Raw genomic sequence first — 72,089 nt, forward strand, 5'->3', positions numbered from 1 at the left:
TGTGTGTGTGTGTGTGTGTGTATATATATATACATATATATATATATATATCATATATATATATGTATATATATAAATATAATAAAGTATTCTTATAAATAATTAATACCTTAAAGTATGTCCAAAATTTAAGGGAATTCATATATTGCTTTCCTCAGATATATTTTGTTGATGCATAAAAGAAGACTGTACTAATAAACGTCTCTAGAGTTACAGATGGTGAAAGAAAATGAAAGCCTTTGAGTTATGAATCTTGGACTTAAAGAGGCAATCATCAAATATTTAACATGAAAATGCAGCAACACATGCTAGCTGTCATGTGTAAGTTTGGTGAATGTTATGACAAGGATTTTTAAGCATTCATAATTGGAGTATTTATATGAAATTATTCATTAGTTCAAACAGTCATTCATTTCTGGCATACTAGAGTATGGTAAAACCATGAAAAATGAATGAAATATATAGCAATAATGTTTAAATTATATATTATATAACAAACATATCTGTATATTACCATATTTTGCATTGACTTTAATGAGTAAATCAGATTTTTATATTTCAGAGGTTGCCAAGAGTCAAAGTATGACAAATAGGAAGAGGCTTCTCCAAATTATCTTATTCAATAAATGTGAGCATTTGTTTTATGTAAATTACTACTCTGCTAATAAAAATTATACTCCTTTATTATATTTTCTTTACATGATAAATTAAAAGTACTCTATATTTTTCTAAAAATATTACAAAATGTAAATAATGCAGCTTTTAATATCTATATAAAGAAAATTTTAACATCAGATTAGTTTTGAAAATGAAAGCATTATTGATTTCTATAATAATTTTTATAATTGTAACACACTGTGGTTCTGCAACTACTAATCTCACTTTCTATAGAAATGTCTATGCATTTAAGCAGCATTTAAGCTTTGCAAAGGTTAAAGAATAAGTTTTTGTAAACTGGGTGTAATTTGTAGCAAATATACCTTTGAATTAACAGGAATAAACTGTAATATTTAGAAGAAAAATTGTTAAATTATTTCTCTTAGTGAGTTCAATTAAGAATTAAAACAACTTCACAAGTTAATTCAATCAAACTCGATATCTTAATTTTTAAATTAAGATCATTTAAAGTCCCTTGAAAGTGATTGGGTTATATACATGCCAAATAGCTAAGTCACCATAAGCAGTGTCATGAATAATCACTTCAGCTGACAAGAAATTATAATATCAAAAATGCTCTTTTCAAATTCCTTCATTAAAAATGTTTCATCCTTCTGCAAGAGACTGCTGGTGGTTAGTGTTGGAGAGCTATCATTTCCTTCAGTGGTGTAGCTACTGTAAATTATCCTTGTTTTGATAAATAACGGCTTTGTCCCCACTCTCAGGCAAGAGATTCTAACTAAATGCAGTGGATCACATTTCTTTCTGGGAAAGAAAACATGAAATAGGAGGAGGGCATTTGAGAAGGGTTCCAGTGTAAGATGGAGGGAGATGAAAAAGAAATGAGGTCTGATGATCAGTAAAGCTCATTATCTACATGTATAACACATCACATATTAGTCAGGTCTAAAGCCATGCCACATTCTCTATGGGAGATGTGTCTCTTAGTTTTGCCTCACTGTTGCATTCTGTTGCATGATTCAGGTCACAATTTTTGTGCATGAAGCTCTCTCATGTGAAAAATGCCTTAATTTCTGATTGAATTATAAAGAAAACCCTTAAAGAAGTGAGCATGTCTTTTAGATGCTGAAAGATTGTCAGAGGTATTTTTTTATAGGTAGAGACATGTATAGACCCTTAGGCCTGTTTTATCAAAAGGCCCATGAATATGATGTTTAGCAAAACAAAGTAAATGCCATTGTAAACATTGGGCAGCAGGTTTAGGAATCATATTGGGAAGTTGTGGAGTCCTGTCTCAATGAATGGTACCAAACATGTATTTAATCCTGTGATGCAGGCCTTACATCACAACACTTTTGTATGAATGGTGTATATTTTTCATGACAGTAGTTGCTCTTGCTCGCAGGACTTACCTCTCATGGCATCATTGGTTAATTTTCTCCCTTGGTACTATACATAGAACATTATAGCGCCATGGAAGGTAGCCAGTACGGAGAAGTTTCCAGGTTAGTACCAAGTAGATTTCTTATGGCCCAGGACTCCCTTATGCGGTATCTTTACCACATAAGGTTTTACTGTTAAGTTCTGGAGGCAAATAGGAACAATGGCAATAGTTTGTAATTTTTGTGGGATGTGGCTCCAGGCTCTGCTTCTTTCCTTGCGAGTTCTAGGCACCGCTATACAATGGGCTGGGAAGGATGAAGTGAAGCCCAAGCCGGGGTTGGGGGGTGTCAGCAGGATAGTACAGCTGTAATGAGTGTGTGGTGTGGTGTGCTGTGGGGTAAAGGGGACATGATTCTCCAAAGGTTACAGTGTTACAGTTCTTTCTTTTGGGAGGGAGTGAAACAGTTCTTAAGGCAATATTCTGGGAAACAGCAGCTCTCTTTATTGGGGGAGGGGGTAAGAAGGGCTATACAAACCTTGGGGAGCGGGTAAGGTTTTTCAAAGAGAGTGTACATTATTGGCTGAGGTTGAGGTGCTGGGAATGCTTTATTTACCTTAAGAGCGATCTCAGCTACTTAAACCTGTACTTTAGCTAAGAGGCTACATGACTTCCTAAAGAAGGACTGGGAGAGGGGAGGAGTCATGAGCATAAAGTCCGAAAATAAGAGAATGGAGAATGGGGGGGGGGGGGGGTGCAATCCTTGCTACTGCCAGTATCAAGTGAGATTTTGGTATGAAGATGAGATTTTCAGGGTTCGGGTTCTTCTTGACTTAGCCTTTGTTCCAGGCCAGTTCTTTTTGCACTTGACCCACAGTGGGGATTTTTAAGACCTCAGTGACCAAAACTTGAGAAGAGGTAGCACATACCTAACACATGACTTTTTAAATGGACACACTATATCTGTGAGAGGCACTGTCCACCACAATTACTAGCTTATTTCATTAAATTCATTTGACATATGTATCTGTGTATGTGTATGTACTATAGGAATCTACAATGCTGTTTCCAAAGGGCTTTTTCCAAGATCTTTATTGTTGTCCCCCTCCATTCTTCCTCATTTCACCTCTCTTATTCTATTGTTCCTCTTCTACTTTCATACTATCTGTGCTCTTTTTATTGGATATTTTATTTGCTTACATTTTGAATGTTCTCCCCTTTCCAGGTTTGCCCTCTGGAAACCTCATACCCTTCCCCCCTTTCCCTGCTTCTATGAGCATGCTCACCCACCCACCTACTCACTCCTGCATCCCTTCCCTGACATTCCCCTACACTGGATCATTCCCAGGACCAAGGCCCTCTCTTCCCATTGATGTCCAACAAGATCATCCTCTGCTACATATGCAGATGGAGCCAGGGGTTCTCTCCAGTTTACTCTTTGGTTGGTGTTTTAGTCCCTGGGAACTCTGGGGCCTTTGTTTGGTTGATATTGTTGTTCTTACTATGTGTTACAACCCCCTTCAGCTCCTTCTGCTGACTCCTCCATTGGGAAATCCATGCTCAGTCCAATGGTTGGCTGGGAGCATCTGCCTTTGTGTTTGTCAGGCTCTGGCAGAACCTCTCAGGAGACAGCTATACCAGGCTCCTGTCAGGAAGCACTTCTTGGTATCTGCAACAGTGTCTGGGTTTGGTGTTTGCTTATGAGATGGATCCCCATGTGGGGCAGTCTCTGGATGGACTTCTCTTCAGTCTCTGTTCCACTTTGTCTCCATATTTCCTCTCGTGAATATTTTGTTCCCCCTTCTGAGAAGGACTGAAGCATCTACACTTTGGTCTTCCTTCTTGAGTTTCATGTGGTCTGTGAATTGTGTCTTGTGTATGCCAAGCTTTTAGGCTAATATCCACTTATCAGTGAGTGCATACCATGTGTGTTCTTTTGTGATTGGTTACCTCACTCAGGATGATATTTTCTAATTCCATCCATTTACCTAAGAATGTAATGCAGTCATTGTTTTTAATAGCTGAGTAGTATTCCATTGTGTACATTTTCTGTATCCATTCCTCTATCCATGTCCTCAGTTGAAGGACAACTGGGTTCTTTCCAGCTTCTGGCTATTATAAATAAGGCTTCTATGAACATAGTAGAGCATGTGTTGGAGCACTTTTGGGTATATGGCCAGGAATGCTATAGCTGGGTCCTCATATGTCCAATTTTCTGAGGAACCAACAGACTGATTTCCACAGTGGTTGTACCAGTTTGCAATCCCACCAATGATGAAGGAGTGTTCCTATTTCTATCTGTGTTCTGTTCCCCTTCCCTTGAAAGCTTTCCTTATGGTGCTGTGCTAGTTTCCTGATGTCTCGGGTCATTGCAATTTAAACATACTTATTTAAAGATTTCACTTTAGCAAATAAGAGGAAACATGCAATGTTTGTCTTTCCAGGTCTGGGTACTTCAGTGATTGATTATCTTTAGCTTCATCAATTTACCTGCTAATTTCAGTTTTCTTTATACCTTAATAATATTTCATTGTGTACACATACCACATTTTTATTATCAATTCATCAGTTGATGGTCATTTCCAGGCTATTGGGAATAGAGAAATAATGAAATTGAAGGAGCACATAAGATAAAACATCTCTGGGGAATATACCCAATAGTCATAGAGCTATACCATATGATAGTGCTATTTTAAGAAATTTGAGAAAACTCCACAGGGATTTCCACAGTGGCTGCACCAGTTCCCACTCCCAGTGATAGTGAATACACGTCCCCCCTACACCCACACCAGCATTTGTTATTAATTTTTGTCATTTTAGTTATTTTCTGGCTGGGTAAGATGAAATCTCAAAAGAAGTTTTAATATGCACTTTTCTGATAGAGAAGGATGGGGCACTTTTGAAGGGTGTTTATCACTCTTGTGTTTCATTGTTGGAGAGGTCTATGTTTAGTGCCAAGCCCTGATTTTAAATTGTGGTTTGGTTGATTTATTATTATTATTATTATTATTATTATTATTATTATTTATTAAATTGTCTTTTATAGTCTAGTCATTATGCCCCTCCTGGTCCATACTCTAACAGTTCCTCATCCTATTCTTTCTCCCCTGTATTCAAGATGATGTTTCCCGCTCCCCATCCCACCAGACCTCCCCATTCCCTGGGGCCACAAGTCTCTTGAGGGTTTAGTGCTTCTTCTCTCACTGAGGCCAGACTAGGAAATCCTCTGATGTATGGGAGACACCTTCTATTGACTCCCTCACCTCCACTTGCATACCTATGTGTGTATGTGTGTATAAGTGTATTTTCACATATAGACATGTACACCAACACTCATGCCACAAACATAAGATTTATAAAGTTCAACAAAATATAATATTAAACAAAACAAAACATTAAAGAAAACACAATGTGCACTGCTTCTACTTCTGTGCTCTATGGAAGAGATAGCGCATCTGCATGATCGTTAAGATTTCACATAATGTTGACAAGAGTTGATCAATTTTGGTTCACTAGGATGATGAATTTATACTGTTTGTCATTGTAAAAATTATATGCTTATGCCTTCATTATAGTTTGCATACTATACTACACTTTACATAGTATCCTTTTACATAGCAAAATGCTAATCAATGATTTGTTTCAGTACCCATCCTTAGGAAAGACTTCTCAGTGTATGAGAAAAGATGCTGAAATAATAGTTTGTCTCCTGGCCCCATGTCTACCATTTTTCACAGATTTCCTTTAAGATAGATCTGAATTTCCCATTTAGCCTCTTTTTTTTTGCATTAGAGATATTACATAAATAAATTGCTTTAGGCTGCAAATAGCTGTGTCCTCTCCATGTTGACTCAAATACAAGGAGCTGCTTTCTTCAGAGATGCAAATATGGAAAAGCTAGAAGTTGGTTTTATGTGTTCAAGAGTATTCTTATCCCAGAACCTTTTTGTCTTCCTTCTCTATGATTTTCTGAGCCATGAATATGGGATTTTCTGCTTTCTTTGCCAAAAATATTATGGCAGCATCATTTCCTCGCAATTCAATATTCAAAGTGTATATACTCACCTGTTTCCTAGGCACATATAGAACAACAACAAAGTAAAAATCTCCTTTCTAGCAAGACGCTGTGATAAGCACCTCAAGTCACCACTACTTTCAGAATTTTATCAGTTTGGTGATTAATAAACTAATTACACATAACAAAATTCCATCTTCATCCTCAGTTGAATAAAGTACCTTCTTTGAGAGCATTTAGACAGAATATGAACATTCTTACACAAAGAGGTTTGTTGAGGAAGAAGGTATATGATGATCTATACTCAATCTAATCTGTTCTCTACCAACTTGTGCAACAGACAAGCAATACAAATAGACTACAAAATTGGGAATAAACTTGATTTTAAATAGTTTTCTACATTGTTTCACTGTGTAGTGAAAGAACTTAGTAGGTCCATGAAGAGGTTAGAATACATAACTAATTATTCTGTATTTGCAATCATTTAAACACACCCCCTCCAGTCAAGTAAATAAGTATCTAAGTTAGAAGCAATGATATTTGAGATATAGGAAAACTAAAAGTTCATGTGGGAAGTATGTAGAAAATCAGAAATATTTTAAGAACATTTGACTAATTGACCCTATTTCCATAATATCAAAAATTACAGAAATTCATAGTTTGGAATTAAACTAAACTAAATCTCAGAAAGTGAGTTTTGAAATTCATTAACTTTGATGATGTCTACCTTACAGAAACATCTACAGAAATTGAACCTTAAAGTATAGTAAATCAAAGATACACTGAAGATAGTTGAAAACAGTTTAAGTATTCTTTCACTGTTTGCTTCCAAGGAGGCCAAATACGAGTTTCTTAGAAACTCTGGGGAAATGCTTTTTCTAAATTACATGTATTATTTGATCCTCAGTATTTCATGAGTGCAAAAACTAAACCAACCACAACAAAAATATTGAGAAACAAAATACCAAAGTACAAAAGCATAAGATTTAAACAATCACTTACTGTGAATTTACTTTGCATATTGTAATGCCTTTATGTTAATATCTTATTTTATAGGAAATTGAATGAAGGGAAGGGTCACATAAGAAGCCCCAGGTATGCTTTAACTAAAATTTTAATGTGATAAACAATCAACAAAGAGGCTTAAATTACAGGGAATATAATTGTCACTGTATGTGGACAAATTCCTCTTTAGACATGGTTAGAGAACTTCAGTAGCTATTGAAACAATTTTTAAGAAAAATATGGCTTCATTGTAATATAATATAGTGTATTCACAAAAATGTATTTTAAAATATAATACATTAAGATCATGTTACCTTACTTAGTATACTTCTTTATTAACAATGAACTTGATTCATTCATTTTAACTAAGATGGGGATATGAAATTCCTCAGTTGACACAGCCCTATATATTTTAGATAGATATTTTTGTACTGGTGAGTGAATATGTTTTGTATAATGGAATGAATCAAGTCTTGAGGGAAGAAAGGTTGAGGAAAACATTCTGGAATAACTGTTGACACTATGAACAGAACACCCTGACATGGGTACGAGTGTGTCTGCCTGGTTGGATAGAGATCCTCTGTTTCTACTCCTATGAATGTTATTCTTCTGTAGCAAACTTTTTATTTTTGGAGAAACCGCCACACTGATTTTCATGATTTACACTTCTACCAGCAGTAAATAAGCTCTCCCCTTTCCTCATGCTGACATCAACTGCTATGTAAATGTTATGTAAATGCCTTAATGAAATCAATTAATTTCTACACTGACTAAAATTGAACATAAAACCTGCTCCATATCCACAATTTTACAGAAGCACAAGCAAAAATAAAGCCACCAAAGACCAAAGAAATGAAACAAAAATAAAAGAAAACAAAGGCCCTTGAGACAGTATTATGTATTGGCTAAGTAGAGTCCAACAATGTCCTGACAGCAGAGTAATGCGTGTATGTTACCTGTGTCACACTTCCAGGAGTTTAGAAGGAAATGAAGACATTGTCACACCATTGAAATATCAAGGCTGCAAATGTCTAAGTTTAGAAAATTAAATTTACATGAAGTTATGAATCTGCTGTGTACAAAAGAGATTAGGGATGTTTTCTTTTTTTTCTTTTTAATAACAGTATTTTCATTGACTATTTAGAAAGTTCACATGATCTATCCAGGTCACATTCATATCCCAACCTTCCCTGGTCTACCCTCAACCTTATGACCTTCCCCAAAATGAAAGTTCTTCTTCTTGAAAAACAAAAACAAAAACATAAAAATCTTACCAAGTCCAACTTGTTTCCAGTTTTCTTATGTAATATGCTTGCTTATACTCAAACACTGGAATAGAATAGTCTCCCAGGTAATGGAAGCCAGGATAGGCATGCAACATCTGTGTATGTTTAAGGGTTACAGCAGAGTGGGCATGAGGAGAGGCTTCGGTAGTATGATTTTAATCATATATTGCCTCTCTCTATGCAGAGGAAATATAATAGGTCCCATGGCACCTTGGGATCAGGCTTTCCAAACTGTCTTCTTCTGTCACTACCTTCTGGAGTCAAGTAGACCCAGACAAGGCTTGTGACAGTGGTAATCTCTGGTGTCTATGTAAAGTAACATTTACCTTTTCTTGTTCAAATATTTATTTTTACTGTCTTTAATTATATCGACTAGTGTATATCTTTATGGGGGTATGTGCATGTATGTGCACACACCCGTGAAGAAGAGAGAAAAGGATTTAGTAGATATAGAGGTAAAGGGAGTTACCACTTACTTGCCCAGGAGCTGGGAATGGAATTCAGGTTCTCTATAATAGGAGTACACACCACCACTCAGGCCCCAGTGGATCTAACTTTAGAACACAGAGAATCCAGGCTTCATGAGATAATGGTTGTTACCACAAAAATATCAAAGTATACCCAGAAAGTCAGAGAGGAGTTTACAGCAGGAATACTTGTTTGAGAGCTTCCCATTAAAGATACATGGAGGAATTTAGCAGGGGGGATACCAGGAAAACAGTGTAGCCTGCAGCTATTCATTTCACTTGGAGAAGAGCAACTGTAAAGCATAGCTTCAGTGAACACCCAATTTTCATAAACAACAGCAAAATATATGCTCTAAAACCCAGGGTTTCAAGATTGCTTTCTCTTCTATAGTATATCATAGAAGCTCAACTTCTGGAATTTATTATCTTCCTATTTAGTTTTTATCTTGCTTTAGGTAGATCACATCTTGTTTCATGCCTTTGGAGTGGAGTGGTTGTCTCTGTACTTAGAGTAGATAATTTTTATTATTATTATTATTTCACGGGGTCATAGCTTCAATGATGTTTCCTCAAGTCCTGAAAATGACATTTGGATTTGGACTTAAAGTTGGATTGAAATTTTCATGTTAGAACTCATGGGATGTACTGCTTTACCACTTACATATGAAGAGAATAAGAATTATAGTCCCTGGGGACCATAGATATGATGCTTTCAGTGACTGTAATCTGGCCAAATTTAGAATCACCTAAGAGGCAAGCCAATGAACATTCCTGCAAGAATGTTTACAGAGAGCTTTACTAGAGGTGGGTAGCACCATCCTAGGTTGGGGTCCATAATCAAGAAAGTGATTGAAACAACAGCATTCATCTTTCTGTGATTACTAACTGTTGATGTGCAATGCCCAGATGACCACCTAGTGTCATACATGCTTGTCTTGATATACTGCAGCCTCACACTGTGAGCCATAATAAACCGTTCTTTGCATATTTACTTTTTCAACAATTTGGTAACAACAATAACAAAAGTAGCTGAAACAGATGACAGATGTTGGACAGAGTTTCTTTAACTCCACGCCAAAATGTTGAATTAGTAAGAGATAAAAGACATAATATCACTATTGTATTTAGATTAGGGTCTTACCCTATAATCAAAATTACATAATAGAATTATAGTGAAGTCTGCCTAATTGATCCTTGGTGACTTTATCAGCAAAAGGAGAAAGACCAGAGAAATGCACATATGTCATGGAGTGGTCATACACTATGATCAAATGATACATTCTAGGGGGGCACTGGCACCTACACCAGGCTGCTAAAACATGCAAACTCCATAACTGTGAATGACATTATCTTCTGTCTTTATACAGTATACTGTCTTGAGTATTTTATCAAAGGAACAAAATTACTACCAAGAAAATTTAATTGGGATCTGAAATGACAACTAAATCTGTTATCTCAATATCATCTTGAATTAACACTTCATAGCTAAATTAATATAAGGAGAATCACTGGCAAGTTTTTCCATTGAATATATCTTGAAAAATTCAGATGATAATATGATTTTTGAAGAACAACATATTTAGCATTCTGAAAAAAGCTCCCATTGATATATTAGTTAAAAACAGCACGAGGTTGTACACAAAGGGTCTCCACAGTGTCTCATTATTGGATAACTTGCTGTGTATATTTTGATGAATGCAAATATATTTAATCTTGAATAAAATAACTTTGTGTTCCGCATACAATTCTGCTTTGGGTTATATATATATTTAAGGATAATCAGTGAATGTAATGTCATATTAGAGAGAGGAAACGGGGAAACAGATTAGAGAGAGGAAAATAGTGAAACAATTTAAAACATCAAATTCACTGTCATTACTTGCTATCAATATATGACAATGTATTTTATTTATCAAAGAAATTAATATTTAGCAATTTGAATTGAGTTGGTATTAAGGGTACTGTGGATCTCACTGCCTTTTCTTAAATAAAAAAATATAATTTTTCTCCATGATAAGAAAATTCTATGTTCTATGGTAGGCACCTGTAATACAGACTTGTAATTTTTCAAAGATCTATGAAGCACAGAATGTACGTTTCTTACCTTTTGTTTTAAGGAGTGTCTAACTTTTTCATGGTATAACTGTTTTCTTGAAATATGGTAGTTTAGCTCAATACTTTACATATTACTATAAAACTCAAATGAAACTCTCTGTACTTGAAATGGAAAAAGCCTACATGGTCAACAAATTTGATCAAATTTCTGGATTGTGTACAAATTTCAGTGCAGGGAAGTAATTTCTAGCCTACAGAGGAAAATATAGGATATTAATTCTTTAAAATATTACAGTGAAAATTACTAAATGCCACTGCATCTGTGACTAGAAGAACAAAGTCTTACTTTAATTTGGTTATGGACTGACAGAAAACGAATGTCTATCTTTAGGCTGTAGACAGATAAGAACAGTGTATAAGTGTGGAAGCAAAAAAAGAAATGAAAAGAGAAAGGCACTTAATTTCAAGCTCACCCTGCTAAGTTCACTCTGCTTCTCTTTTCTATCGAATGAATCAGCCACGGAGGCAAGTTGTTCTGTCCTTTTGACAAAAGTAAATCCTGGGTTTTAATATTAATGTGCAAGCAAGTCTTCTGAAAGCTATAGGAGCTATAGCCATACTTCTAAACCAACCACCATCTGTGCTTTAGGCCAGAAGTCCTGAAGAAGTAATAGGTGCACAGGCATATACTTTGATATGTGGGTATAGAGTCTGTTACAACCTTCAAAAACTATGCCAATATTGCAATTGGAAATGTACATGGGTCTGAAGGGCAAATATCACATGTTCTACCTCACATACAATTCCTAGCTCCTAATTGTTAATTATATGTTTCTGGGAAGAAGTACATATGAATAAAGAGCAGAAAAGTAGAAATAGGTCTATGAGAGAGATAAGGTAAAGCAGACCTTTAGTGGAAAATGGAAATGGAACCAGAACATATGAAGTATAAAAAAAAGGGGCAGGATAAATGGGGTAAAGGTACAGCTGCGAGTAGTAGGGGAAATATTTCAAGGAGTAGATGAAAGAGATGAATCAATCAAAAGAAGTATGTCATAAGGAAAGATGTTACTTTGCAAGATAATAGTACATGAACTTTTGCCAACAGTTTCTCTCAAAATGTTACCAAAGTCTTCAGAGACAGAGATTGCTCCTCTGGCAATTACTGAGTACCTGAGTGTCCTTTGGATATACCCAATGCCAATTTTTCCCTCTTTAAGAATCTTTTATTCTTATCTCAATGCTTACCTAAGCCATTGTGTAACAGTTTGTTCCACGACTAAAAGCAATCTATCCTGCAAGAAGCTCCTTAAGCACAAATATTCAACATAGCTTCAAGAAACCAACCAGATTTACTAAGTCCGTCCCTCCAAGAAGAAACAAGGTGTTGTCAAGAGTCACTATTAAGTCAAATTGCAAAGAACCTGTGTGGAAGCAATCTTTGTTAATGCAACTCTTTTTGAGTCACTTCTGGTCCTGTAAGTAACTCCTCATTTATATTCCTATGAGAAAACCCAATGAAACCCATGGGTTATCAAGTTGGACATTGATGGTATCAGGTACTTGGGTCTGTTGTGAGCTCACTTTCAGGGGTGAATAATCATGTATGTTGTTTCTCTTCACATCTACTAGTCAATTCTTCTTTTCTTCAGGTCTTTAGGCTTTTCCCTGTGAACATTCTGTAGTAGCATGCTAGTCTGCCCATCCCTCTCCAATCCTTTCTTTCACGTTTTCTGATTTGGTTCAGACTATATGCCTGCAGCATAATTTTTAAGAACTATTTCTTGTAAACTGTCTTAAAACTATGTCTTTTTCAAATTGAAAATAGATTCTTATCTTACACATTTGATTCAATTTATAGTTTCCCCTCTCTCTACTCTCACTATCTTTCTGTCTCTCATTAAAAAAGAACAGGCTTCCAAGAAATAGCAACCAAATATGACAAAATAAAATACAATGAGATAAAGCAAAAATTTTCATATTGAAGTTGGACATAGCATCTCAACCAGAGGAAAAGAGTCCCAAGGTAGGCAAAAGAGTTACAAACTCACTTGTTCTCATAATCAGGAGTCCAATAAAATTACTAAGTTGATACCTATAATATATATATATATATATATAAGAGGACCTGGTATAGACCTATAAAGACCCTGTGCTTACTGCTTCAGTCTCTGTGGGTTTATATGCACTGTGCACAGTTGAATCAGAGGCCATTGTCCTCCTGGTTTTCTTTATCTTCTCTAAGTGTTAAAATCTTTCTGCCTCCTCATCCATAAGGATTTTTTGAGCTCTGAGGTTTTGATGGATACCTCCAATTTAGACTCTCTTTGCATGATGTCTGGCTGTAGCTTCTGTTCTCATCTGTTGTGGAGCAAATCTCTCTAATCACATCTAGATAAAAGACTGATCTACAAGTATAGCAAAATATCACTAGGAATCATTTTATTGGTATTTTAAAATTGACCAGTCTTGTTTTCTTTTACCCTAGACCTCTGGGATATCTCATCTCTGGTCCTTGTGTCAAGTTTGGGTTACCTCTCATAGAGTTAAATCTGACCTTGTATGACTACTTCCACAAGCTCTATGCCATCATTAGCATAGAGTATTTTGCAGACAGGACAGGTTGTTGGTCAAAGGTATGGTGGTTTGGTTAGTGTCTATGTTTCCCTTTTGGTAGCCTGTAGAATATTAAACCTTCCCTTACCAAAGAGACTAGACATAAGGGTGAGGACTCCATGTTGGCACCAACTCTACTTCTATGTTGTAGGAGGCCAGCCCGTGGCCTACATGAACGGGGTATTCCTGGAAGGCAGGCTGGGGCTGAAAGAGAGACTAGGCGGCGAGAAAAGAATGATGAGACCAAGACAATTTTTTCTCTGATCTAGGCCGGCGAGTTTACTAAGAGACTGTGCTTAAAGGGAGAAGCCCCCCCCCCCCCCCCACCAATCCATCCTTGCTGCTTTGTCACCATGCTGTCAGCACTTGGTCACCAGGCTGTTGCTTATTCAGGAATGTCTAAGGAAGACAGGTTCAGCCTCTTGGCAGGTAGCAGAATCTCAGGGCAGTTGACACTTCAAAAGAAGCCATCCAAGTTGGAAAGCTGCACCACAGGTGGCCCCACCTCAATGGCAACAAGGTCTGTACCAGCTCCCTTTAGGCTGGGGAAGGCTACACTTCTCCATATTCGATGAGATATGTGTATATTGTTCTCTGTAATCGGGCTTTGCTGTTAGTTTTTAGAAAGCAACATCTTAGCATCAGCCTGAGTTGTTTGGGAAATTCCATGGGATTGTCTTGGCCAACAACTTAATTGAATGCAATCCAAATCCACCTTTGGAATTACTACCTGTCTATAAGAGATGCTCAGTTGATACTCCATATCCCTCATTACTAGGAGTCCTAATTAGGATAACCTTTGTAGGTTCCAGGAAGTTTCCACTGAACAGGTTTCCACAGCACTCTTCAAATGTCCCCAATTCCAGGCAACATTCCTGGAATCTTTCCCTCCATTCTTCCACCTGATACCTTCTAATCCCATCCCAAATCACCTGAGCCCACCCCTAAAATCACTTCTATTTCACTTTCCCAGGGAGACTCATGCATCCCCTCTTCTTTATCTCACCTCTATGAGGCTACAGATTATAACTTTCATCTGTATCTTTTATTTATCTCTGTGACAATGATGTTTGCTTCCATCTGTCTTAGACTATACAATTAACCCATAATATTTTATTATCTTATTTTGTATGTATGCCCATGTTTGTCTTTGAATATCTAAAAATCAAGCATAATTATTTTGCTTTCATGATATAATAATTTTTTATCTTTTTTTTTCCATTTTTTATTATGTATTTAGCTCATTTACATTTCCAATGCTATACCAAAAGTCCCCCATACCCACCCCACCCCACTACCCTACCCACCCACTCCCCCTTTTTGGCCCTGGCGTTCCCCTGTACTGGGGCATACAAAGTTTGCGTGTCCAATGGGCCTCTCTTTCCAGTGATGGCCGACTAGGCCATCTTTTGATACATATGCAGCTAGAGTCAAGAGCTCCGGGGTACTGGTTAGTTCATAATGTTGTTCCACCTATAGGGTTGCAGATCCCTTTAGCTCCTTGGGTTCTTTCTCTAGCTCCTCCATTGGGAGCCCTGTGATCCATCCATTAGCTGACTGTGAGCATCCACTTCTGTGTTTGCTAGGCCCCGGCATAGTCTCACAAGAGACAGCTACATCTGGGTCCTTTCGATAAAATCTTGCTAGGGTATACAATGGTGTCAGCGTTTGGATGCTGATTATGGGGTGGATCCCTGGATATGGCAGTCTCTACATGGTCCATCCTTTCATCTCAGCTCCAAACTTTGTCTCTGTAACTCCTTCCATGGGTGTTTTGTTCCCAATTCTAAGGAGGGGCATAGTGTCCACACTTCAGTCTTCATTCTTCTTGAGTTTCATGTGTTTAGCAAATTGTACCTTATATCTTGGGAATCCTAGGTTTGGGGCTAATATCCACTTATCAGTGAGTACATATTGTGTGAGTTCCTTTGTGAATGTGTTACCTCACTCAGGATGATGCCCTCCAGGTCCATCCATTTGGCTAGGAATTTCATAAATTCATTCTTTTTAATAGCTGAGTAATACTCCATTGTGTAGATGTACCACATTTTCTGTATCCATTCCTCTGTTGAGTGGCACCTGGGTTCTTTCCAGCTTCTGGCTATTATAAATAAGGCTGCTATGAACATAGTGGAGCATGTGTGCTTCTTACCACTTGGGACATCTTCTGGATATATGCCCAGGAGAGGTATTGCTGGATCCTCCGGTAGTACTATGTCCAATTTTCTGAGGAACCGCCAGACTGATTTCCAGAGTTCTTGTACAAGCATGCAATCCCACCAACAATGGAGGAGTGTTCCTCTTTCTCCACATCCACGCCAGCATCTGCTGTCACCTGAATTTTTGATCTTAGCCATTCTGACTGGTGTGAGGTGGAATCTCAGGGTTGTTTTGATTTGCATTTCCCTGATGATTAAGGATGTTGAAAATTTTTTCAGGTGCTTCTCTGCCATTTGGTATTCCTCAGGTGAGAATTCTTTGTTCAGTTCTAAGCCCCATTTTTTAATGGGGTTGTTCGATTTTCTGAAGTCCACCTTCTTGAGTTCTTTATATATGTTGGATATTAGTCCCCTATCTGATTTAGGATAGGTAAAGATCCTTTCCCAATCTGTTGGTGGTCTTTTTGTCTTATTGACGGTGTCTTTTGCCTTGCAGAACCTTTGGAGTTTCATTAGGTCCCATTTGTCAATTCTCGATCTTACAGCACATGCCATTGCTGTTCTGTTCAGGAATTTTTCCCCTGTGCCCATATCTTCAAGGCTTTTCCCCACTTTCTCCTCTATAAGTTTCAGTGTCTCTGGTTTTATGTGAAGTTCCTTGATCCACTTAGATTTGACCTTAGTACAAGGAGATAAGTATGGATCGATTCGCATTCTTCTACATGATAACAACCAGTTGTGCCAGCACCATTTGTTGAAAATGCTGTCTTTCTTCCACTGGATGGTTTTAGCTCCCTTGTCGAAGATCAAGTGACCATAGGTGTGTGGGTTCATTTCTGGGTTTTCAATTCTATTCCATTGGTCTACTTGTCTGTCAGTATACCAGTACCATGCAGTTTTTATCACAATTGCTCTGTAGTAAAGCTTTAGGTCAGGCATGGTGATTCCACCAGAGGTTCTTTTATCCTTGAGAAGACTTTTTGCTATCCTAGGTTTTTTGTTATTCCAGATGAATTTGCAAATTGCTCCTTCTAATTCCTTGAAGAATTGAGTTGGAATTTTGATGGGGATTGCATTGAATCTGTAGATTGCTTTTGGCAAGATAGCCATTTTTACAATGTTGATCCTGCCAATCCATGAGCATGGGAGATCTTTCCATCTTCTGAGATGTTCTTTAATTTCTTCAGAGATTTGAAGTTTTTATCATACAGATCTTTCACCTCCTTAGTTAGAGTTACGCCAAGATATTTTATACTATTTGTGACTATTGAGAAGGGTGTTGTTTCCCTAATTTCTTTCTCAGCTTGTTTATTCTTTGTATAGAGAAAGGCCATTGACTTGTTTGAGTTTATTTTATATCCAGCTACTTCACCGAAGCTGTTTATCAGGTTTAGGAGTTCTCTGGTAGAATTTTTAGGGTCACTTATATATACTATCATATCATCTGCAAAAAGTGATACTTTGACTTCCTCTTTTCCAATTTGTATCCCCTTGATCTCCTTTTGTTGTCGAATTGCTCTGGCTAATACTTCAAGTACTATGTGGAAAAGGTAGGGAGAAAGTGGGCAGCCTTGTCTAGTCCCTGATTTTAGTGGGATTGCTTCCAGCTTCTCTCCATTTACTTTGATGTTGGCTACTGGTTTGCTGTAGATTGCTTTTATCATGTTTAGGTATGGGCCTTGAATTCCTGATCTTTCCAAGACTTTTATCATGAATGGGTGTTGAATCTTGTCAAATGCTTTTTCTGCATCTAACGAGATGATCATGTGTTTTTTGTCTTTGAGTTTGTTTATATAATGGATTACATTGATGGATTTTCGTATATTAAACCATCCCTGCATTCCTGGAATAAAACCTACTTGGTCAGGGTGGATGATTGCTTTAATATGTTCTTGGAGTCGGTTAGCGAGAATTTTATTGAGGATTTTTGCATCGATATTCATAAGAGAAATTGGTCTGAAGTTCTCTATCTTTGTTGGATCTTTCTGTGGTTTAGGTATCAGAGTAATAGTGGCTTCATAAAATGAGTTGGGTAGAGTACCTTCTATTTCTATTTTGTGAAATAGTTTGTGCAGAACTGGAACTAGATCTTCTTTGAAGGTCTGATAGAACTCTGCACTAAACCCGTCTGGTCCTGGGCTTTTTTTGGCTGGGAGACTATTAATAACTGCTTCTATTTCTTTAGGTGATATGGGACTGTTTAGATGGTCAACTTGATCCTGACTCAACTTTGGTACCTAGTATCTGTCCAGAAATTTGTCCATTTCGTCCAGGTTTTCCAGTTTTGTTGAGTATAACCTTTTATAGAAGGATCTGATGGTGTTTTGGATTTCTTCAGGATCTGTTGTTATGTCTCCCTTTTCAGTTCTGATTTTGTTAATTAGGATTTTGTCCCTGTGCCCTTTAGTGAGTCTAGCTAAGGGTTTATCTATCTTGTTGATTTTCTCAAAGAACCAACTCCTTGTTTGGTTAATTCTTTGAAAAGTTCTTCTTGTTTCCACTTGGTTGATTTCACCCCTGATTTTGATTATTTCCTGCCGTCTACTCCTCTTGGGTGAATTTGCTTCCTTTTTTTCTAGAGCTTTTAGATGTGTTGTCAAGCTGCTAGTATGTGCTCTCTCCCGTTTCTTCTTGGAGGCACTCAGAGCTATGAGTTTCCCTCTTAGAAATGCTTTCATTGTGTCCCAAAGGTTTGGGTACGTTGTGGCTTCATTTTCATTAAACTCTAAAAAGTCTTTAATTTCTTTCTTTATTCTTTCCTTGACCAAGGTATCATTGAGAAGAGTGTTGTTCAGTTTCCACGTGAATGTTGGCTTTCCATTATTTATGTTGTTATTGAAGATCAGTCTTAGGCCATGGTGGTCTGATAGGATACATGGGACAATTTCAATATTTTTGTATCTGTTGAGGCCTGTTTTGTGACCAATTATATGGTCAATTTTGGAGAAGGTCCCGTGAGGTGCTGAGAAGAAGGTATATCCTTTTGTTTTAGGATAAAATGTTCTGTAGATATCTGTTAGGTCCATTTGTTTCATAACTTCTGTTAGTTTCACTGTGTCTCTGTTTAGTTTCTGTTTCCACGATCTGTCCCTTGATGAAAGTGGTGTGTTGAAGTCTCCCACTATTATTGTGTGAGGTGCAATGTGTGCTTTGAGCTTTACTAAAGTGTCTTTAATGAATGTGGCTGCCCTTGCATTTGGAGCGTAGATATTCAGAATTGAGAGTTCCTCTTGGAGGATTTTACCTTTGATGAGTATGAAGTGTCCCTCCTTGTCTTTTTTGATAACTTTGTGTTGGAAGTCGATTTTATTCGATATTAGAATGGCTACTCCAGCTTGTTTCTTCAGTCCATTTGCTTGGAAAATTGTTTTCCAGCCTTTCACTCTGAGGTAGTGTCTGTCTTTTTCCCTGAGATGGGTTTCCTGTAAGCAGCAGAATGTTGGGTCCTGTATGTGTAGCCAGTCTGTTAGTCTATGTCTTTTTATTGGGGAATTGAGTCCATTAATATTAAGAGATATTAAGGAAAAGTAATTGTTGCTTCCTTTTATTTTTGTTGTTAGAGTTGGCATTCTGTTCTTGTGGCTGTCTTCTTTTTGGTTTGTTGAGGGATTACTTTCTTGTTTGTTCTAGGGCGTGATTTTCGTCCTTGTATTGCTTCTTTTCTGTTTTTATCCTTTGAAGGGCTGGATTCGTGGAAAGATATTGTGTGAATTTGGTTTTGTCGTGGAATACTTTGGTTTCTCCATCTATGGTAATTGAGAGTTTGGCCGGGTATAGTAGCCTGGGCTGGCATTTGTGTTTTCTTAGTCTCTGTATAACATCTGTCCAGGCTCTTCTGGCTTTCATAGTCTCTGGTGAAAAGTCTGGTGTAATTCTGATAGGCCTTCCTTTATATGTTACTTGACCTTTTTCCCTTACTGCTTTTAGTATTCTATCTTTATTTAGTGCATTTGGTGTTCTGATTATTATGTGTCTGGAGGAATTTCTTTTCTGGTCCAGTCTATTTGGAGTTCTGTAGGCTTCTTGTATGATCATGGGCATCTCTTTCTTTATGTTTGGGAAGTTTTCTTCTATTATTTTGTTGAAGATATTAGCTGGCCCTTTAAGTTGAAAATCTTCATTCTCATCAATTCCTATTATCCGTAGGTTTGGTCTTCTCATTGTGTCCTGGATTTCCTGGATGTTTTGAGTCAGGATCCTTTTGCATTTTGTATTTTCTTTGACTGTTGTGTCGATGTTCTCTATGGAATCTTCTGCACCTGAAATTCTCTCTTCCATTTCTTGTATTCTGTTGCTGATGCTCGCATCTATGGTTCCAGATCTCTTTCCTAGGGTTTCTATCTCCAGCGTTGCCTCGCTTTGCGTTTTCTTTACTGTGTCTACTTCCCTTTTTAGTTCTAGTATGGTTTTGTTCATTTCCATTACCTGTTTGGATGTGTTTTCCTGTTTTTCTTTAAGGACTTCTACCTGTTTGGCTGTGTTTTCCTGCTTTTCTTTAAGGGCCTGTAACTCTTTAGCAGTGCTCTCCTGTAATTCTTTAAGTGGCTTATGAAAGTCCTTCTTGATATCCTCTATCATCATCATGAAAAATGTTTTTAAATCTGGGTCTAGATTTCCGGTTGTGTTGGGGTGCCCAGCACTAGTTGGGGTGGGAGTGCTGCGTTCTGAAGATGGTGAGTGGTCTTGATTTCTGTTAGTAGGATTCTTACGTTTGCCTTTCGCCATCTGGTAATCTCTGAAGCTAGCTGTTATAGTTGTCTCTGTTAAGAGCTTGTACTTCAGGTGACTCTGTTAGCCTCTATAAGCAGACCTGAGAGGGTAGCACTCTCCTTGGTTTCAGTGGGTAGAGTATTCTCTGCAGGAAAGCTCTCTTCTTGCAGGGAAGGTACCCAGATATCTGGTGTTCGAACCGGACTCCTGGCAGAAGTTGTGTTCCACTCACTAGAGGTCTTAGGATCCCGTGGGGAATCCTGTGTGGGCCCTTGGGGGTGTCAGGCAACTCTGCTGGCAAGGAAGCCCGGGGCTCGAGTGGAGCGGAAGGGGCTTTTGCCCCGGGTCAGGCCCGAGTAGTCTGCTTCCCTATGTGCCGCAGTCTCAGGTTCTGTGCGATTGGATTGGGGCCGGTGCTGTGTTCCACTCACCAGAGGTCTTAGGATCCTGTGGGGAATCCTCTGTGGGCCCTTGCGGGTGTCAGGCAACTCCGCTGGCCAGGAAGCCCGGGGCTCGAGTGGAGCGGAAGGGGCTTTTGCCGATATAATAATTTTAATGAATGGCAATATTAAAGTTATAGTGAGTTAAATTATGTTAGACATCTTTTCATGCATCACTGGGAAAATAGCTACTGTCCGTATTTCATCATAATTTCTTTAAAAGTTATTTTAATTAGTCAACTAAACAAACAGAATTAAGACAATGTAGCCTACTTTCCAGTCTCCTCCAAGTTCTGTCCTTCCTTATAATTTTCCTCCTTGTTGAAATGTATATTTGATAATGATTTGTGTGTATATATTTGAGTAACTGACACACATGTATTTAGTTAGGGTTTCTATTGATGCAATGAAACACCATGATGAAAAAGCAAGTTGGGGAGGAAAAGACTTATTCAGCTTATAATTTCTACATTGCTGTTCATTATTGAAGGATGTTGCTACAGAAACTCAAGCAGGGCAAAAACCTGGAGGCAGAAGTAGAGCTGACGCAGAGCCCATGGAGAGGTACTGCTCACTGGTTTGCTTCCCATGGCTTACTCAGCATGCTTTTTTATAGAACACAGGAGCACCAGCCCAGAAAAGGTACCATCTACAGTGGGTTGGGCCCTCCCCCATCGACCACTAGTTGAGAAAATACCTTATAGCTGAGTCTCTTGGATACATTTTCTCAGCTGAGGCTACTCCTTTGATGATTTTAGCTTGTGTCATGTTGACACAAAACCTAGTAATATGACATGAGTCTTAAGTGTTGGTTTCCTTTTTCAAAAATGTATATAAATGATATTTAATTGAATAAAAAATAATTTCATATGATACCTCAAATTATAATTTTGAGATTTATAGCTCATATTTTACCTATAATCTTCATTTTTCTATTCTGTTTAGTGTGTGTGTGTTTGTGTGTGTATGTGTGTGTGTGTGTGTGTGTGTGTGTGTGTGTGTGTGTGTGTGACACATACACCATGGAATATATATGGAAGTCAGAGGATAACAGAAATGAGTCAAGTCAGTTCTCTCTTTCCTCAATCTTGCCTCCAGAAATCAAAATTACCTCTTGATTCTTGGTTCCAAAGGGCAGTAACTTGTATTCCATTTTGTGACCACATCTTCTTTGGATAAACTAAATTTTAAAAATTGGAGAGGCATCACTTACTTCCAAAATGCTTACTGCCACTTTAGTAGCAGGATTATAGCTGATGACTTAACATTATGGTAATATGGTATTGGTATAAACAAATTGATTTTTCTAAGACTTTTCTTAATATTTGAAAAGCATGCCATGAATAATTGATAATTGTCTACATATTGCACACTATTCCTTAAATTCTAAGTTAAGAAGAGGTTCATTTTCTTATTTTAAAATAAAGATTTAAAACAATGAAAACCAAATTTAGACCAAGATAGAAGTTAGAGTGGGTACAATGTATAAATGATCTCAATTCCAGTAATTCCAAGGGCTTGTTGATTTCTTTGTATCGCATTGAAGGTGTAAGTGTGAAGAAGTAAAGACTGTGTATACAATTGCAGTAGCTGGCTTGGCTGTGCATGTGTGTGCACACATACACACAGACACTGGGTATGCATATTATTCCAGCACTAGGAAAACAGTGAGCTCAAGTCATAGCTAATTACATTGAAATTCCCCAAAGAAATCTGTGTAGTATTAAATTCTAGTTTTTTTATATGTGCAATGAAAATTAAATAACTAAATTAGTATACATACTCTGGAGTTTATCTATCCATCAAAATAATTGTTTTTCTTCCCTTTTATTACATTACTAATCAGTCTCTAGTAAGCAACTGATCTACTCTCAGAAGCATGTATGCATGGAGTGTTTCATTTTCCTTCCACGAACCACAGAATTTTATGTTAATTCAGGGCTCATCACCTAACCAAACCAATTAATATACTGATATTACAGAAGACTTTGGTAATTCTGGGACTAGTATTAGTTGTCAAGGACACAGGTTTCTAGATAAACTTCAAAATGAATCTCTTAAAAAAATTCATCAACCCCTTTCTATTTATCCACATAAAAATAACTCTATTAGCAAAACAATGTCTTCTGTTTGAATGCAGTGCTGTTTGCTTAGGTAATGTGAAGGTTAGGAGCAGGAGGCTTATAGTTTTATACTGCACATGTCTAGTTCAGTCTCAGTATCCAATGGAGTCAGCACAGCACTATAGGCATTTTGGAAGGCATGGTTGGTTGTTGTGGGCTATCCTTAGGAGTTTGGAACGTTTAATACAGAATCTTCATTTTTATTGGCAGATACCAGTAACACCCCTTCAACATAGTCATAATCATCAAAATCATCACATGTACTCTTGCAGTGAGTCACTTCTACATGTACAGCATTCTCCCAGTTGAGATCTACTGACACAGAAAACAGCATCATCTCCCATCACTTCTACTGTTATTATGTCCAGTGAAAGTTTCTACTTGTTAATCACTTTATGTTCTTTTTAGTCATGTCACCATGTATTAACTTGGGTTACAAATATACATGACATATATACAAATACACACACATAAATCTGTATTTTTATGATGCTTAATTGGAAGTAAAAAAGAAAGACAAATAGATTTTTGTAATTTGAGATCTCATTTCAAAACAATTAGCTTCTTTTTCTGTACCTTTTCACATTTCTCTTCATATTTCTGAAAACAGAAAAATGGTTAATGGACTTAGTTACAAATATAAGGTTTTGGTTTATTGAAAACACTAGTGCAGGGAAAGCACAGGTGCCAAAGGCTGAGAAACTGCTATAAAATTCTGTGAAGGTGTATGTATATATGCTCTCTCTCTCTCTCTCTCTCTCTCTCTCTCTCTCTCTCTCTCTCTCTCTCTCTCTCTCCACACACATATATGTATGGGAGATTAGAGATTAGTCTCATAGCAAAGGCATTTCTGCTTGCTGCTTATACTAACTTGGCAGGGAACTGTATATCTTGTGTTCCTAAATGTAAAAACAAACAAACAAACAAACAAACAAACAAAATCAACATCCAGTTTCACTGACTAAAAGAAACTGATTCCTTAGCCAGTGGTCCTGATTGAGTAGGCTGAATTTTTACCCAAACTTGCTATTTCTCTGGCAGGGGCATAGGCAGAGATTAAAAGCTATGACTGAAAAAGATATAAATTTCCAGGTTTATTTATGCATAGAGTAGTTATGGTTTGTGTTTATGCCAACCTGGAATTGATCAGTACCAAAGTCACTGAATTCCCATTAAGTGTGTGAAGCAATTAGATTAGCAGAGAAACCACAAGCATGATTTACAGAAGCTGTGATCAGATTGCCTCCCTCTCAAGGACTCTCAAATTGCAAAAGGAGAGCATGCTGGAAAGCAATGCATCTCTCTGCATTGCTGACTCCAGTCCAGGTGACAATACTGATACAGGAATGCTGCAGACCCTTTTTGGTCCCTGTCTGCATACAACAGGTCTCTAGTTGCAGTTGGACAAGGAGTCGGCGAATGAATGACAAACAGAAGCGACACACAAGATTGTGTAGAATCTGAATGTAGTTTGTCAAATTGAGCATAATACTTTTTATACAGAAGGAAATAGGGAAGTTAGGTGACACATCGACAAGGTACAAATGAGATTACTGGATGCTTAATGTCTCTTAAACAAAACAGAGGAATGTAAACATAAAGACTGACAGGAACTTGGCAATAAAACAACTGAGACAAAGTCAGCCCTATCTAAGGTCAGCTATAGTCTTAGAAGCCAGGTGTGAGGTCTTTACACTCCTAGGGCAAGGGCTTTCACACCCAAGTCATGGTTCTAATTAGGGAGTTCCATTCTAGCTAGCCATCTCATGAATAATGCAATACTCTTAAAACCATAGCCAGATCTACTTCCTAAACCATTGTAAATTCTTGTATATGGGAACGACTTGGCTTTTATTCTAAGTGATAGTGGGGGGACTTTCTACTAATAAGTAATGTAGTCTGCCATACATAACTATAATAAGAATTCTAAACTTACTTTGCTAAGCTTGCCCTGAGATTTCTAACTCTATGTAGTAGATGGTAAAGCCTGATTTCTTTCACTATCTCTCTTACAATACTAAAGGCAATTCTGAATGTCACTGAATAGGCAACATTCTTAATGAATTCCAAGCCCAGGGTCAGCTCAAGGACTACCTAGGGCATTGGTGAAGGCCAGGAAGCAAAGTTCGATTTTGCTTAGGTATTTGGCAAGTTATTGCTTGGAGGCACCTATAACAAAACAATACTGAAAGGAAGCACACAGATCCATTTGCAAGGACAAAATTGGAGCATACATGCTATGGAATGCCACAGTTCCAGGAGGTTGAGTTTCCTTGAAACTCCCTGCTTCGTGAGTGCTTCCAGGGTCGAGGCCTGCTAAGCAGACTTCACTGGAGTGTGTGTAGCACAAGAACTTTCAGAATTCTGGAGGAATGGGATTTTTGTGGTTCCCTAACGAGAAATTCTTAAAAAGCACAGGACCACACCACATTTTTCCATTTTCCAAATAGGAAAATAAATCCAAGCAATGTTTCATGTTGAACTCTCTATAATGGGCACACAGACTGAAAGGAAGCTTTTCTTTATGTGCCATTAGCTCATTAAGATGTACAGACAGAGCTAAGAGGTCTGCATAGCACACAGAAATCCTGCATTTTGTGACCCAACAGGATTAAATTTGAGAGCACAAATCAATGAATACTTCAGAGAACAACATGATAGTCTCCAGTTATCTCTGATTCTGGTCATGTCAGGAGGACACCTGTCCTTTGTAATGCTGCCTGTGCAATGAGTTATACTGAATGAGGATTAGAAGTCACATTGGCACTTTCTAGGATGTGATCTCAAAGTCCAAAGTGAACTGCCTCTCCCCAGCTTCTCTCTGATTGAAAGGAAGATGAAGCAAAAAGTCAGGCTATGCAAAAGGAATGAGGGGTCCCAAGGAGAACAGAGTATGGGATTAAGGACCCTTGACCTTGGTGACATTCAGAGTTTCATGGGGGAGGTAAATCACTTCACTCTTAGAGACATTTTCTCTGTCATACTCAGCTAAATGATTAAAAAAACACACTCTGTATTATGGAAGATTTCTTTATAGTCCTAAGTTTTGCATATCAGTTTGGACTACAGAATCAATAACCAAAACTCCAATGGCCAGCCCTTTTGGTGCTGCACTTTTGGTGGATGTACACAAGTTTATCTTAAAAGGACTCTTTGACCACTTGCATTTGTGGCTCTTTATGAAAACAAGGCTGGAAGCAGGCTGTCTAGTCTCTGTTTTCATTTTGTTTTGTTTTGTTTTTTTTTTGTTTGTTTTGTTTTGTTTTGTCTTTTCCCCACATTTCTTTCAGTTTTAGTCTTCGATTGTAGTAGGCTTCATGCCACACCATCTCATTTCGTTTCTTCAGTTTTACACTTTTTTTCTTATGATTTTTGAAGAATGAATTTTATATGATGCAGAGATTTGAAGCCATTCAAAGGACCTTCCTATTTTTGATAAGCCTAAGCATTCAGCTTCAGCATATATTTCACAATCTCTTTTAAGACTTCTCTAACCAGAAATGTACAAGAAGAATGCTGGGAAATATAGTTCAGCCTATCATTTTGACAGATTACAAATCCACAATGGCAGATCAAAGAAAGCTAAGTCTGTTATGTCTTGGGTCCTGGTTAATGTCTGTCATTCTCTGCATCTTTTCTTTCTTTATGAGAATAGAAGACAGAAGCTATCATTGTGTCATGCAGATCTTCCTACATTCCAGCTACTGGCTGGGCTTTGGCCAGGGGAGGCTGCCACAAAGAATGAGCAGGCAGTGAGTCAGGCAGCAAAAGTTACTTCTCATGGTTTTTCTGCCTGCTTGTGATCTCTGCAGGACTGTGTTTCACAATATGTTCACAAATGCTACCCAGATGATATTTGTTCAAGTTGGCAGTTCTTTATAAGCTCTGGGGATCAACATTTGAGTTGCCCTTCAAGTCGAGGATGATCGAGATCTACTACTAGAGCCACGTGAAGCCCATAAACACTTGTGCTAAGCAAAAGAGTGCAAATATCTGCTTTAATAAATTTGTAATGAAAACTTTTAAAGTGCCAGGATATTGACTATTCATTTTGTCATTCTTTACTTGTTTTGTTCTCTTTTTATTGTAACTTTTAATATGAGAGGTTAAGTAAATATATGATCAAATTCTAGAAAAGGTAATAAAATATTTTTGGCAGTCACATATTTGAAATTTACCTACCATTTCTGTTATTTTTTTGTGTTATTTATCTGGTTTTAGGTGTATTTTAATATTAATATATTCCTCACATATTTAAAAAAAATAGATGGTAATAAATCTTACCAATGCGTTTTACATTGATCCCAATGTTGAGAAAACAAACCATTTCACATCTCCATGGAGCTTCATGTTGCAGCTGTCCTTCTTTCCCAACCAAATGATCAGTTTGGAACCCAAAATTATCCTCCTTCTCCATCACACACAATTTTTACTATGTTTACTTTCATTCACTATTATGCTTTGGTTTTTTTTCTAATATTCCTTTCCCTCTTTTCTCATTCTTTCTTTCTCTCTCTTTCTTTCTTTCTCTCTCCGTTCCTTCCTTCCTTTCTTTCTTTCTTCCTTCCTTTCCTTCCTTTCTTCCCTCCCTCCCTCCCTCCCTCCCTTCCCTTCCCCTCCCTCCCTCCCTCCCTCCCTCCCTCCCTCCCTCCCTCCCTCCCTCCCTCCCCCCCCTCTCTCTCTCTCTTTCTTTCTTTCTTTCTTTCTTTCTTTCTTTCTTTCTTTCTTTCTTTCTTTTTTTCTTCCTTTCTTCTGTTCTTTCTTTCTTTCTTTCTTCCTTTCTTTCTTTCTTTCTTTCTTCTTTTCTTCCTTCCTTCCTTCCTTCCTTCCTTCCTTCTGTTCTTTCTTTCTTCCTTTCTCTTTCTTTTTTCTCCCTTATTAACTGAATTTTCTCATGCTAAGAACCTTGTTTTACGTTGTCCTCCATTTCTGAATCTTGAGACACTATGAAGAAATGGGTTGGAAACCTAATTTTTATATCAATTGTAAGATTTTAGGAGTTAGGGTATCTATGCCTTTGGTCTTTGTTTTTGTTCTGTTTCCAGAATTTAGCAAACTGATTCACATGTTAAGATCAAAGGAAAGACTATGAGAAAAAGCAAATGTCAGAGAACACACAAAGAAATGTAAGGAAAATATAAAGCTGTCTTGAAATCTTCTGAGATAATTTCTCATTCATTCTACATGTCTGTGTTGTTGCTGTTCAATCCTGTTTTGTTTGATTGTTTTTATTTTTATTTTATTTATTTTATTTTTTCTGAATCCTTTTTAGCCTATTCAGAGAGATCCTCTATACATTCTTTTGAAAGATACCTGGTCTGGACAAATTGAACTCTACTTGATAATTTTCAGGATAGAATGATTTTGAGTAATTGGGACTTAAAATTGTTTTTAAAAATCAAGGACATGAAGACAATTATTAGTAGGTCAAATGTTTTTTCTCTTTTTCTTTTTCTAATTCACCCATTTGATTTCCTTTTATTCTAAGTATCATTGTAATTGTTAATTGAGAATTAATGACTATTTGACTCCATTCACTAGACTAGCAACATCTAGATTATTTTGGGTCATGTTTTTTCTCTAATTAATATGATTCCTTGTCAATTTGACACACAAACATTAATGTTAAGTTTCAGAAATTTTCATTCTTATTCATCCCCAAGGTTCTTAATATAAATATTACAATATAAAAATATCTCAAACTTCTCAAAAATCTCCAAAGTTCACAATCTTTAAAAATTCATACACTTTAAAAAATCATTTAATGTAGTCTCTGTAAAATAGTCCTTTTATTTATTTTTGTTTTATTTATTTGTTTATTTATTTATTTATTCACTTTATATCCCAATCACAGCCCCCATCCTCCCCATCCCCACCATCACATAGTGCATCCTATTCTTTTTTTGAGAAGGAGAGCTACCCTCTCAGTTTCAACCAAACATGGTATATCAAGTAGCAGCAAGACTAGGCAAAATCCCTTACATTAAGGCTAGATGAAGTAATCCAGTAGGAGGAAAAAGTTCTCAAGAACAGGCAAAAGAATCAGAGACATACTTCACTCTTGCTGTTGGGAGTCCCCAAAGAAGACCAAGATACACAACCATAACATACAGTCAGAAGACCTATTGCTGATCTATATAGGTTCCATGATTCCTGCTTCAGTCTTGGTGAGCCTCTATGAGCCCGGCTTAGTTGATTTTGTGGATTTTCTTGTGACATCCTTGAACCTTTTCCCCCCTTATTCATTCAGGTCTCCAGGCTTTGCTTAGTTTAGTTGTGTGTCTCTGCATATGTGTGTCTCTGCATATGCTCTCATCAGTTGCTGGATGAAGTATCTCTGATGTGAATTGGGCTAGGCTCTGATCTGTAAATATAACAGTATATCAATTTAGAACATATATGTAAAATTATGATTATATGCTAAAGATAATACTACATTATTTTAAAAGTCAACTTAAATCTCATCTACAGGAGTAAGTTGAAGATCTGTGACAATCTGGAAAGCAAAGACTTTTTTCTTTTTTAATTTAATTTTAATTTCTGTACTTGTCGTATAATATGTTGTATAATATGTCATATAATATGGAAAAGAAATTGAGGAATAACAAAGAAATCTAGAAGTAAATCCAAGATGTGATAATTGACCTCCACCAAATTCTGATTACAAATCATTTATTCCATTAAATAGCATTTAGTAATTTGTTGTGTAGATTAAGATTACCAACGAGAAATGTTCAATTGCCTGTAAATATTTTAATTTCTTTTCTGAATTTCTTAACCTTGTATGTGAAATTGTTTGACTAAGAAAGTCTGAAAGAAATGTGAAGTCCTTCATTAATTTTTAAAACATGTGAAATTACATCATTCTTCTGTTTAAATTTTTGACTAATATCTCAACTCATGATTAGATTGTGTATATAAATCCTTGCTATTTTATTGTTTCACTAATGTTATCTTTAAAAGGTGATGTATGTGCCCATGTGATTTCAAAGACATCACATCCAAGTAGAGCCTATAGTCTACCTAAGGTCTCAACAGATTTGTAAGGACATACTAGGGAGGACCATCCTTCTTAACAATCCAATCAAATTAATGATAATCTCATCTAGAAGCTCTAATCAAATATGATGAATAAATAAAAGCTTATCTAAATATCTGAGCACCATTTGACTGATGAAATAGATACATGAAAATTAATCCCAAACTACTCAGATTCATTACCTACCATACTAGGATGGAGCTATTATCAGATTTTAATCAGTAATAAAACATTCTGATTTTTCTCTTTTTGAAGTGCTGTATTTCCTGATCTTTTTTTTTCTACAATTTTCTATAGGTTAACAGGAAGAAGTCAGAATATCACTATTTGTAGATGAAATGATAGAATACTTAAGTGACCCCAAAAGTTCTACCAGAGAAGTCCTACAGATAATAAACAACTTCAGCAAAGTGGTCAGATATAAAATTAACTCAAACAAATCAATAGTCTTCCTATACCCAAAGTATAAACACTCTGAGAAAGAAATTAGGGAAAGGACATCCTTTATAATGGTCATAAAAAGGTATAAAATATCTTGGTAGGACTCTAACTGAACAGGAGAAAGATATGTACAAAAAGAACTTCAAGTCTCTGAAGAAAGAGATAAAAGAAGACCTCAGAAGACAGAAAGATCTCCCATGCTCATGGATTAGAAGGATTAATATAGCAAAAATGGCCATCTTGCCAAAAGCAATCTACTGATTCAATGCACTCCCCATCAAAATTCCAACTTAATTCTTTATAGAGTTAGAAAGAAAAATACTCAAATTCATTTGCAATAACAAAAAACTCAGGATCTTAGGCACAGAGTTGGCAGACAGACCACAGTAACCAGAGAACTCTCTGTTCTTCAGGCACCCTAGCATATCCAGGATCTTGAAATCACTGGTGAGTGGACCACAACATCTGTTCCAAAACAAGAGGAAGGGGCCTGTGCCAGCAGGAAATCCACCCAACCAGCAGCTGGGGTTCATTTAGTCAGCTCCAGCCAGGAGGCAGATCTGAGCACCAGTCTTCTGTGCATCTTTTCTGCAAGAGGAGAACTTGCCTGCAGAGAGCATTCTGATCCCTGAGACTCAAGAGAGAGTTGGACTCACAGGAATGATGACAAAAGCTAACAGAATCGCAGGAGGAACAACCTCCAGCCAGAGACAGCTAGAACATCTAACACCAGAAATTACCAGATGGTGAAAGACAAACATAAGAATCTAACTAACAGACCAAGACCAGTCAGCATCATCAGAATCCAGTACTACCACCACAGCAAATCCTGGATACCCAACACACCCTAAAAGCAAGACTCGGATTTAAAATCATAAATCATGATGCTGGTAGAGGATTTTAAGAAGGGCATTGATAACTCATTTAAAGAAATACAGGAAAACATGGCTAAACAGGTAGAAGTCCTTAAAGATGAAGTACAAAAATCCTTTAAAGAATTACAGGAAAACATAAGCAAACAGGTAATGTAATTGAACAAAACAAACAAAGATCTAAAAATGAAAGTAGAAACAATAAAGAAAACCCAAAGGGAGACAACTCTGAAGATAGAAACTCTAGGAAAGAAATCAGGAACCATAGATGCGAGCATTAGCAACAGAATACCAGAGATGGAAGAGAGAATCTCAGGTGCAGAAGATTCCATATAACACATGGAAACAACAATCAAAGAAAATGCAAAATCCAAAAAGATCCTAACTCAAAACATCCAGGAAATACAGGACACAATGAGATGACCAAACCTAAGAATAATAGGTATTGATGAGAATGAAGATTTTCAACTTAAAGGACCAGTAAATATCTTCAACAAAAATGTAGAAGAAAACTTCACTAACCTAAAGAAAGAGATGCCCATGAACAAACAAGAAGCCTACAGAAATTCAGATAGACTGAAACAGAAAAGAAATTCCTCCCGAAACATAATAATCAGAACAAGAAATGCACTAAATAAGGATAGAATGTTAAAAGCATTAAGAGAAAAAGGTCAAGTAACATGTAAAGACAGACATAATAGAATTACAACAGAGACTATGAATGCCAGAAGATCCTAGGCAGATGTCATACTGACCCTAAGAGAACACAAATGAAAGCCCAGGCTATTATACACAACAAAACTCTTAATTGCCATACATGGAGAAACAAAAGTACTAAATGACAAAACCAAATTTATACAATATCTTTCCATAAATCCAGCCCTTCAAAAGATAATAAAGGGAAAAATTCAACACAAGGAGGGAAACTATGCCTTAGAAAAGGAAGAAAATCATCTTTCAACAAGCCTAAAAGAAGATAGCCACATGAACAGAATCCAAACTCTAGCAACAAAAATAACAGGAAGCAACTATGACTTTTTCTTAATATCACTTAATATCAATGGATTCAATTCCCAAATGAAAACACATAGACTAACAGACTGGCAACATAAACCCAACATTTTGCCGCATACAGGAAACATACCCCAGAGACAAAGACAGGCACTTTCTCAAAGTAAAAGGCTAGAAAACAATTTTCCAAGCAAATGGTCCCAAGAAACAAGCTGGAGTAGTCATTCTAATATTGAATAAAATCGACTTTCAACCAAAAATTATCAAAAAAGACAAGGAAGGTCACTTCATACACATCAAAAGCAAAATCTTCCAAGATGAACTTTCAATTCTGACTACCTTTGTTCAAAATGCAAGGGCATCCACATTCATTAAAGAAAGTTTACTAAAACTCAAAGCACGTGTTGCATGACACACAACAATAGTGGGAGAATTCAACACAACAATCGTAGTAATGGACAGATCCTGGGAACAGAAACTAAACAGAGACACACTGAAACTAACAGAAGTTATGAAACACATGGATTTAACAGATATCTACAGAATATTTTATCCTAAAAGAAAAGGATATAACTTCTCAGCACCTCATGGTACTTTCTCCAAAATTGACCATATAATTGGTCATAAAACAGGTCTCAACAAATACAAAAATATTGAAATTATCCCATGTATCCTATCAGACCACCACAGACTAAGGCTGATCTTCAATAACAACATAAATAATAGAAAGCCAACATTCACGTAGAAGCTGAACACCACTCTATTCAAAGTTAACTTGGTCAAGGAAGAAATAAAGAAATAAATTAAAGACTTTTTAGAGGTTAATGAAAATGAAGACACAGCATACCCAAACTTATGGGACACAATGAAAGCAGTCCTAATAGGAAAACTCAAAGCTCTGAGTGCCTCCAAAAAGAAAGTAGAGAGAGCACACACTAGCAGCTTGCCAGCACACATAAAAGGTCTAGAACAAAAGGAAGCAAGTTCACCCACGGGTAGTAGACAGCAGGAAATAGTCAAACTCAGGGCTGAAATCAACCATGTGGAAACAAAAAGAACTATACAAAGAATCAACCAAGTCAGGAGCTGGTTCTTCAGGAAAATCAATAGAATAGATAAACCCTTTGCCAGAATAACTAGAGGGCACAGGGACAGTATCCTAATTAACAATATTAGAAATGAAAAGGGATACATCAACATAACCTGAGAAAATTCAAGGCATCATCAGATCCTACTACAAAAAGCTATACTCTATGAAACTGGCGACCCTGGATGAAATGGACAAATTTCTAGACAAGTACCAGGTACCAAAGTAAATCAGGATCAAATTAATGATATAAACAGTCCCATGTCCCCTAAAGAAATAGAAGTAGTCATTAATAGTCTCCAAAACAAATAAACAAACAAAATGCCAAGGACCAGATAGGCTTAGAGAATTGTTCTGTCAGACCTTCAAAGACCTAATTCCAAATCTTCTCAAACTATTCAACAAAATAGAAACAGAAGGTGCTCTACCTAATTCATTCTTTGAAGCTACAATTACTCTGATACCTAAAAGACACAAAAACTCAACAAAGAATGATAACTTCAGACCAATTACCCTTATGAATATCGATGCAAAAATATTCAATAAAATTTTCACAAACTGAATACAAGAACACCTCAAAATGATCATTCATCATGATCAAGTAGACTTCATCCCAGGGAAGCAGGGATGGTTTAATAACTGGAAATCTATCAGCATAATCTACTTTATAATCATACTCAAGGACAAAACCAATATGATCATCTCTTTCGATGCTCAGAAAGCATTAGATAAAATCCAAAACCAATTAATGATAAAAGATTTGCAAGGATCAGGAATTCAAGGCCCATACCTAAACATAATAAAAGCAATATACAGCAAACCAGTAGCCAACATCAAACTAAATGGAGAGAAACTTGAAGCAATCCCACTAAAATCAGGGACTAGACAAAGCTGCCCACTTTCTTCCTACCTATTCAATATAGTACTTGATATCCTAGGCAGAGCAATTCAATAACAGAAGGCGATCAAGGGGATATAAATTGGATAGGAAGAAGTCAAAACATCATTATTTGCATATGATATGATCATATATAAGTGACCCTAAAAATTCCACGAGAGAACTCCTAAACCAGATAAACAGCTTCAGTGCAGTAGCTGGATAGAAAATTAAGTCAAACAAATCAGTGGCCATTCTCTACACAAAGAATAACCAGGCTGAGAAAGAAATTAGGGAAACAACACCCTTCACAATAGTCACAAATAATATAAAATACCTTGGTGTGACTCAAACTAAGGAAGTGAAAGATCTGTATGATAAATTCAATTCTCTGAAGAAAGAAATCAAAGAAGGTCTCAGAAAATGCAAAGCTTTCCCATGCTCATGTCTTGGCAGGATTAATATAGTAAAAATGGCTCTCTTTCCAAAAGCAATCTACAGATTCAGTGCAATCTCCATCAAAATTCCTACTTAATTCTTCAGCGAGTTAGATAGGGCAATTTGCAAATTCATCTGGAATAATAAAAAACCTAGGATAGCAAAAACTATTCTCAACAATAAAAGAACATCTGATGGAATCACCATGCCTGACCTCAAGCTGTACTACAGAGCAATTGTGATTAAAAAAAAAAAAAAACAACAACAACAACAACAACAAAAAAAAAACTGCATGGTACTGATATAGTGACAGACAGGTAGATCAATAGAATAGAATTGAAGACCCAGAAATCAACCCACACCTATGGTCACTTGATCTTTGACAAGGGATCTAAAATCGTCCAGTGGAAAAAAGACAAATGGTCCTGGCTCAACTGGCGGTTATCATGAAAAAGAATGCAAATTGATCCACTCTTATCTCCTTGTACAAAGCTCAAGACTAAGTGGATCAAGGAACTCCACATAAAACCAGTGAGAGTAAAATGTATAGAGGAAAAGTGGGGAAAAGTCTCAAAGATATGGGCACAGGGGAAAAATTCCTGAACAGAAAAGCAATGGCTTGTGCTATAAGATCAAGGAGAGACAAAAGGGACCTCATAAAATTGCAGAGCTTCTGTAAGGCAAAAGACACTGTTAATAAGACAAAAAGGGCACCAACAGATTGGGAAAAGATTTTTTATCAATCCTAAATCAGATAGGAGACTAATATCCAATATATATAAAGAACTCAACAAGGTGGACTCCAGAAAAATCACATAACCCCATTAAAAATGGGTCATAGAACTAAACAAAGAATTCTCAACGAGGAATACTGAATGGCTGAGAAGCACTTGAAAAAATGTTCAACATCCTTAATTATCAGGGAAATGCAAATCAAAACAACCCTGAGATTCTACCTCATACCAGGCAAAATGACTAAGATCAAAAATTCAGGTGACAGCAGATGCTGTTGAGGATGTGGAAAAAGAGGAAGACACCTCCATTGCTGCTGGGATTGCAAGCTTGTACAACTGAAAGGCTCCGGAAGGAGCCCCTTGCTCAGGCCTCAGGACAATAGTGGATACCCAAGAACTCACGATAGACCGAGCTTGTTGCAAACCACATGAGGCTTTATTTGGGGAAAACCAGAGCTCTGGGGACGACTCATATCCCATGCAGGGGTAGAGGAGTCGACCTCGAGGGGAAAGAGGTACCAGTTTTTATAGGCCCTCAGGGGGGAAAGGAGAAGGGGGAGAGTAGGGGATTTCCAAATCTAAACAATGTCTATTCTCAAGAAATGGGTATGGGAGGGGTACAAGGAAAGAGTCTGGTGCAGGTGTTTCAACTCAGGATTGGCCAGGCTGTGGTTGCTGGGGAGATTTTCTGACTCTTTCTCAGCAACAAATATCACAAACACCTGGCAAAGGGTTTCATCAGTGGGCACACACATGGGTCAAGGAACGGTCAAAACATTGGCAGACACACAGGTTCAAGGAGTGGCCAGAGCATTGTGTACCTCTATTTTTCTAAATCAGTGAAGCTAGTTCTGCTAACACTGACATCTATCTTGCCAATTTCAGGGCTCCTGTGTCCTTTTACATTCTGTCAGGATCTTTCACAACCACTCTGGAAATCAGTCTGGTCGTTCCTCAGTAAATTGGACATAGTACTACTGGATGATCTAGCAATACCCCTCCTGGGCATATATCCAGAAGATGTTCCAACTGGTAATAAGAACACATGCTCCTCTATGTTCATAGCAGCCTATTTATAATAGCCAGAAGCTAAAAAGAACCCGGATGTCCCACAACAGAGGAATGGATACAGAAAATGTGGTACATTTACACAATGGAGTATACTCAGCTATTAAAAACTATGAATTTATGAAATTCTTAGGCAAATGGACGGATCTGGAGTGTATCATCCTTTGTATTGTAACCTGTCACAAAAGAACTTACATTATATGCACTCAATGATAAGTGGATATTAGCCTAGAAACTTAGAATACCCAAGATACAATTTGCAAAACACATGAAACTCAAGATGAAGGAAGAACAAAGTGTGGATACTTTGTCCCTCCTAAGAATGGGGAACAAAATAGCCATGTAAGGAGTTACAGAGACAAAGTTTGGAATTGAGATGGGAGGAAGGACTATGTAGAGACTGCCCTATCCTGGGATCCATACTGTAATCAACCACGAAACGCAGACACTATTGCATATGCCAGCAAGATTTTGCTGAAAGAACCCTGATAAAGCTGACTCTTATGAGGCTATGGAAGTTTCTGGAAAATGCAGAGGTAGATGCTCACACTCATTTATTGGATGTAACACAGGGCCCCCAATGGAGGAGCTAGAGAAAGAACCCAAGGAGCTGAAGTGGTTTGTAACCCTATAGGAGGAACAGCATTATGAACTAACCAGTACCCCCAGAGCTCATGTCTCTAGCTGCATATGTAGCAGAAGATGGCCTAGTTGTCCATCATTGGGAGGAAAGGCCCTTAGTCTTGCAAAGATTACATTCCCCAATACAGGGAATGCCAGGGCCAGGAAGCAGTAGTGGGTAGGTTGGGGAGCAGGGTTGGGAGAGGGTATAAGAGACTTTCGGGATAGCATTTGAATTATAAATGAAGAAAATAACCAATAAAACATTATTTAAAAAAAGAATGTCAAAAATAGTTAAGTTTTAGGATTGTAATTTCAAACCATTATAATGGTTATATTAGGGTCCAGTGCCAAACCTGACACGTTTTTCATACTTGTATGTATAATCCATCCATCTATCTATCTATCTATCTATCTATCTATACCAAATTTTCATTATCAACCCTAAACTGTCTTTGGTTCTTCAGGACCATGGGATGAATCAATTTCTATTTTGAGCTGGAGGACTGCTGGGTGGTTTCAGACAGGATGTACCATAACATCTATTATGTTCTACTGAAATAACTATGGTGCTGTGTGGATGGTTGGCTTAAAAGGACCACTGGCTGGAAGATTACCTGACAACCATAATGAAACAGGTAACTGAAAACACCTGAGAAAAGAGGTAGAAATTGAAGTTGTGACTGCATTTTTTTTTGTAGTATTGATAGAAAGAGGAAGGAGAAATTTCAACTGTATTGTGTTATAATATTATAACTATATTTTCGCATTTGGGACCATCAGATTTGTTGGGCAGTGGTGGCACATACTTTTAATTCCAGCACTTGGGAAGCAGAGGCAGGCAGAGCTTAGTGAGTTACAGATCAGACTGGTATACAGAATGAGTTCCAGGATAATGAGGGCTACACAATCAACCCTATTTCAAAAATCAAATCAAAACAAAACAAAATAAAAACCCATCAGATTTCCTACCAAACTTAATATAGTATTGAGAGAATGATGAGAGTAGTCAAAAATGACAAAAAAAAAATTGCAACATGAACAGTCGTAATAGTGACATTGCTTTCAAGTAAAACAAGGAGGGCTATAGCAGGTGCAGTTCTGTTGGAATATCAGAGATCTGTTTTATGTGCATCAAATTTGAAATAAAGGCTGTTGAAAATGTGGTTCTGTGATTCATGGTAAATAAAAAGAGACATAAATTTAGGTGTCAGGATAAACATATTATGAAGACATAAAATGATTGGCATTATAAATCCAAATTACAGAACACTGAAGCATTTCCAAGTTTAGGAGCCACAGATTAAATAAATTCCCATATACATATAAACTAATCAGGTTATATTGAGCAATACCTAAATATATATGTAATACCAATGGAATAAAGAGGCCATTAATTTGAATAAAAGGCAAGTGAATGTATGTGGGAGTGTTTGGAGGGACGAAAGAGAAGGAACAAATATTGTAATTATATTTTAATTTCAAAGAAAAGAAATTAAAGAGAATAAATTGGTAGAAGATTTTGAATAAACTTTGCAGAATGAATTCCAAAAGGCTATGATGCTTTGGAGACTATGCCAAAGATAAAGAAGTTAGATGGGTAAAATGATGTTCAATATGTAAAGATACTTTTGACTTAACCTGATGATTTGTGTTCACTCATCAGATGCTACAATCTAGTTCTTTGAAGTTCATTATTTTGTTTCTATTTTCTGGATGTAGAAAGCAAAGTCATTAGCTAAGTTGTAAGAATTGGAAATTTGGGGAATTGACAAGGTGGAAAAATAAATACAGCATTATTCATAGGTAGTCTTGAGGGTCTATGTAGCACTTCGATTACAATAAACAGGAGAACAGGACTTAATTTCCTTTTATCTCATTCTTCTTTAAAGAGACTGAGCTCAAGCTGCTAGTTCCAAGTGTTGTTAAACACATAGGAGGATATTTACTATAGTGAGTTGTCATTAATGTGAACTAGGTGAGCTGTTTAAGAATGAGAGAACTGAAAAGCAGTGATTCATTTATAGGATAAATAGATTCAAAATAAATTGACCTGGAAAGGTTGTTGTTTCTGAATATGGTAAGATAAAGATGTTATTGGATAGATGATAAGATAATGGACAAATACATTAAAGAATTAAAAAAAATAAGCATGTTGAATCCTATGTGAGAATTGAAGTTATCAATCAGTAGAACAAGTATGGAATTTAATGGCTACAAAGGGAAGTTCACAGGTGAGTGTTCATAGCTTCAAATAGGTGCATATTATTAGATAATATCAATGGGGATTGAAGTGGCTGTCTACCTTTTTATAGATTGACAAGCAAAACTGGCCAAAGAGTAGTACTACATAAACAAATCAATGTCCTGAGAATATGCTTTAGGTAGACAAACCCATTCATATAAATATTGAGTATCAACTTTAAATGATTTTTGGTCATGGTTGAACTTGATGTCTAGAGTGCTTCATTTTAGAAGGGAGAGACTGGGACGTGGGGCTTGAAGGGAAGGAGGACAGCATTAGATGGCAATCTGTCAGGTGATTTGGTAAAGGAACACGATGGCACTTTTTAATGGTGTTTCAAAAGCATTGATAATGAGGCTAGAATTTGTGGTGAGTTTGAAGAAAAGCATCTAGAGGAGTTGTGGGAAAAGAAGAGAATTAGTCACACTAGACTGCTACTGATATTGACACATGTTGTTGTCTTGCAAGGAAAGGCAGGGACAGTTTTCTAACTTTTGCTGATGATGTTATGCATAAATAATATGCTTAACACCCAGCACTGACTCTTGACTAGGTTGTCATGAAAACCTAATTCAGTAGGGGACATTTCTTCACCAGAGTTCAGGGTTAGATGTCCTTCCTTTCCTATGAACTTTGTGTCCTAACAAACTTGTCAGAGTGACTTAAAGATGTGAATCCTGAAAGCCATATATGTAAGCACAAGAAGACAAAGAACTCCTTGGACAATCCATTTTGAACAAGGTTTGAAGTAGAGAGGTAGAAGTGACTTCTAAGCCCTGTACCTGTTGAGTCATGGCCCTTGTCCTCTCCATTTGCCTCTGGATTTTAATTTTAATTGATATTGTTATCTCTGAAGCTCTCATCAGCAATAATCTTACTTTTCTTGCTATGTCTTAATTTAAAATTTAGGTCTTGGGATAATTTTTTATATTTCCCTTGTAATTTTCCAACATTATTTTAATTTTTATGATATATTTCCTGTTAAAACAATGTACAACTGAACACTAACAATTTTAGCTTTACAATTTTTATTTTGTTTCTATGTTCCTTATAGTATGATTCTGTCTGGTGACATACAGTTTATAAGTTGTGTTTATTGTATACAAACATACAAATACCACTGAAAATACATCAAAGAAATGCTTTATTATTCTAAAAAACAAAGCAAAACAAAATGAACAAAAAAAAACTGTCTCAAAGAAAAAAATGCTGCTCAAGCTGCCCTTTGTTTTAAATCTTTTTCTATCCTGACCCCCTGTAAACCACTCATCTCCTCTTTGTCCCTATAACTTTGACTTTTCTACAATGAAAATCTAATCAGAGTGTCATAGGTATTTAGTCATGACATAAATTACATTTGCTCAATTATTCAAGACTGGCATTTGAGAATCATCCTGAACAATTTCTTCTTTGGACAGTATATATAATCAATTATGTCCTCCCTAGTATTTCTAGAGGGTCATTCTATATTTCAGTCAGTAGGAGAAGTTGAAAAAAAAAATCTAGAGTAGTTTAACATTTGCTTATCATGACTTAGAGATTTATGGTCCCTATACCTCGGTTTTAATTGAGCTATTACCATAGAAGAAGGCTTTTTATTGATACATTCTTCAAGGTTTATGCTTGTGTTAGGACAAAGAACTATGAAGGCTTAAACATTTAAATGGAAATCACAATTTACAGAAGAAATTCTAACAAGGTAATTACATTTTCTTGAGATGAATAGAGACCTTAAGATGAGAGAACTATTAGAATTGGAAATGAGATAAAGTAGTACAATCCATTCAGGTTTAAAAGTCCAATGCCCTATTTACATTGTTGTCATTTGTTTAACATTAGATTGTTATTACAGTGTTGAGCATTTCCTTCAAAAAACATGTTACTTCATAGCCTTTTTAATTTCCCTTTTGAGCACCAAAGTTTAAATTTATCCAGTCAACTACCTTTATCATGTATTACATTTTCTATATAATATCTTTTCACCTTTAAACTTTATGAATATAAGTGAGAAACACATATAAAGAACAATTAAATCTGTTTTCTGTATTGAGAATTCTTTAGGATATTTAATAATATCTATAGATAATATATTATATTTGTATGCATTTATCATTTGGGAATAATAAGAATCCCTAACAATATAACCAGGCTTTGTGCTGTTGTCCAGACTGATTTAACGTTCAGGTGTTTAACAGAACTTTATATAGTATGAATCTTACAGTGAGTAATTTTAGAATCTAAATATTAAATATTTTAAAATACAATGAATATGTTATTATTGTCATATGTAGAAAATAGTAATTTCTCAACAAAACGAATAAAATTGTAAAAACTAACAAACAAGACTAGATCAGACTACATACACAGACTCACACACATATATCAAAATTATAAAATTATAGTAAATACTGAGATATTACTTGTAAGTAAATGAAAGACCTATAGAATGAAATAATTTTGTCAAATGGAGACTCTAAAATGACTGAAGTTGGTTGTTACTGTATTGTAAAATGAGTCCATTTAAGCTGGTCAGTGACATGACAGGGTAAAGATGATTTGGTCAATACTGAGTGTTGGTATCAGGATTGCCTCCAAACCCAGAGACATATACCAAGGCGACAGTGACCCACACATCTGTTGCTAAGGCAACTTCCCCACATTCCCATAATCCACTTGGCTCCCCTCCCACCTGTGAATGTCTACATCACTATCCAAATAAATAAGCAAATTCCTCCGACCTCTCTCTCTCTTCTCCCAACGTCTTCTTCACTGCCATCTTTGGCCTTTTCTCCTACAATAAACCTCATGTGGAACTGTTCAGCTTGATGTGGTCTGCTCAGATGTGTGCTGTGCTTCTAACACAACATAGCTGCCAAGGACCGGGAAATTCTACTCAGGAAAGCTGCAGAGTCCACGTAGAGTAAGACCGTGAAGCTGCCTTTCACCACCGCCACACCATGTGAACTGCTGCTGACACCACCAACTCCTGCTGCCACTGCTGCACTATGTGGACTGCTTCGCTGCTGCCACCGACACTGCCACACTGTGTGGATTTCCACTGCTGTGGCAAGACTACTGTCACCTGCCACTGTGAGACTCACATACTTCTACCACCGGAACTGTGCTGCTGTACTCCACCACCACGTGGGATACACAGTTGGATGGGTCCACACTAACTGTATAGTTACACATTGCCTACTACCACACTGCAAAAGCCAGCAAACACACACTCGCGTATTGATTGCTAAGGTGTTTCTCCAGTTGGTAGGAGGGACCCTAAATGCCCAGACAGGACCTGGCCAGCCTTATATGGGCTAAGGTATTGGCATTTCATTGCCCTGGTCCTTAGGCTGACCTACGAGATAAGACTTAGACCATTGGGTGACTTCCTTTCTTGAAAGCGGTTCATAAATTCCTCGAGCTCTTGCAGCCGGTCCAGAATTACTAGATATAGGTTGGACTGCTTTGTGATGATTCTAAGACATGGCTTCTGTAGCCCTAGTAATTTACGTGACAACCTTAATATCTAGCTTGTCTGTACACTCTTGACTGAACACTTCTCAGCATGATGGTACCAAGAGTTCAGTAACATCCCCACCACCCAATGGGCACTGAATAGGCTTTGAACTTATTCCCATGCACCCTAGGGTGTCTCCTGGAAAATCTCATATATCTGAAGTTAATGCCCTACTTGAAGGCATCAAAACTGGTATACCTCTGCAATAAGGTCTGGATTCAGTACCCACTAGATAATAGCTCCATATGGCCACTTAATGGAGTACTAGATCTGATTATTTTAAAGGATTTTCATACATACTGCCAGTGGTCTAGTAAATGGAAAGAAAGAAGTCCCCTATGTCCAAGCATTCATCCATCTTTGTTCCCACCCCTCTATGTCCTCTGCTTGTTCCCCATCCCAACTTATCTTAGCCATGAAACCTACTCAAACTCCACTAGATGACATTATAATGTTTTATCTAGCTAATAAACTGCCTCCCTTCTGTGGGAATTAATAAGGGAGCCTGGGCAAGAGAGGAAGGAAAGACCCACGTCCTACCAGAGTTTCACCTATGCTCTGGTCAGGCGGATGTGGGAGGGCTGCCAGACTCTTTCCACTCAGCTCTGGGTGGGCATCCAAGCCTCTGACTCACTCTTCAAGGGGTGGACAAGGGGCAGCCCAACCTGGGAGCCTGGGGCTACTTTCTAAAGTCCCGGGGTTATGGGAGAGAAAGATGAGGGAAGCCAGGTTACCACACCAGTGAGAGTGAGTTCAGCAGATCTTGATGAGCAGAGACAGTCTATGGTTTTAGAACTTTATTATAGCAAGGCAGGGGGAAAGAAAAAAGGTAGAAAAGAGAGGGGGGAAATGCTAGAGAGAAAGAGAGAGCAAGAGGAGGAGAGGAGAGAGAAGAGGAGAAGACAAAGAGAAAGGAGAGAGGCATGAGAGAAGTGAGAGGTAAGAGAACAAAAGAATGAGAGAGACAGAGAGGAGAGAGACAGAGAGGAGTGAGAGGGTGAGAGTGAGAAGTAAGAGAGAGGTGAAGAGGGGCTTAACAGTCCCTTTTCATGGTTTTTACTGTTGTTAGGTAACTGGGGAGGAGTTTAGCCTGAAGGTCAGAAGCTTGGAACATTGCCTACTTGACTTCTAGCCATGCTTCTCAGGTGGGGGCTGTGGGGGGTGGTAACTTAGGCAGGAGCCAGAGTTCCAGGAGCATGTGGGAATGCCTATTGTGTCATGTAGGTGAATGATCACCCTTCCAGTGTTCAGACCTCAGCTCGACTGGAGACCAGCCTGTCTGTGCACAGCCCAATGCCCCACACCCTTCCGCCACAGACTTGTTTTTACATTGCCAAAAACCCAAACTGCCACCTCAGTTTCTTCTTCTCATCAGGATACCCCAGAGCCTATTAGCTTGACCTCTCCAGACCCCTCCCCTCCTCCTGTGCCAGCTGCAGGTCATCCCAATCTCCCTGCATTGCCGTCAACCTTCACCCCTCCTATGATGCACTCTAAGGCCACAGACAAACCCATGAGTCCTTCTCCTCCAGGGACACCTGTGCCTATATCGGTCCTTCCTGTAAAGAAAGTTGCTGGGGTGGGCAGTCCTGTCAGAATACATGTCCCTTCCTCATTGAGTGAAATTTCTCAAATAGAAAACAGGCTGGGTTCCTATACCTCTAACTCCTACACCTTTATTAAAGAGTTCCAGTACATCCCTCAGTCTTATAGCTTGACTTTCCATGATGTACATATGATCCTTACTAATAATTTACTTCCTGATGAACACTGAAAAATTTGGGAAGAGACAAAAATGCTTGCAGATGATATTCACCAAACAGATGGAACATATTCAGTCAGATCTGAGACAGTGCCTGACCAGGATCCTTGATGGAATTAAAATTCTGTAGGTGGTACCTTAGCCAAAGAGAGATTTATAATATGCCCCTGGCCAGCCTAAGAAAGGCAGCCTTAAATCCAGAAAATTTTGAAAACTCCAAAAAGTAGTCCAGGACAAACAGGAAAACCCATTTCCACAGACCCTCTTGGTCCCTTGTCTGCATAGAACAGGTCTCTGGTCGCAGATGGACAACGAGACGGCGAATGAATGACAGACAGATGCAACACAGGAGATTGTGTAGAATCTGAATGTAATTTTTCAGGTCGAGCATCATATTTTTTATTCAGAAGAATAATAAGAAACCAGGCGAGTTACATCTGCCTAGTTACAGTGACGCAAAACGTAAGGAATGTATACATCAAAAGAAGGCGGGGACCAGGCTGCTGCCACTAAGAAGGGATCCAGGTGTAAAGCTAGTCTATTGTTAAGCCCACTACCAGGGGTTCTTAGTAAATGCCTGATTTATGCTGTTTCTTTGGGCCTAGTGAAGAAACCTGTCTCAGGGGGATTCCCTAACTCTTTCATGGTAAACCCACATATTCGCTAGGACATTGTGAATTCCCTTGTCTGGGTAAGACTGGCTATTATCCCAAGTAAACACTCTGCAGATCAGCCCTGAGCTATTCTGGCTCCGTTCTTTGTAATGCCTAATTAGTTTCCACCTTCTCTACTAGAAGTAAATTTGAATGTTACTGAATATGTAAGTGTTTACTGAATTTCTACTAAATTCCAAGTTTTTCTGGCTTCAAGGATTTTCTGGGACATTGGAACACTGGTTGAGGTTTAGCTATGTCAGAATTCAATCTTAAAAGGCATTTATAATAAGATAATACTAAAAGAGAGCACATGGATCCATACACCAGACTAACTCGGGGATAGGGTATGAGTATATGGGTTATCAGAATGCCAAGGTTCCAGGAGGCGAGTTTCTCTGAAACTGTTTGCCTCTTGAGTGCTCCCAGGCTTCTTAGCATGCCAAGCAAATTTAACTCGAATGTGTGTAGCAACCCATCTCAAATTTTAGAGTGCCTCACAAAGGCTTTATTGCAATACACTTATCTGGACCCTGAAAACCCAGAAGGTAAGCAACTTCTGATGACCTACTTTTTTACCCCAGAGCTACCCAACTCTAAAGAAAATAAAGCTAAATAAAAGCTAAACTTAGGTGACTGGCAAAGGGGCCCCTAACTCCAAAGGCAGAAATCTTGGTACTGAACTTCAAGGTGTACCATGAAAGAGATGAGAAAGCCTGAAAACAAAAATACCACATCCTGGCAAAGGTTGTTTGACTAGTCTCAGCTACTATCCCAGACTACTGGTCATCTAAGGCTCAGAGACCACTAGGCCCCTGCTATCGGTGTGGTCAACAAGGTCACTGGGCAAGGGCTTACGCTACCCCTAGCAAGCCAAGGGGGGCATGTCCTAGGTGCCATCAGGAGGGACTTTGGGCTGTTGATCAACATCTCATCATGCAGAACAAACATCACTCCCAGGTAACCCTCCATCTGACCTCCTAGGCTTGGCTATGGACCACTGAAGAAGCACAAGCTCCCTCTACCCAACCATGGCTATCACTAGCAGGGAGCCCCAGGTATGCACCAAGGTATGTGGGAGGCCCACCTCCTTCCTCTTGGACACTGGGGCCACTTAGTCCTGACAGAGTTTTGGGGACCCATATCATCTTTGCACTTTCTGATCATCTGGCTAGGAGGACAACATTACCTTCCTCACCAGATCCCACTACTTAGCTGCAGTTTTAGGGGTGTACCTCTCATCCATTTCTTTTTGATAGTGCCAGCATGTCCTGTCCCCTTATTGGGAAGGGGTCTTTTAGCTAAATTGGGAGCCCTACTTCCTTTGCTTCTTCCATTTGCCTAAACCCAAACTTGCCAGCAGTTCTTCTGCTCTTTCTTCTAGCCAGTCAACACATACTAACACTAACATGTTGTTTCCTTTACCAGCTTCTCAGGTGGACCCCCCAAGTTTGGGAAGTCCAGAACCCTTGTGTTGCTCAATATTCTCCTGTTGTCATCCAGTTACTGGACTCTACCAGGTAGATCGCCCAAGCTCAATATCCTCTCTCTCTCTCTCTCCAAAGACTCAGGGGACTTAAGCCTATAATTTCTGACTTCTTTGGGAAAAAAAATCCTTTGCTCCAACTCTTCCCTCTTTAACACTCATATACTAGCAGTTAAGAAACTAATGGTACTCATCACCTGGTTCAAGAGCTCAGGTGCATTAATTCTGCAGTGGTTCCTCTCCCTCCTGTTGTGGCTAACTCTTACATACTTCTTTCTACTATCCCTTCTGGAATTTCCCATTTCTCAGTCCTAGATCTCAAGGATGCATTTATCTTTATCCTTCTAGATGCCCAGTCACAGAACATACATATTTTCCTTTACCTGGACAGATCCTGACACCACTTTTCTACCCAACTTACCTGGATTGTTCTACTTCAGGGATTAGAGGACACCCCACACCTATTTGACCAGGCTTCTGACTTACTTTCTTTATCTCTCCCTAAATCCAAGACTGTAGTTATGTAGGTGATGACCTTCTCTGTAGCCCCCCTCTAGAGATTAGCCAAGCTGAAACCTCTGCTCTTCTAAATTTCCTTTCCAGTTGAGTCTACAGTGTCTTACCTTCTAAAGTCCAACTGTCCACACCTCAGGTCACGTATCTGGGACTAACTATTGCCCCAACCTGTGGGCCAGGGTACCAGAGATTTCCAACAGAGATCTCTGTCCAGGTCTGGTGCGAGGGTTCCAGCGAAAGGAAGTGAGTGCAGGCAGGGTGATGAAGTCTCTGCTGTGTCTTCCAGATCGCCTGGTAACTCTGAGCCTCTCTGAACTGAGTCAGGTTGGGCTGGGCCATGGAGAAGCCTACTATTCAATGAGGAGTGTGGCGGGACCTCAGGTAGCTCCTCGGGAGAGAAGATATCTTCCCTATTGTTACATACAGATCTTGGAACAAAATACTGAGATGAAGGAATAGTTCTCACATACCTTTAATTCCCTGCATGGATTTATATACAGTTATGGGGGTGATTCAGGGTTTGACAGCAGAGACCTCTCATTGGCTTGGATTGAGAGTTTGGGGAAAACCTTATTTGCATGTGGGAAGGCTTGGTGCTGTTCCTACATAACTAATAGCCACCTGCCTCTCCTGTGGGGGTTGTGGGGGTGGTAACATTGACAAGAGCCAAGGGCCAAGGAGACATAATCGAACACCTTCTGTCCCATGTAGGTGGAAACTACTACCCAACCAGTTCCCACCTGGGTTCAAGACCTAAGCTCGACTGGTGACCAGGCTGGCTGTGCATAGCCCATTGTCCCACACCAATCCACAAGGCTAAGATAGGAAGAACCTGATTCAGTTTCTGTTTCTTCTACAAAGGAAGAGATTTTATCATTCCTAGGAATGACCAGCTTTTTACATTCCTGGATTCCTTTCTTTTCCTTCCTTTCTAAACCATTACATGCAGTAACATTAGGCCCCACACATGAACTTCTTCTCAAACCTGTTAGCAAGTCCTATCGAAGGCTCCAACAAGCTCTCCTTAAGAGCCTAGCCTTACATCTCCCTGACCTGACTTGTCCTTTTTCTCTCTACATAACTGAAAAAGAGTGATTTGGCCTTTGAATCTTAGGTCACCAACTGGAGCCTTCTTTTGCATCTGTAGCATACTTTCAAAAAAAAAAAAAAAAAAAAAACCTAGATCTAACCATCCAGGAGTGGGCATTTTGTATTCGTTCTTTAGAATCTGCTAAACTCCTTATATGAGAGTTAAAAAAAAAAAAAAAAAAAACCTTGCTGTCAACTATAACATATATGAGCTCTACCAGTTCCGCTTATAGATATGATAGCTGTCCAACATAAGAGGGCAGCTTAGGTTTTGCCACTCTTCTTTGCTACAGGAATAGCCATACGTGCTGGTACTGGAATTGCAGAGATAACAACTTCCATGACCAAATATAATAAATTCATTTTCAAGCTTAACAGAGATTTTCAAAAAAATGTCTGAAACCATGCTTGCTATTCAGAAACAAATTGATTCTTTGGCAGCTGTGGTGCTTCAGAACCAACAGGGGCTGGATGTCCTTACTGCTAAAGAAGGTAGTCTTTAACTGCTCCTCCAAGAAGAATGCTGTTTGTATGTCAACCAGTCTGGGATAGTGAGATAAAATCCAGGCTCTACAATCAGACATATAGAATTTTAGGGAATGTGTGACCTCCAGTTGTTGGATTTTCAAAACCCCTATATAGAAGTGGATACTCCATTTCATAACACCTTTTCTAGTCATCTTCCTAGTGTTATTCACTCCCTGCCTCATAAATCTTGTTTCTACATTCCTTCAATGACAAATACAAAAGATTTCTAACCAAGCCATTAATCAGTTCCTGTTACAAGATTACCAGCCTCTGTCCACAGAGGAACCTAATACAAACATTTACCAAGTGGACTCTGATGGTGAAAGTCAGCTACACCCCAAAATTGATGACACCCCTAGACAGCAGGAAGCAGCTTAAGAGACATGATATCCCCATTTGCTTTTCAACATCAGCTTCTCCCTCCCATTTTTTCTTCTTTTTATGACAAGAAATAGGGAGATATGTCGGTATCAGGATCCAGTTCTAACCCATTGACATCATACCTAGGCTATAGCAACCTGCACATCTGTTGCTTAGGCAACTGCCACAAATTCTCAGAATCCACTTGGCTTATATCCCACCGTTACCTGGAGTGGCTACATCACTATCCAAATAAATAGGCAGATCCCTCTGACCTCTCTTTCTTTTCCCCCCTTCTTCACTGCCACTTTTGACCTTTTCTCCCACAATAAACTACACATGGCACTCTTTGGCCTGGTATGATCTGTTTGGATAGAAGCCATGCTCCTAACAAAACACTTAGGCCCTAGAGTGTCCACAAATTCCCATGCCTGCTTGGATGGTCTTTCATTCAGAGCACTATATTGGCCAGTTTCAAAGCAGACTGTCAACCTCAGTTAAGCTTTCCTGATTTGAATGTCCCATTCTATCTTACTCTTTAGCACAATGAACTCTGAGTGCCAATCTGCCCCCTTACCTTTTTCTTGCATTAAGTTCTGTCATTCACCTTTACTAGTATTTACTTGACACTTTTGGGGAATTGCTTCTGCCTCTTTGCAGCAGTTCATCCCATATAAAACAATATGTTCTCACACAAGTCCTATTCTTTACTATAAAATTACCCTTAGTAGACATTATTATTATCTTAGTATCTGATCTATCATCAATTATCTAGCTGTTTTAACTAAGGTTTCTATAGCTATGATAAAAGACTATGGCCAAAAGCAACTTGTGGAGGGAAGAGTTGCTTTAATCTTACAACATATAGTCATCATCCAAATCATTGCAGGAATTCAAGACAAGCACCTGGAGGAAGGAACTGATGCAGCTACCAGGACGCAGGGATGGTTATTGACTTGTATTTGTAACTTGCTTATCCAGGCGTCTTATGAGATTTAAGACCACTAGCCCCGGTATGGCACCATCTTTAGTGAGCAAAGACTTCTATCATCAATAATCAAGAGAGGGAAAAAAAAAGTCACCATAGGCTTGTCTACTGCCTGATCTGATGGGAAAATATTCTTAGTTGAAGTTCTCTCTACCAAAATGATTGTAGCTTGTGACAGGTTGAAATAAAACAACATCACACTTGCCTAATAATTTTCCCATCCACGTTTGAGCTTCTGCACCCTATGTCTGAAATACATGGTATCTTCCATAATAGGGATTTACTTTCAACCTGGTGGCAATTAAGGGCAAATCAGTTGTCAACACTATTTTGGAAGACTCTTAGGCAAACAATGACCAACAACTCAAAAAAGAACTTATCATGCCTGGTGTCAGAGTTTTTGTTAGATGGTTTCTAGATCTTACGCTGAGTGTTGTCACCCAAGATGGGAAATTTCCATTTAAATTGTACATTTATTTTATATACTGACTTACATGTGTTTTAGGTACTTTTAGGAGATTAATAGTATTATTTCTTATGATGTCTTCAGATATTCTTTGTGTTGTTTTTCCCTTCTTATTCTTTCTCATTTCTTCCTAATTAGAATCCCTTCAGGTCCATTTTTCTCATTCCTCCCACTGAAGTATCCACACTCTGTCTCCCTCTTCCCCAGTCACCACTCTGGCAATTGTCCCTCTTTACACGCTTAGTAGTTGCCGAGACTCCAGTATGGATACTCACATCTAAAGACTTGGAACAAAGAGCCCTAAATGAAGCTTTTTGTTTCTCTGGGTCTGGGTTACCTCAATTAATACAATCTTTTCATGCCAGTCTCTAGGATGTCACTATGTAAGCTTCCAAAGAAGGTAAATAACCAACAGTTATAATCATCTAAGCTGCCTATGAACAATATAATAACTATCATGGCACAATAACCCTTATGATACAACAGTTACATGCTTACTTTGTGGTAACCAACAGGTTTCTAATTAGATTTAAAACTTGCTCAACAAGGGTGGAATCATGCCTTGTACTGGAAAATAGGTCAACTGTTCACTAAAGTCAGAGATCTTGGAGATGAGCCTACAACTGCCAATTAACAAAACCATTATAATTCCCTATTACATACTACATACTTGTCCTTATACTCACAGATAAGTATAGTCCTCATTCCTCATCAAGGAAACTAAGGAGACTGCCCTTTGCAACAGACAGAAATCATTAGAGCAAATAATAGCCAACCCAAATTTAGTTTGTGGAACCTAGTCCCAAGAGATACATCCATAATACAACTTCCACACCTAAGTATCCCGCCTTATTGCTGAAGAGGAGACAGAAAGATTTTAAAAGCCAGATAAACAGGAAGTTTGCTGTGACATTATGTCTCCTAGTATTGTCAGAAATTACACCCTTAGAGTTTTTCTAATATGAATGCCTCAGCATGAACTGAATAAGCTTAAGGACAATAGGCATGCTAAGGTTGACTGGAGAAAGCCCAGGAGGCCCCAGCCCTGCAAAAAGAGCTATAGCTAACAAAGGAACAAAGGAATGCTGCTAGTGGGAGAAATAGTATCACCAGGGAAGAACACACCAGTTGGTTATTTAGTACCAAATATCTGCATTAAAATCATACTTACAGACTTAGTAGTTGTATAATTGTATTTATAACTATCTACACACACACACATAGACACACACAAACAGGCAACTACCCCCATCCCCAGAAGTAAAAAGGGACTATTGCTAGAGTGCTGACATGAGGGGGCATTAGAAAGGAGAAGAATAGGCTTCATGGGATTTGATAGGGAAAAGGAGAAAACATCCTTGGATGTTTTCATACCCATAAGATACAACAACAATGATGAGAAAAGAGGCGTGGATTTAAATGAGAGACAGGATGATTGTATCAGAGAATTGGAGGAAGGAAAAGGAAAGGGAAATGATTTAATTAATTATATTATAATAACACACAAAAAGAAATAATAAAAAAATTCAACCAGCCATACCTTATAATCAGACATAGTAGACCATAGAAAGTGTTGCTGTTGCAGCTAAAAAACCTTGAAGATCATAGTAGGACTTAAACCCTGCTTCTGTCTTCAGTTTACTTTTTTATGTGTCCTAATTGATGTTACCTCTTCTGACCTTATTCACTTATGTATATATAACAAGTCAGGTTTTTCATGCCAACTTACAGATAGCAACATCTTTTCTCAAAAATAAAAATGTTCAAGAAAGTTAAAAGAAGAAAAAAGTAGCTGGATCTTTAAAAGTTAAAGCGAAGGAGCTTACAGAATGCTTGCCACTTAAAGGAGCCTTTGAAGAATTCATTTGGAAGACTCTTTAGAATTCATTGTCAAATCTTTTGGATGGTCCATTGTGTGTATTGTATTTCTGACTTCTTATGTGTTCAATTCCATTGGAAGTATATGGGGATATAAATTATATTTTTTTTTTTAGAAAATAGATTTTTTTTTCATATAATAAATTCTGATCCTCTCTCAAAACTTCTCCTACATCTTCCCACCTTCTCACCCATCCCACTCCAGGCTTTCTGTATCTGTTTCTCTTTAGAAAGTAATCAAATATGAGAAAAAAAAACAGAACAAAACAAACAATATACAGCAGGGAAAAAACAAAACAAAGGAAAAAGCTTGTCAATAACGTGCACACAAAAGGAAAACCCATAAAAACGCAAAATTTAAAACCATATTATATAAGCAAAGGACCAGGAAGGTAAAAAACAAAACAAAACAAAACAAACAAAACAAAAAATGTAGACAGAGTATTATAAGACAGAACATCTAAAATAACATTGAGCTTGTTTTGAGTTGGCCATCTACTTCTGGGCATGGAGATTGCCCTTATGTGGTTTCAAATACTGAGACTCCATTGGAGAAAGCTAAACAGACATTTTTTTTTTCTTTTGTGAGAGGTTGTCAGTTGGAGATATCTTCTGGGTTATGGACTTCCCTTTCTTTGTGTGGGAAACCCATCTGATATTGATTTGTGAAGGCCCTGTTCATGTGTGAAGCAGTACTGTTGTGTCTTGAATGCCCTATTTCCTTGGTGCCTTCCATTCCCAAAGGTTCTTACAGTCTTTCTGTGTCATCTTCCACAAAGTTCTTTTGGAGCTGAGGGAGAAGATTGATGAAGACATTTCTTTTAGGACTGAATGTTTAGAGGTCACTCACTCTCTGCACATTGTCTAGTCCCATGTCTCTATTTCTCCCTTTCTATTCTTGCAGGTAGAAAGAATCATCATCATCTCTGATGATGGCTGAGAACAACACTGATCTAAAGGGAAATTGGAATGGTACTGGGAGTCAACATGTTGTTGCATTTATTTAGTGGAAAATAGTATTTGGTTTTTCCCAAGTCTATCTAATCCCAAGTTGTTGGACATCTGTGCCATGAGAGGCATGGGTTCTATCTCAGGAAGTATGTCTAAAATCTAGTTAGATATTTTGTTTTTCCAACAATTGTCATGCCATTGTTGTGCCAGCATTTCATGTAGGCAGGTCAATGCATGCAAGCCTGTACATTGTAGATGGATGCTTTCATAGCAAAGTTGGTGTTTAACTTTCTCTTCTGACATACTACCTTCTAGTACCATGACTAAGGATTTAACTTATACTATTTTAAGCAGTGAATGTTACAGGGATATATGAAAGAAAGATCATTTGATGCTTCTTTCAGCTGTGTTTCATCTAGATTATTCTTTGCATAGGGATCAACACCATACAAGGTATTAAAGCTTCAGTTGAGTAAGTGTCACTCTGACTTAGAAGAAATGTCTTGGGTAGATAGAAAAAGGTAACTTCATGAGGGAGGGAGAGCTCACACAAGATTCACTTAGAGCTCTGTACTCTGGCTACTGGTGAAAAAACATTTCTCTTCAGTTTAACAGTTTCCTCTCCAATCAAGTATTACCTCTAATTGCCTCAGTCCAACTTCCTCAGCTCTCAGTGTCCATCTACACTGTGGTAGTCATTGGATTGCATAGTAGAGATAGCAAGACAAATCCCAGACAAGCGTAAGTCCCTTGAAAGGCTTATATCAAATGTGGTTTAGAGAAATTGCAGGTGATAGAGTAGAGCAAAAGATTAAAAATTAGTACATGTCAACCATACCTCTTAGAATATTAGTTTAGTATAGAAGGATGAAAAAGTCTGAAAAAGTAGATATGTAAATGTGCTGATTTCAAGTGTGTACCCAAGTCATAATGTTTTTCTGTCTTTGAGACATTGTTTTTTGTTCATTTTATAGAGGATTGAGCTTTTATCCTCACAACTATTATATTAGGAAGGATATGAGAGATGAATGTGCCAGATTGGAAGTGAAGAGGAGATAACAAGTGTGTATATTAAAGGCTAATAGGAATGAAGATAGGACACAAAGTTGGAATTGAGAGAAAGTTTTAGTGTAGTATTGAAAAGAAAATTGAATGAGACTAACATATGTTTGTTCAGAAGGAAAGAAAAGTAGAGAAACTATGTCAGAAACAACCACAAGAAAAGTAATATAAATACATATTAATGGAATTTTTGAAGATGACATTCTAAATCAATTTTAGTACCGAATTTAAATTTGATTTTTTTTCAGTCAGGCATACAGTCCCTGATATCACATAAAAAGGTAAACTTTGGGCAGGGCTAAAAAAAATGGTGATAAAATTGTATTTTAGAAGGCAGCATAAGTACATTGCAAATAAAAATATAAGTATTTACATATTCCTCATGTAAAATAAGCTATATGTGAATTACACATATGTTTTTCTCAAAAACACTTCTACCTTTGGTGATACTATATACATCAATGTATTATTGACCTCTAAAAATATAACCCAATCCTATGAAAAATTTAATATTAAAATATTATTTTTTGTTTGAGTTTATGAAATCTTTGTAGCCAAAACAATAAGCCCTATTCTGTTAAAAATAAAAATTTAAGAACAATCTGATAATTTAAACATGAATCATAAAAATAGGCCTTCTATTCTTAAAAACATAGATAAGGGTTTCTTTCTTTTTTTTCCTTAATTTCAGATAACAACTTCATACAGGCATGTAGCTAATAATTGCACTATATATGGAATATTCATGGTGATGGTACTTTCAATATAGGAATATAAAGCTTACTGGTAAACTGCACTGAATAAATCAAAGTCCATTCCAGGAAAAAAGATGCTATCAATGAAAGGAACCACTGGGTTACTAGCAGCCATGGTTTTCTGATAGCATCAGTAGCAAGTTATCAGATTGCATATAATGATTGACCCACATGGTTTCCTTGCCTTGACTTCAAGTTTATTGCCAAATATCTTGATTTATATTTGCATTCAATTCTTTCCAGTCATCATATTGTTTTTATTAATTATTTGGGAATTTCATACAATGCACCCAAACACACTCACTGTCCTTTCTTCCCAGGTGCACCTTCTCACTCTTGTGTCCCCCTCTCTTTGTATATTTATATCTACAAGTTGCATTGCCCTTATAGTCATTGGAGCCAGGTCTGGTCAAACTCCCAGTGGTCAGCTTCTTAAAGAACACTGAGTATCATATGTACTCCCCACCCTAAAGGAGCTGTCAACTGTGAAGAGCTATACTTCAGCATCATTATTATAAATTTTAAAGACACTCTCAATTGATATTTTTGTTTAGACAATTTCTATTTGTTTGGGGATGTGTGCACAGAAGCCTTCAATGTCTCTCATACTTAGTTATGTAATCACTGATACAATTTCAAAAGATAGCTCCTTGCCCATAGCAGCATGGATGGCCTCCAGGCTGTCCTTGGTTCTTGCTTCTTGACCATTATCTTTGGTATGACCATTGTGTTTATAGCCTGGCAAGATAAGCAACTGTAGCAGCAGCTTCTGCTGCCATTGTGAGCCAGGCACACCTGGTTGTTGCCCAACACTTTTGGCAATACCATGCACAGTCAGTAGACCTATAATTTTACTTCTCTCTGCTGTGCTCCTTTGAAGCTCCTCTCTGCTATCTCTTTATCCAACTCTTGAGTTCATCTTTAATTTAAAGTTATCATCTTTGGTCAAGTTATTTGACTTCTCTTAACCACACTGTGCATATCTGTAAAATTAAGAAAATAATAGTAATAACCTTATAGAACAGGATTTAAGATGATGCTTAGAATTGTCCTAGTACATAGTAGGTGTTATGTAAAAGTTAGCTAGAATGAAAAACCATATAAGTATGTTTTCTGATATTTAGGTTTTTTTTTTAATCTCAAACACATGTTGTATTGTTTTCTTAAAAATATTTGTTGAAGCCGGGTGTGGTGGCACATGCCTTTAATCCCAGCACTCGGGAGGCAGAGGCAGGCAGATTTCTGAGTTCGAGGCCAGCCTGGTCTACAAAGTGAGTTCCAGGACAGCCAGGGCTACACAGAGAAACCCTGTCTTGGAAAAAAATTTTGTTGAACAGATGAACAAATTTAATATTTCTGTGGCTCTTGAAACGTTAAAGAATAAAATACATAAAATGATATGTAGCTCACAGATTATTTATCTATATTATTGTGATTTAATAAAGTAGGAATAAGTGATATTCATTTGGAAGGTTAAGTTACATTACATCAGCAAACTATGACCTGATCATCTTTAAAACTGAGTTTTAATATTTCTGACAACAATAAGACTGGCAATTAGTATGAAAACTGAAAGAACTTGCAATCTGAGATCCATCATTTCCCATCAGCAAGGTCTGGCCATGATCTTTATCTATATTATTTGAATAGGAATATTATAATCTGAGTTCTCTTTGGAACAAAAGGAAATTAAATATAAAGTGATTTTCAGCATGTAGAGCATACAGTAGTTAAATTTTGCTCCTAACATATGATAATAATTAATTAGTACAATAAAAAAGTACATACAACAACAAAAAACGCACATAAAACAGTAACATTTCAATTACTCGGAATTTCCATTCTGGAAATTAAAAGTAAAATAAAGAAGGAAAGCAAAAGGCAGTTAATATATGGGGCTGTATAGTGGGTAAACTGCGACTTTAGAAGCTCCTAGGAATAGAGGTCAAGTACATATGAAGTGAAGGTAACATCAATGAAGATTACATAAAACACGATCTGTCTAAACACATTTTGAAGCTAGAGAGGGTATAGAAGCAGAAGCAGGAACTCTACCAGTCCAAACGATGTACAAGAGACATTATACACAGCTCTCTATCAAATTTTAAGATTCCCAGTATAGATGTGGGAATACAAATAAGACCCTCATATATTCTATTTAAAATTATAACCACAACATCTTAGCACAAGTCTTTTAAAATTACAGAACACTGTTATGTGTATTTTTCATTTTTAATTCTAATGTGTGAACGTAAGAATTCATATCCAAAGTTTAAAAAGAAGGCTATTTCTGTATTCTGTATTTTATATATGGGGATTCAATCTAATTTTTAGAGACTGACTTGTGAAGACATTATTTTGTTTGAAATAATATTTAAGCTATATTTCTTCTCTGTTTAGTTTCTGATGAGCTATGAGCAAGGGAAGAAACAAAAGACTGAGTAACTCTTCTCGGGTTAATTATTACTGATAAGATATAATTTAAAGCCCATACCATCCTGGGCATGAACTCGGTAGACAGTCGCAAGGTTCCTAGAAGACTCTCCACACTGCAGAAGCCTTAGCACACCCAGGATCTTGGGATCACTGGTGAGTGGACAACCACATCTGTGCCAAAACAACCCAGAGGGGCTTGCACCAGCAGGAAAAAAGGACAAAAGAAACCTGTCCAACCACCAGCTTGGGTTCATTCCTGTCAGAGCCAGCCCCGTGCCATCTTGGGCATGAACTTGTAGAAAGGTCCCAAGGTCCCCAGAGGACTCTTCACACCAAAGGTGGCCTAACACACCCAGGATCTTAGGATCACTAAGGAAAGTTGGCCTCCAAGGAGGGCTCTGACCCCGGGTCTCAGATGAAAGCACCAGCTTGTATCTTGGGTCTCTCAGATACCAGTCTGCACAGGAGAGCACTTGGGCCGAAGAAGGAACAGAGCTTATTGGACAGGCTCCCTTCAGACCTTCATCTATAGCCAGGAGGTAGATCAGAACTCCAGACCTCTGTGTACTTCCCTATAAGAGGAGAGTTTGCCTGCAAAGAGTACTCTGACCACTGGGACTCAGGGGAGAGTTGGACACACAGGAGTGCTTGCAAAGGCTAACAGAGTCACAAGAGGAACAAGCTCCACCCAGAGACAGCTAGAACATCTAACACCAGAGATTATCAGATAGCAAAAAACAAATGTAAGAATCTTACTTACAGAACCCAAGACCCCTTGGCATCATCAAAACACAGTAATCCCCCCACAGCCAGTCCTGGATACCCCAACACACCCCAAAAAAGAATCAGATTTAAAATCATAACTCATGATGCTGGTAGAGGATTTTAAGAAGGGCATTGATAACTCACTTAAAGAAATACAGGAAAACATGGCTAAACAGGTAGAAGTCCTTAAAAAGAAAGCACAAAAATCCCTCAAAGAATTACAGGAAAACACGACCAAACAAATGATGGAATTGAACAAAACCATCCAAGATCTAAAATTGGAAGTAGAAACATTAAAGAAAACCCAAAGGGAGACAACTCAGGAGATAGAAATCCTAGGAAAGAAATCAGGAACCATAGATGCAAGCATCAGCAACAGAATACAAGAGATGGAAAAGAGAATCTTGGGAGAAAAAAATTCCATGGAGATCATGGACACAACAATCAAAGAAAAATGCAAGGGAGCACCTGGGAGAGCCACCTTGGTTCCCCTTAGAGAACCTTAGAGACTAGTCTGCACAGGTGAGAGTGTGGACTACAGAAGCTAACAGCTTCTGGGACAGGCAAAAGCCACACAGCTTCTGGGGCAGACCCTGTTTCGGGTTCCAGAAATCTGGGCACCTTCCTTGCCAGAGGAGAAGTGTCTGCCCTGCCCAGGAGGGCTTTGCAGAAGCACCTGGGGGAGCCATCTCTGGTCTGGGATCTCTCAGAGACTAGACTGTGTAGGTGAGAGTGCAGCCTACAGAAGCTACATAGCTTCTGGGATAGGCCCTGTTTTGGGCCTTCATCTTCTGCCAGGAGGCAGGTCCAAATGCCAGATATCTGTGCACCTTCCCTGCAAGAGGAGAGCTTGTCAGCAGAGAATACTTTGACCACTGAAACTCAGGAGAGAGCTAGTCTCCCAGGTCTGCTGTTAGAGGGTAACAGAATCATGGGAGGAACAAGCTCTAACCAGAGACAACTGTAACAACTAACTCCAGAGATTACCAGATGGCTAAAGGCAAACATAATAATCTTACTAACAGAAACCAAGATCACTCACCATCATCAGAATGCAGAACTCCCACCTGACACAGTCCTGGGCACCCCAACACATCCGAAAAGCTAGACCCAGATTTAAAGCATATCTCATGATGATGGTAGAGGACATCAAGATGGACTTTAATACCTCACTTAAAGAAATACAGGAGAACACTGCTAAAGAGGTATATGTCCTTAAAGAAAAACAGGGAAACACAACCAAATAGGTGATGGAATTGAACAAAACCATAGAAGACTTAAAAAGGGAAGTAGACACAATAAAGAAAACCCAAAGTGAGGCAACACTGGAGATATGAACCCTAGGAAAGAAATCTGGAACCATAGATGTGAGTGAGCATCAGCAACAAAATATAAGAGATGAAAGAGAGAATCTCAGGTGCAGAAGATTCCATAGAAAACATCAGCACAACAATCAAAGACAATGCAAAATGCAAAAAGATCCTAACTCAAAACATTCAGGAAATCCAGGAAACAATGAGAAGACCAAACCTAAGAATAATAGGTATTGATGAGAATGAAGATTTTCAACTTAAAGGACCAGTAAATATCTTCAACAAAATTGTAAAAGAAAACTTCCCAAACCTAAAAAAAGAGATGCCCATGAACATACAAGAAGCCTACAGAACTTCAAATAGACTGGACCAGAAAAGAAATTCCTCCCGACACATAATAATCAGAAAAACAAATGCATTAAATAAAATAGAATATTAAAAGCAGTAAGGGAAAAAGGTCAAGTTACATATAAAGGCAGGCCTATCAGAATTTTCACCAGAGACTATGTAAGCCAGAAGATCCTGGACAAATGTTATACATACACTAAAAGAACACAAGAGCCAGCCCAGGCTACTATACCCAGTCAAATGTTCAATTACCATAGATGGAGAAGCCAAAGTATTCCACAACAAAACCAAATTCACACGTTATCTTTCCACAAATCCAGACCGTCAAAGGATAATAACAGAAAAAACCAATACAAGGACAGAAACCATGCTCTAGAAAAAGCAAGAAGGCAATCCCTCAACAAACCTAGAATAAGACAGCCGTAAGAACAGAATGACTTTAACAACAAAAATAACAGAAAGCAACAATTACTTTTCCTTAATATCTCTTAATATCAATGGACTCAACTCCCCAATAAAAAGACATAGACTAACAGACTGGCTACACAAACAGGACCCAACATTCTGCTGCTTACAGGAAACCCATTTCAGGGAAAAAGAAAGACATTACCTCAGAGTGAAAGGCTGGAAAAAAAATTTCCAAGCATATGGTCTGAAGAAACAAGCTGGAGTAGCCATTCTAATATCGAATAAAATTGGCTTCCAACCCAAAGTCATCAAAAAAGACAAGGAGGGGCACTTCATACTCACCAAAGGCAAAATCTTCCAAGAGTAACTTGCAATTACGAATACCTATGCTCCAAATACAAGGGCAGCCACATTCATTAAAGAAACTTTAGTAAAGCTCAAAGCACACATTGCACCTCACAGAATAATACTGTGAGACTTCAACACACCACTTTCATCAATGGACAGATCGTGGAAACAGAAACTGAACAGGGACACAGTGAAACTAACAGAAGTTATGAAACAAATGGATCTAACAGATATCTACAGAAAATTTTATCCTAAAGCAAAAGGATACACCCTCTTCTAGCACCTCATGGTACCTTCTCCAATTCTGACCATATAATTGGTCACAAAACAGGCCTCAACAGATACAAAAATATTGAAATTGTCCCATGCACCCCCCCATTAGATCACCATGGACTAATGCTGATCTTCAATAACAACATAAACAACAGAAAGCCAACATTCACGTTGAAACTGAACAACACTCTTCTTAATGATACCTTGGTCAAGGAAGGAATAATGAAAGAAATTAAGGACTTTTTAGAGTTTAATGAAAATGAAACCACAACATACCGAAACTTATGGGACACAATGAAAGCATTTCTAAGAGGAAAACTCATAGCTCTGAGTGCCTCCAAAAAGAAACTAGAGAGAGCACACACTAGCAGCTTGATAACACACCTAAAAGCTCTAGAACATGAGGGAGCAAATTCACCAAAGAGGAGTATATGGCAGGAAATAATCAAACTCAGGGGCTAAATCAACCAAGTGGAAATAAGAAGAACTATTCAAAGAATCAACCAAAGGAGGAGCTGGTTCTTTGAGAAAATCAACAAGATAGATAAACCTTTAGCCAGACTCACTAGAGGGCACAAGGACAGCATCCTAATTAACAAAATCAGAAATGAAAAGGGAGACATAACAACAGATGCTGAAGAAATCCAAAACATCACCATATCCTTCTACAAAATGCTATACTCAACAAAATGGAGAACCTGGATGAAATGGAAAATTTCTAGACAGATACCAGGTACCAAAGTTAAATCAAGATCACATTAATGATCTAAACATTCCTATATCCCTAACGAAATCGAAGCAGTCATTACTAGTATCCCAACAACAACAACAACAACAACAACAAACCCAAACCCAGATGGGTTTGTTGCAGAGTTCTATCAGACCTTCAAAGAAGATCTTATTCCAGTTCTTCACAACCCATTCCATAAAATAGAAACAGAAGGTACTCTACCCAACTCATTCTATGAAGCCACAATTACTCTGATACCTAAACCACAAAAAGACCCAACAAAGACAGAAAACTTCAGACAAATTTCCCTTATGAATATCGATGCAAAAATACTCAATAAAATTCTCTCTAACGGAATCCAAGAACACATCAAAGCAATCATCCATCCTGAACAATTAGGGTTCATTCCAGGGATGCAGGGATGGTTTAATAAAGCAAATTTCATCAATGTAATCCACTATATAAACAAACTCAAAGACAAAAACCACATGATCATCTTGTTAGATGCAGAGAAAGCATTTGACAAAATCTAACACCCATTCATGATAAAAGTCTTGGAAAGATCAGGAATTCGAAGCCCAAACCTAAACACAATAAAAGCAATCTACAAAAAACCAGTAGCCAATATCAAAGTAACTGGTGAGAAGTTTGAAGCCATCTCACTAAAATCAGGGACTAGACAAAGCTGCTACTTTCTCCCTACCTATTCTACATAGTACTTGAAGTCCTAGCCAGAGCAATTCAACAACAATAGACATAAAGTGGATACAAATTGGGAAGGAAGACATCAAAATATCTCTGTTTGTAGATGATATGATAGTATATATAAGTGACCCTAAAAATTCTACCAGAGAACTCCTAAACCTGATAAACAACTTCAGTGAGGTAGCTGGATATAAAGTTAAGTCAAACAAGTCAATTGCCTTTCTCGACACAAAGGATAAACAGGCTGAGAAAGAAACTAGGGAAACAACTCCCTTCACAAGATTCACAAATAATATAAAATACCTTGGCGTGAATCCAACTAAGGAAGTGAATGATCTGTATGATAAGAACTTCAAGTCTCTAAAGAAAGAAATTAAAGAAGATCTAAGAAGATGGAAAGATCTGCTAACCTCATGGATTGGCAGGATCAATATAGTAAAAATGGCTGTCTTACAAAAGCAATCTACTGTTTCAATGCAATCCCCATCAAAATTCCAACTCAATTCTTCAACAAATTAGAAAGGGCAATTTGCAAATTCATCTGGAATAACAGAAAACCTAGAATAGTAAACTCTTCTCAAGGATAAAAGAACCTCTGGTGGAATCGCCATGGCTGACCTAAAGCTGTACTACAGAGCAATTGTAATAAAAACTGCATTGTACTGGTATAACAACAGAAAAGTAGCCTAATGGAATTGAATTGAAGGCCCAGAAATGAACCCACACACTTATGATCACTGGATATTTGACAAGGGAGCTAAAACCATTCAATGGAAAAAAGACAGCATTTTCAACAAATGGTGCTGGGACAACTCATGGCTATCATGCAGAAGAATGCGAATTGATCCATTCCTATCTCCTTGTACTAAGGTCAAGTATAAGAGGATTAAGGAACTCCACATAAAACCAGAGACACTGAAAGGTATAGAGGTGAAAGTGGGGAAAAAGCCTCGAAGATATGGCCACAGGAGAAAAATTCCTGAATAGAAGAGCAATGGCTTGTGCTGTAAGATTGAGAATCGACAAATGGAACCTCATAAAATTGCAAAGCTTCTGTAAGTCAAAAGACACCTCCAATAAGACGAAAGGCCACCAGCAGATTGGGAAAGGATCTTTACCAATCCTAAATCAGATAGAGAACTAATATCCAATACATATAAAGAAATCAAGAAGGTGGACTCCAGAAAATCAAAAAACCCCATTAAAAAATGGGGCTCAGAGCTAATCAAAGATTTCTCACCGGAGGATTGCAAGCTTGTACAACCACTCTGGAAATCAGTCTGGCAGTTCAACCGAAAATTGGACAAAGTACTAACAGAGGATCCCACAATACCTCTTCTGGGCATATATGTGGAAGATGTTCTAACTGGTAAGAAGGACACATGCTCCACTATGTTCATAGCAGCCTTATTTATAATAGCCAGAAGCTGAAAACAACCCAGATGTCCCTCAAGAGAGGACTGGATACAGAAAATGTGGTACATTTACACAGTGGAGTACTACTCGGCTATTAAAAAGAATGAATTTATGAAATTCCTAGGCAAATGGATGGAACTGGGGGGCATCATCCTGAGTGAGGTAACCCAATCACAAAAGAACTCACATGATATGTACTCAATGATAAGTGGATATTAGCCCAGAAACTTAGAAGACCTAAGATACAAGATACAATTTGCAAAACACATGAAACTCAAGAAGAATGAAGACCAAAGTGTGGATACTTTGCCCCTTCTTAGAATTGGAAACTAAACACCCATGGAAGGCATTACAGAGACAAAGTTTGGAGCTGATACGAAAGGATAGACCATCTAGAGACTGCCATACCCGGGGATCTATACCATAGTCAGCCTCCAAACACTGACACCATTGCATAAACTAGCAACATTTTGCTGAAAGGACCCTGATTATCTGTCTCTTGTGAGGCTTTGCTGGGGCCTGGCAAACACAGAAGTGGATGCCCACAGTCAGCTATTGGATGCAACACAGGGCTCCCAATGCAGGAGCTAGAGAAAGTACCCAAGGAGCTAAAGGTGTCTGCAACTCTATAGGTGGAACAATAATATCAACTAACCAGTACCCTCAGAGCTTGTGTTTCTAGCTGCATATGTATCAGAAGATGGCCTAGTCAGCCATCATTGGAAAGAGAGGGCCCTTAGTCTTGCAAACATTATATGTATCATTACAGTAGAACACCAGACCAACAAGTGGGAGTGGGTGAGTAGGGGAGTGGTGGGAGTGTCTGCAGGACATTTGGGATAACATTTGAAATGTAAATGAAGAAAATACCTAAGTAAAAAAACTTAAAGAAAAATGCAAAATGCAAAAAGATCCTAACTCAAATCATTCAGGAAATCCAGGATGCAACGGGAAGACCAAACCTAAGGATAATGCGTATACATGAAGATTTTCAACTTAAAGGGCAAGTAAATATCTTCAACAAAATTAAAGAAGAAAACTTCCCTAACATAAAGAGATACCCATGAACATACAAGAAGCCTATAGAACTCCATATAGACTGGACCAGGAAGAAATTCCTCCTGACACATAATAATCAAAACAAGAAATGTACTAAATAAACATCGAATATTAATAGCAGTAAGGGAACAAGGTCAAGTAATATATAAAAGCAGACCTATCCGAATTCTCACCAGAGACTATGAAAGGCATCCTGGACAGATGTTATACAGACACTAAGAGAATACAAATGTCAGCCCAGGCTACTATACCCAGCAAAACTCTCATTTACCATAGATGGAAAAACCAAAGTATTCAATGACAAAAACAAATTCATACAATATCTTTCCATGAATCCAACCCTTCAAAGGATATTAAAGAGAAAACTGTGACACAAGGAGGGAAATTACACCTTATAAGAAACAAAAAACAAAAATAATAATTCTTTAACAAACCTAAAAGATGATAGCCCCAAGAACAGAATCCCAACTCTAACAACAAAAATAACAGGAAGGAACAATTACTTATCCTTAATATCTCTTAATATCAATGGACTCAATTCCTCAATAAAAAGATATAGATCAACAGATTGGCTACATAAACAGGACCCAACTTTTTGCAACATACAGGAAACCTACTCCAGGGACAAAGACAGAGAATACCTCAGAGTGAAAGGCTGGAAAACAATTTTTACAAGAAAGAGTCCCAAAAAACCAACTGGAGTAACCATTCTAATATCGAATAAAAAGGACTTCCAACACAAAGTCATCAAAAAAGACAAGGAGGGGCAAGGACTCATCAAAGGTAAAATCTTCCAAAATGAACTCTCAATTCTGAATATCTATTCTCTAAATGCAAGGACATACACATTCATTAAGGAAACTTTAGTAAACTCAAAGCACACATTGCACCTCACACAATAATAGTGGGAGATTTCAACACCCCACTCTCATCAAAGGACAGATCCTAGAAACAGAAACTAAATAGAGACACAGTGAAACTAACAGAAGTTATGAAACAAATGGATTTAACAGATTTCTCCAGAACATTTTATCCTAAAACAAAAGGATATACCTTCTTCTCAGCACCTCCTGTTACCTTCTCCAAAATTGACCATATAATTGGTCACAAAACAGGCCTCCACAGATACAAAAATATTGAAATTATCCCATTCATCCTATCAGATCACCATGGACTAAGGCTGATCTTCAATAACAACATAAATAATAGAAAGCCAACATTCATATGGAAGCTGAACAACACTCTACTCAATAATTTTGGGGCAATGGGCTACGTGCAGACAGCTCAACTCCAATTGAGTTGAGGTCTTGAATCCTGGTAAGACCTGATGGTGGTAATTTTCACCTACATGGGAAGGTAGTCTTTTACTTCATGTCTCCTGGACCCCTGGATCCTGTCTAAGTTTCTGCCCCCACAGGCCCCAGAGGAGAAGCTGTGGCTAGCAGTCAAGTATTCAATATCCCATGCTTCTGTCCTTCTGGCTAGAATCCTCCAGACAGTTAACTAGCAACAGCAAGATAGAAGCCCACTATAAGAGGTCCTGCTCGGCAACTCCTTGCTCTCTTAAGCTTTTAATTTCCTTACTCTCCTCAAAGCTTTTACCTCTCTCTCTCTCTCTCTCTCTCTCTCTCTCTCTCTCTCTCTCTCTCTCTGTCTCTCTAAGCCTTCACCTTTCTTTCTCTCTTTCTCTTTTTCTCTTTCCCCCTTCTCTCCTCTTTGCCATGGCTGGACACTCTCTCTCTGTCTCTCTGTCTCTCTGTCTCTCTCTATCTCTATCTCTGTCTCTCTGTCTCTCTCTGTCTAAGCCTTCGTCTTTCTTTCTCTCTTTCTTTCTTTCTCTTCCCCCCTTCTCTCCTCTTTGCCATGACTGGACTCTCTCTCTCTCTCTCTCTCTCTCTCTCTCTTCTCTCTTCTCTCTTCTCTCTTCTCTCTTCTCTCTTTCCCCCTGCCTTTCTAAAATAAAGCTCTAAAACCATAGTCTGTCTCTGTTCATCAAGGCACTAAAGACTCGCCTGTCAGGGAACCACCCAGCAATCCCTCTCCCTCTGCCCTCTGCCCTCTTCGCTTATCTCCAGGACCTAGTGCCACACCAGGACCCCTATCCTGTTCTCAGTTCCTCTGCCATATCCAGTGTGGAATGTCAGAGACTGAGAACCTCTTACCTGGGGCTGGCCCTTGTCCACCCCTGCCGTGTGGTGTCACTAGCTTCATACAGGCCAGATGCCCACCCAGGGCCATGTGCACAATGTTAGGCAGTCTTCCCTTGTCCACCCACCGAGAGCACCAGTAACCTGGCTGGACACAAGCTCTCTCCCTCCCCTCCTCTTCCTGTATACCCAGGGCCCCACAAATGATCACTTAGTCAAGGAAGAAATAAAGAAAACGATTAAAGGATTTTAGGCATTTAATGAAAATGAAGCCACAACATACCCAAACTTAAGGGACATAATGAAAGCAGTCCTTATAGGAAAACTCATAGCTCCAGTTACTGCCAAAAAGAAACTAGAGAGAGCATACCCTAGCAGCTTGACAGCAGACCTAAAATCTATAGAACAAAAGGAAGCAAACTCACCCAAGAGGAGTAGACAGCAGGAAATATTCAAACAGAGCTGAAATCAACCAAGTGGAAAGAAAAAGAACTATAAAAAGAATCAACCAAACTAGCAGCTGGTTCTTTGAGAAAATCCACAAGATAGATAAACCCTTAGCCAGACTCACTAGAGGGCACAGGAACAGCATCCTAATTAACAAAATCAGAAATGAAAAGTAAGACATAACAACAGAACCTGAGGAAATCCAAAACATCATCAGATCCTACTACAAAAGTCTATACTCAACTAAACTGGAAACCCTGGATGAAATGGACAATTTTCTAGACAGATACCAGGTACCAAAGTTAAATCAGAATCATATTAATGATATAAAAAGTCCCATTTCCCCTAAAGAAATAGAAGCAGTCATTAATATACCCCCAAACAAAAAAAAGCCCAGGACAAGAAAGGTTTAGTGCAGAATCCTAACAGACCTTCAAAGAAGACCTAATTCCAATTTTCCTCAAACTATTTCACCAAATTGAAACAGAAGGTACTCTACACAATTCATAATATGAAGCCACAATAACTCTGATACCTAAACCACATAAAGACCCAACAAAGAAAGAGTGCTTCAAGCCATTTTCCCTTAAGAATATCCATGCAAAAATACTCAATCAAATCCTTGCAAACTGAATTCAAGAACACATCAAAATGAGTATCCATCATGATCAAGTAGCCTTCATCCCAGGGATGCAGGGATGGTTTAATATATGGAAATCCATTAACTTAATCCACTATATAAACAAACTCAAAAACAAAAACCACATGATCACTTCTTTAGAAGCTGAGAAAGCATTTGAAAAAAATCCAACACCCATTCATGATAAAATCTTGGAAAATTCAGGAATTCAAGGCTAATACCTAAAAAATAGTAAAAGCAATATACAGCAAACCAGTACCCAACATCAAACTAAATGGAAAGAAACTTAAAGCAATCCCACTAAAATTCAGGACTAGACAAGGCTGCCCACATTTTCCCTTCCTATTCAATATAGTACTTGAATCCTAGCCAGAGCAATTAGACAACAATAGATCAAGGGGAAACAAATTTGAAAGGAGGAAGTCAAAATATCACTATTTGCAGATGGTATATATAAGTGACCCTAAAAATTCCACCAGAGAACTTCTAAACCTGATAAACAGCTTCAGTGCAGTAGCTGGATAGAAAATTAAGTCAAACAAATCAGTGGTCTTTCTCTACACAAAGGATAAATGGGCTGAGAAAGAAATTAGGGAAACATCACCCTTCACAATAATCACAAATAATAAAAGATACCTTGGTGTGACTCTAAGGAAGTAAAAGATATGTATGATAAGAACTTCAAGTCTGAAGAAAAAAATCGAAGAAGATCTCAGAAGATGGAAAGATCTCCCATGCTCATGTATTGACAGGATTAATATAGTAAAAAAAGGCTATTTTGCTGAAAACAATCTACAGATTCAATGAATCCCCATCAAAATCCCAGCTCAATTCTTCACTGAGTTAGAAAGAGTAATTCACAAATTCATCTGGAATAACAAAAAATCTAGGATAGCAAAAATTATTCTCAACAATAAAAGAAGTTCAGATGGAATTACCATGCCTGTCCTCAAGCTATACTCCAGAGCAATTGTGATAAGAACTGCATGGTACTGTTATAGCGACAGACAGGTAGATCAATGGAATAGAATTGAAGACCCAGAAATCAACTCACACACCTTTGGTCACGTGATCTTTGACAAAGGAGCTAAAACCATCCAGTGGAAAAAAGATAACATTTTCAACAATTGGTGCTGGCTCAACTGGCAGTTATCATGTAGAAGAATGTGAATTGATCCATTCTTATCTTTGTGTACACAGCTAAAGTCTAAGTGGATCAAGGAACTCCACATAAAACCAGAGACACTAAAACTTATAGAGGAGAAAGTAGGAAAAAGCCTCAAAGATATGGGCACAGAGGAAAAATTCCTGAACAGAATAGCAATGGCTTGTGCTGTAAGATGGAGAATCAACAAATGAGACCTCATAAATTTGCAAAGCCAAATTTGAAAGGTAAAAGACATGGTCAATAAAACAAAAAGGCCACCAACAGAATGGGAAAGTATCTTTACCAATCCTAAATTTGATAGGGGACTAATATCCAATATATACAAAGACCTCAAGAAGCTCTACTCCACAATATCAAATAAACTCATTAAAAATGGGATACATCGGTAAACAAAGAATTCTCAACTGAGGAATACCTAATGGCTGAGAAGCACCTGAAAAAAATGTCCAAGAACCTTAATTATCAGGGGAATGCAAATCACAACTCAGAAATTCCATCTCACACCTGTCAGAATGGCTAAGATCAAAAATCCAGGTGACAGCAGATGCCGTTGGGGATTTTAATAAAGAAGAAAACCCCTCCATTGCTGTTGGGATTGCATTGTGTATAACCATTCTGGAAATCAGTCTGGCATTTTCTAAGAAAATTGGATATATTACTACTGGAAGATCCAGCAATTCCACTCCTGGGCATATACCCAGAAAATTTTCCAACTTGTAATAAGGACACATGTTTCACCATGTTCTCTAGCAGCCTTATTTTTAACAGCCAGAAGCTGGAAAGAACCCAGATACCCCTCAATAGAGGAATGGATACAGAAAATGTGGTACATTTACCCAGTGGAATTCTTCTTAGCTATTAAAAACAATGAATTTATGAATTTCTTAGGCAAATGGATAGATCTTGAGGATATCTTCCTGAGTGTGGTAACCAAATCGCAAAAGAACACACATGATATGCACTCACTAATAAGTGGATATTAGTCCAGAATCTTAGAATACCCAAGATATAATTTGCAAAACACATGAAACTCAAGAAGAAGGAAGACCAAAATCTGGATATTTCATTTTTCCATAGAATGGGGTATAAAATACCCATGAAAGGAGTTACAGACACCAAGTTTGTCAATAAGACAGCAGGAAGGACCATCCAGATACTGCCCCAATCCCAGACACTATTGCATATGCCAGCAAAGTTTTGCTGACAGGCCCCTGATATAGGTGTTTCTTGTGATGCTATGCCAGTGCCTGGCAAATACAGAAGTGGATGCTCACAGTCATCTCTTGGATGGAACACAGGGCCCCCAGTGGAGGAGCTAGAGAAAATACCCGAAGAGCTGAAGGGGTCTGCAACCCTATTGGAGGAACAACAATATGAACTAACCAGTACCCCCAGAGCTCGTGTCTCTAGCTGTATATCTTGCAGAAGTTGGCCTAGTCGGCCATCATCAGGAGGAGAGGCCCTTGGTTTTGTGAAGATTATATGCCCCAATTCAGGGGAATGCCAAGGCCATGAAGCAGAAGTGGGTGGGTTGGGGAGCAGGGCAGGGGTTGGGGGATGGTACAGGGGACTTTCGGGATAGGATTTGAAATGTAAATGAAGAAAATATCTAATAAAATTAATTAAAAAGTGAAAAAATACAATTTAAGATGTATTATTTTGTACTTTAGTCTGACTTATCCTGATATGTAAAACAATTCTGATAATGGTATATTTAAATTTTTCTATTTGATGCTGTGTTTTAAAATGAATGACAGAAATAGTTATCTAGTTTCTGGTTACGCAGTTATTCCATATCTAGTTTTCTGTGTGTTCAAGTGCATTACCCGTTATGTGGTTGTACGTGGCTATGTTAGTGGTATGTCTGTATGTAAGTATTGAGCATGTAGGGGTCAGAGAACAAAGTTATATGTCATCCCTCAGGCTCCATCCATCATTTTGGCAAGGATCATGGGGTTTCTTTCACCATTCCTCACCAAGTAGATTAAGTTGGCAAACTTGTATGCCACATTACTGTGTTTTAATATATATTCTGGGTATAAAATTTGGTTTGAATTGCAAAGCAATCCTTTCTTGAGTAATCTATTTTTCCAAGCCCCTCCATGAACATTTTTATTGTTAGTTCTTAGAGTATTTTATAGAATGGATTTTGGTTATTTTTATCTCCCTTCTTCCACATCTTTCAATTCACTTTGATTTCTTATCCACCCAAATTTGTGTCTTCTTTATTTTTAAATCAACAAAGTTAAACTTGTCGTACACGTATACTCTTGGATATTCGGCTTTCCATTTGAGCATGGCTCACTTACTGGAGCTTTACTTTTAAGGGAAATTGATTCATTAACTCTATGAAGCTAACAATTGTCAATAGCACCTTGCCTAATTCAGAGGTGGGACTTCATGCCTACCCTTCCTATCCATGCTGCAATCTGGTCTGGCTTGAGTTATCACAGATCATATGTCTGCTCTCATAATAGGGAGCCTAGCTTATCAACTGTGTCTGAAAAACAGTGCTCTTTTGTGCTCATCCACTGCTTCTGGCTCCAATAGTCACTTTGTCACCTCCT

Source organism: Mus musculus, chromosome 3 (assembly GCF_000001635.26).
Source record: "Mus musculus strain C57BL/6J chromosome 3, GRCm38.p6 C57BL/6J".
NCBI lineage: Eukaryota > Metazoa > Chordata > Mammalia > Rodentia > Muridae > Mus > Mus musculus.